This window comes from Mytilus californianus, unplaced genomic scaffold (genome assembly GCF_021869535.1).
Source record: "Mytilus californianus isolate M0D057914Y unplaced genomic scaffold, xbMytCali1.0.p SCAF_2, whole genome shotgun sequence".
NCBI lineage: Eukaryota > Metazoa > Mollusca > Bivalvia > Mytilida > Mytilidae > Mytilus > Mytilus californianus.
The window spans coordinates 10,452,973-10,525,061 of NW_026262668.1; the positions used below are offsets into that span (position 1 = coordinate 10,452,973).

Consider the following 72,089-nt stretch of genomic DNA (forward strand, 5'->3'; position numbering starts at 1 on the left):
TTTTCATTGACTGGAAACATTTTATTTTAACAAACCAAAGCACAAGAGTATGTGATGCGGACAATTATGAAGAAGTTATGTCTGGTTTAAATTTCCGTACATGCATAAGAATAAAACTTAATCCAATATGAAGCAAACGTTATGCAATAAATTTCATGGAAAAGGTGAATCACTGTTGTTTAAGACAAAGTTTTATTTTTGTTTTGCTATTAGAAAAGGATTATTTTAAATGATTGTTTTAATGTTTTTGATTGACATGCTTTTAATCTGTTAGCTAGCATATTGAAGTCACGGAATAATTACAAGCATAACAATTCGATGCTGTCTAGAAAAATTTTGAATATTGATTGAGAAAAGGGAAAACAGTAAATGAATGAGCAGGCAGACAAGAGTAGAATAAAAATAAAGATGGCTGCTCTGCAAATTGGAAAAGTGCACTGCTAGATAAAGAACAAATTCAAAGAAAAATCAGTGCAAAAGATTTTTTTCATTTAAGGGGTTGTAATGGTATGGTGCTTCCAATCCGAATCTTCTTTCCCAACAAACATAATCCACAACTAAAGAAATTACTTTTAAGGTGATTTGTATCACTTCCAAACAAAATAAAACCCCGATGTATTCACTTTATTGATGGAAATAGTCAATTAAGATAACATCTTTTTCGTAGTTATAAGTTGCTTGACGAGTCCCTGAACTCTGAAAGCAATATTATGGACATTGATATTTTTTTACTCTGAGAACACAGATACTAACGAAATGTGTGAATACAATCTTATTAAATGGATACAAAGAGAGAAAAGTATATGCTCTGATTTCAAATTCTTTAAGCTATCTTGTGTAGTGATGTTATAAAACAAGAATAAAAACTTGAATTAAATATTTGAAACATTGATAATTAAATGTGCCAATATGATGGAAGACATCAAAAGACATAAAAAATTATACATTGACTGTAAAATTACTAGTTTCACGAAAATATGGCTGAAATGGAGTTTACATGTCAAGTTGAATGTGCCTTAATGTACCTTATGTTGTTACACTGGTCGATATTAAGAGGAAGGTTGAAATCTCTTAAACCTATTTTTACACCACAACACGTTTATATGTCTGTTCAAAGCTAGGAACAGTGTTATTTGTAATCTTTCATTGTATACAAATGTAGTTTTTTGTTCATTTGAAAATATTTACCATATCTTTCTATATTTACGATGAAAGGTCGTACTTGCTACCAACAAAATAATTACTGAGTTGATAAAGAGTCATAAATCTACCCTACGTTTATGGACCATATGTGTAAGAATTATCGATTAAGAACAGTATACTTTGTAATAAGACAATCACTTATTTGAAAGGAGACATAAACATATCAATACCAATATTGCTACCAAGAGTATGATTAATAATTGATAACAACAGTACCAATCCAGAGAGAGAGAGAGAGAGAGAGAGAGAGAATTTCAATACAATTTTGAGGTGTGTAGTGCTTGTTGTTAACCAGTAGAACCTTTGAAATAATTACAGTCAAACCGGTATATAACGGTCATTGTTGGGACTACATAAGGTCGACATAATGCATAGGTATAACTACAGCGGGTAAATAAGAAGGTGATCTACCAAGAAAGGTTTTTTGCTAATAAGAGGTGATTTTTTAGCAGGTTTGACTGTACTTTAATGGTATTAACTCTGTTGTCTGATGTTTATTTAGATTTTAAAAGTTGACCAGAAGGGAGGTAAATATTATTATGCAATATTACGGTTATATAAAATGTTGACTTTCCATACCATTACACCATCGTTTCATTAAAATTGCATTTTCTATGCCATAAATCTGTTTCATAAATAATTGATTAAAGATGGAGGATACTATAATATAAGTGGTCTAAATGAAAATATCAAAACCGACAGATATTAATGCTTTCAGAAAAAAATATCAATATAATTATGTTGATTACTGAGTGAGAAAGATTAGGAGATCTTTAATAAGTTTGTATTATTTTGAAAGAGTGCTGAAACTGGTTGCATAATCACCTCATTCTTCAAATTATTATGAATTGTAAATTGCATGTTATAACATCCATCACAGCATTTTGATTTTACATTTTCTGACATGCTTTGATTGCACATCAATTTAGGAAATACTCTCACGCACAAAATGCAATTTTGTATTTGACTTAATATTATTTTCTCCTTAATACAAATTATGTTCCGATGAATGGTTTGCAATGCTTCTTAAACGAATGAACACATTATAATAGATTACAAACGAAGATCAATTTTGTACAGAAAGTTTTGTTTTCTTTGAATACTAATTTTCATATGCATCATGCAAGCTATTGGTTTATCTGACCTCATTTAATGAGTGCATAAAGACGAATACAATTTACATCTATCCTCTCATATATTTGTTTATAACATTAAAAGTACACCATAACTTCAAAGGACTGAGAAAGGTATGCTGTGTCTGTGCCTGTCCCAGGTCAGAAATATTGCGAGTGATTGTTTAACTTACTTATTTAATCCTCTTTATGTTCTTGAACATACAAGGCATCAACAAATGACCTCCAACTTGTTCTATCTTTCGCGATTTTCTCTATCTGATTCCAGGTATAATCATGTCTTTTTATCACTGCTGTTATATCTCTTCTCCATGAGCCTTTAGGTCTTCCTGGCTTTCTTGTCCCTTGGGGTGTCCATGTCAGCACTTTTTTCACATGCCATTGTTATCCATTCTCAATATATGTCCAATATATTTCCACCGCCTTCTCATGATCTCATTTACTATATTCATCACACCTGTTCTTTCTGATAGTTCACTGTTTGAAATTACATTTGGGCATATAATGTTAAATATTCGTCTCACACAGCGTCCTTCAAATCCTCTAATTCGACTTTCTAATTGTTTAGTTGTTTTCCATGTTTCTGAACCGTAAAGCAGAACTGATCTAACATTGCTCACATACAATCTAATCCTGGTCTTTCTAGAAATTCTGTTGTTTATCCATATGATGTTCAGGATCTTGAATGCAGCAGCTGCTTTACCAATACGGATGTTGACTTCTTCTTCAATATTTCCTCAGCAAAGTCCATGTCCTCCAAAACATGTAGTTAGTCCCCACTGTATGCCATGATTTTCAGTTGTTGCCTTCTTCATTACCCAGTCAACCACCAATATACAGAGCAAAGGATATATTATTCATCCCTGTCTTACTCCAGATGTTATTAAAAACCAGTTTGATAGTTTTCCATCATGTCTGACTGCACATCTAAAACCATCATACATATCCATAATGATGTTAATTATTTTCTGTGGAATTCCATACATACTCATGATGTACCAAAGTGACTCTTTATTGGCGCTATCAAATGCTTTCTTAAAGTCCACATACTTTATATATATAGATGATCTCCATTCTAGTGTCTGTTCTATAATATATAAGGATATTTTAAACGGCTTTAACTACAATGAACGAGCTTTTTATCTTAAATAAGTTTTGGTGTTAAAATAAAGTAAATAAAGTTGTTAATGATCTTTGTTAATCTTATTCACTGCTTTTCTAGACTTGATGTGATTTAGTACTTGATATATCATATATTGTATAGACAATGCTTATTGTTAAGACAGTGTGCTTTCTGCAATTAAGTTGTTTAATTGGATATGATTGTATTCCCTGCAGTATGAGATTTCTAAATATAGATTTTATAAGGTTCTTCGTTGTTTTGTTGTTTTGTTGTTTGTTGTTTTTAGTTTTAGTGATTAATTTCAAATACACACATAAAAGCAGAAGTTTTAGCACGCAATTGTCAGTTCAGAAAAAAATAGCAACAAACAAAGTTTAACCTGAATCCAATATAAGAAGATACAACATAAAGAAGCAATAAAAACACAAATTTTCGACGAGGACAGACAATATCATGGTCAAAAGACACACAAGTCAACATAACACAAATAAAACTTGATCTTGAGTAACACGTAACTGGCAAAGAACCCAGGTTCCCCGTGCGCACCTACCGATCTTGCAGATGCATTTGGAATGTAGCATATGATAGATAGTCGAAATTATTTGCTCACGACCAATGTTCAGAATTTTTTATCTATACACAGATGATTTTTCCAGATTTTGAATGTTCATATCTAGCGAAAATAAAACTTTATTATAAATGTCATTGTCCAAATGATTTTTCTGAATTAACCTTCTTTACAGGAACGCTTAACCCCCACCATTTGAAACCCAAGGATGTATAAATACAGAAAAATGTTTGGAGTTATACGACCAAAGTCATCTAAGGTCAATGTTGCCTAAGGGCGTCGGAACCTTTGTTTCTTAATAATTTCTTAATTTATCAACTTACAATTCACGAAAAGTATGTAATTCATCATATCAGTACCGAAGCACTGACTACTGAGATGATGGTACCCTCGAAGAGCAAGAGTACACATTTTCACAACACCAGCTTACTTTTATAATATCTTTCTACGTAGGATTAGTTAAAAACGTTGTCCATGTGCTGAATTTTGACCTTTTCCTATCATTTCATGGTTTTATTGATTTTCCCTTCGGTTTACTTCTCTGTCCACTATAAATCATATCCTTATTCAATAAAACTATGATTGAACCTTTTCCTTTTCGCGTTTTATTTCTAAGCGGATGATTATCGGAGATTCTTCCATCGTATAACGCATCGCCTCTGGAATGGAAAGGAAAAACTTCAACTGAAATATCATTACTTCTACAAGCAATTGGAAATATCTTATATAGAAAATACCTACATGACAACATTTTTTACTTTGAATGACATGTTCTGCATTTATTTTCTATATTGACCTGTTCTTTTCTGGAAAAAAACATGTTATGCGTAAAAGGAGAAACGAGATGGAAAAGAGATCGGAAACAAGGAATGTGTCAAAGAGATAATAAGCAGAAAACAACACAAGGCCATCAAATGGGTCTTCAATGCAGTGACAAAAACCCCGCACCCACAGACGTGCTTCTTCTGGCCCGCCCCTTAACAATAATGTATAATAGTTCATCGAAATGAATGGCCTACTTAACTCCTAAACATACAAAGTAACCAAGCTAAAAAACACATAAAAACTAATAAAGGCTTGAGGTTCCTGACTTGGGACAGGCGCAAACATGTGGCGGGGTTAAACAAGTTTTGTGAGATCTCAACCCTCCCCATATACCTCTAGTCAATGTGGAATAAAAAAAAAATGCACACAGCAAAAGACATAGTAAAACTCAGTTCAAAAGAAGTCCGAGTCCGATGTTATAATAGGAAACAAAAGAAACTAAGCAAAATGACAACAACATAAATTAACAAAGGACTACTAGAAGTTTCGGACAAGCAAGCTCTAGAATTCAATTAAACTGGTTGAGAGATTATGGCTTCATCATAGAGAATCAATCACAATCCCTCCCGTTATTAGTAAAGTGCCATGCCATCAAAAATTATACAAGAAGAATATTATCCATATCATGCCAACATTTATTTAGCTTTTTTTTAGGGTTTTTTGTCATAAAGCTCTTCAACTGTTCCGGTTCTTATACATCCTCGGCTTTCAAACATTCGGCTTTGAGCGTTCCTGTTGAAGAGAAATTCAGAAAAGCGCTTCGGACGCATGGAATTATTTAACGTGTTGTTTTCATTTTTAAGTATGTGCATGATCTAAGTCATTTAGTAATAAATTCAATGGTTGTCGTTGGTCGATGTCTGTCATATTTGTTTTTCGTTTAAATCAGACCGTTGGTTTTCTCGTTTCAATCTTTTTACCGTGTTTCGTGTCTAGCCTTGTATAGCTTACTATGCAGTATTTTTGCTTATTGTTGAAGGACGAACGGTGATCTATAGTTGTAAACATCTACGTCATTTGTGCTCTGGTGGTTAGTTGGCAATAATACTTCAAGAAAAACTAAACAAAAAAAGCCATGTGAAAATGTTATATGTATAAATCAGTGACGACCATTGATTGAACATGCAACTTGCAGTTTATTTAATGAAGAGCAAAAACACAGACGTTTGAAAGATTCAGCAAAAAGTAACTGAATACATGAAAAATTTTTTGTTATGTCTCATTGACCTTTAACCCCACATTTACTCTTATTTGTTGAAATTGATTCAAGATGTGAATGGCTGTAACGATTATCTTAAAGCTTTGTATTCAATTCAAACGCATCACAATGTTAGTCCCAATCGGGTCTTGACCTTTTTGTGATGTATATTGCAATTGATTGTAATTAATGATAATTAAGTAGTAATCAAGTTCACATTACGCGTAATGAAGGAAAAATAAATCGCTATTTTGCATTATTTTTCATTTTACACATGAAAAATTTGACAAACACTGGATAAATTTAAACATTTTACACAAATTACATCTCCTTTACTGACTAGAAAAATGTGTTTTCCTGATTATAGCTATGGAAAATACGACACTAGCAAGCATTCGAGATTAAATCCTAATTGCTAAACAGTCATTGAGTTTTAAGATACTTTGATCTCACAAACCAAAGCACAATAGTATGCGATGTGGACATTTAGAAGGAAGTTAGTTCGGCGTCAATTTATGTTTATACATACATAAGCTTTACAAACATAATCCAATATGAAGCAACATTATGAAATGGATTTCACGGAAAGGTGAATCACCGTTTTTAGAATAGATTTTTATTTTTGTTTGAAATCAGAAAAGGATATTTTAAATGATAGTGATAATGTTTTTGATTAACAAGCTTTCAAACTGTTAGCTAGCATGGTGAAGTCACGGAATAACTACAAGCACAACAAGTCGATACTGTCAAGAAAACTCAAAATGTTGTTTGGTAAAAGAACAGTAAAATGAGTGAGCATACACACATGCTTTGAATAAAAATATAAACTGTTGCAAAGGAACTGCTACATAAAGAACAATTCTTAAATAGTTATTTTAGAAGGGACGTATTTGTCCTGAAGTAATTTAAAGGATACTGACCCTGCCTAACGTAGTTTACGAAGACGGATTAGAACTTATGAATTGGTCTATTGAAATTAAATCCTAATTGCTAAACAGTCATTGAGTTTTAAGATACTTTGATCTCACAAACCAAAGCACAATAGTATGCGATGTGGACATTTAGAAGGAAGTTAGTTCGGCGTCAATTTATGTTTATACATACATAAGCTTTACAAACATAATCCAATATGAAGCAACATTATGAAATGGATTTCACGGAAAGGTGAATCACCGTTTTTAGAATAGATTTTTATTTTTGTTTGAAATCAGAAAAGGATATTTTAAATGATAGTGATAATGTTTTTGATTAACAAGCTTTCAAACTGTTAGCTAGCATGGTGAAGTCACGGAATAACTACAAGCACAACAAGTCGATACTGTCAAGAAAACTCAAAATGTTGTTTGGTAAAAGAACAGTAAAATGAGTGAGCATACACACATGCTTTGAATAAAAATATAAACTGTTGCAAAGGAACTGCTACATAAAGAACAAATTCTTAAATAATTATTTTAGAAGGGACGTATTTGTCCTGAAGTAATTTAAAGGATACTGACCCTGCCTAACGTAGTTTACGAAGACGGATTAGAACTTATGAATTGGTCTATTGAAATTATGTAAAAAGAAAAGTATAATGCATAATGTTTTCTTCTTCATGGAATTTGGTGTTGATAGCAGATATTTGGAAGTATTTTTTCAATATGTTCAAACAACATTCTTTGATTGGGGCGAATTAGAACTGTTATTTGCCCATTGTTTAACACAATCTATTGATCAAAAATGTAAGTTGATTTTTTGTTTCATTACGTTGCTGACCCTTGAAGTATATTTCCAAATATATGTTGGAATATAGTACTATAGATGAATTTGGGGGGAGGAGGGGTTAATAAAAATGGATAAGAGTACCTCGTGTTCCCTGCCTTGGTCTTCCAATCCGAACATTCTTTTCCAACAACATATTTCATAACTAAAGAATTCACATATAAAGAGATTTATATCACTTCCAGACAAAAAAGAAACCCCGACATATTTGATATATTGATAGAAATAGCCAATTTAGATTAAATCTTGTTTGTAGATATTAGTAGCTTGACGCGTCCCTGAACTCTGAACTCTATACGATGGACATTGATAGATTTTTTACCTTTGAGAACACAGACACTTACGAGCTGTGTGAACAAACGCTTTTCGAATGAATAAAATGATGAAGAATTGTAAATGCTAAAAAAGAGGAAAAAACAACAAAAATACCGAACTCCAAAGTCCGTTATCAAAAGGCAAAATCAAAAGCTCAAACACATCAAACGAATGGAAAATAACTGTCATATTCCTGACTTGGTACAGGCATTTTTTTCCTTTTGTAGAAAATGGTGGATTGAACATGGTTTTATAGCTAGCTCAACCTCTTACTTGTATGAAGTCATATAGCATTCTAAAATGATTTCAAATTCTTAAAGTGATTTTGTCTGGTCGTGCTATAAAATGAGAACTTGAAGTAAATTTTTTAAATGTTGAATATTCAATAATAATGGTAGGCCCCATTAATCATCACAAATAAAATGGACGGCTTAATTAGCTTTGGTGTATCTTTCAACGTTATCGTTGTGCACATTTATTGAAATTAAATTGATGATGGCGAACATACATTTTAATGAATCTGTCTTTAGAGTAAAAGCTGTAGCCGTTGCAAAATTAGTAAAATTCAAAGAAATATTGTGACATTATATCGATCTTTAATTGCAAAACAGTCTGATTTACTTTCAGACAAATAGTTTTATCGTGGACTTGTGATTGCTAAGTTGATGTAGTTCCCCATTCCCATAGATTACAGTATGTCAGTCATCTTTTTCGAAACCTGTATCGTAAAATCTGACATTGTCTGTAATATCAATGGTTTCATTCGCACAACATGTAAGGTTGAATGTTTATTTATGTACGTTGTTACACTTTTCGATATCAAATGAAGGAATTCTGAGACCTCACAAACCCAGTTTTACACAGTAGCGTGTCTGTCAAAATTTAGGAACCTTGTTATCTTTTGTTATATTACAATCTGGGTTTTTTTCATTCTAAAAAGTAGTGATTGCAGATGTTTAATAATATGATGCTCGTCGTTCTTAAATATTTTCATTTTCATTCTTATACCACTTAGCCAAATGAAGCCAAACAATGCGGCAAACATCTTTTCAAGTTCTTAACAAACTTTTCTAGATTTGACCTAACCTTTACCTATACAGCATAATCCACTATACAAAAACTCATTATAGCTGCTAACAAAGATGCTTACTAATTTGAACAGATGCATCTACCTTGATCTCTTTGTTCCATATGCTTCAAATATACTTAATAAACACATTTTAGTTACCGACAATAGGTTACAAATTTAAACAAGAGACAATAACCTTTTTCTACTTACAAGGGCCATCAGTTGCAAAAGACAAGACAAAAAGCACAGTATAGCTACAAACAATAGTATGACTAAATTGAAGAACCAAGACTACCTTTTCCTATATGTCCCTTATCTTACCATATGCACGATGAAAGGTTATAATTGCTACACACAAGATGATAAGTGGGTTGAAAAGGAGATATAAATCTACTCTTACCTTTACGGACCACATGTGGCAAAATTGTCGATCAAGCACAGTATACTTTATAAACTTACCATTACCAATATAGACCATGGTGGAAAGGGGGGATTACTGTATAGCATCCAACAAGATTATCTTAATTTGAACAAGACATATATAATCCTACCCTTATCTATTTGGACTCTATGTGGCATATTACACGATAAAAACACAATATAATAGCTACCAATACCACGAATACTAATTAATGAATGATACAAGAACTTTATAGATAACAATAGTACGATTATTAATTTCAACAAAGAGAGAGAGAGAGAGAGAGAGAGAGAGAGAGAGAGAGAGAGAGAGATTTTCTCAATATGATTTAGAGGTGTTTAGTGCGTGTGATTATACATTAGAGCACTAGAAATCATTACTTCAAAGGTGATAACTCATCTATTGTCTGATGTTTATTTAGATTTTGAAAATTATCTGGTAGAGATGTAAATATTATGCAATAAAACGGTTATATAAAATTTTCACTTTCCAAACCATTTCATTATCGTTTCATTAGAATTGCATTTCTTTGCTATAACACTTTGTTATAAATATATTGATAAAAGATGAAGGATTCTATAATCTAAGATGCCTAAATGAAAATATCAAAAGCTGCAGCTGTTAATGCCTCTAGAAAAAAAAATCTCAATATAATTTATTGATTACTGAGTAAGAAAGATTAGGAGATCTTTAATAAGTTTAATGATATTTTGAAAGAGCGCTGAAACTGGTTGCATAATCACCTCATTCTTCAAATTTTTATGAAATGTTAATTGCATCTTATTCCATCCATCACAGCATTTTGATGTTACATTTTCTGACATGCTTTGATTGCACAACAATTTAGGAAATACTCTCACGCACAAAATGCAATTTTGCATTCGATTTAATACTATTTTCTCCTTAATACAAATTATGTTCTGATGAATGGTATTTAATGCTTCTTTAACGAATGAAAACATTATAATAGATCACAAGCGCAGATCAATTTTGTACAGAAAGTGTTGCTCCCTTTTAATACTAATTCTCATATGCATTATGCAAACCATTAGTTTATCTGACCTCATTTAATGAGTGCATAAAAACGAATACAATTGACACCGTTCTTATATTATAATTGTATATAATTGTAAATCATAATTGCAAGAAATAAGAAAGGTATGCTTTGTTCTTGTTCCTAACATAGTTCAGAAAAACTCAGTAGTCAGTGCTTGTTTTGAATAGCTATAATTACAATGAACGTGCCTTTTACATAAACAAGTTTTGTTGTTATAAATAAGATTAAGAGAATAGTCTTAGTTAATCATATTAACTATTTTCCATATAGATATTGCTTATTGTTAAGACATTATGATGACCCTATTATTTATAGATATCTTTTGATGTTCTGTGTCTTTGTGTTGTTTTATTGAATATATGACTTTTTTTGCAGCATGACTTTCATACTCTTTAAGATACGCAATTTTTAACTCGGAATATCGATTTCATAATTTTCCTTGTTGCTTTTTAATTTTATTCCTTAATTTCAAACACTCTATCACAAAAACAGCCTTTTTAGCAAGCAGTGTTTGAAAGAAATGTCAATTGTCGGTTCAGAAAATTGCAACAGACAAAATTGTAAAGCTGAATGTAGAATTATAAGAAAACACAATATAAAGGAGCAATTATAAAACATACCTGACAAAAAACGTAGCTGCCCGGGGGCACATACTGATCTGAAAGATGCATTTGGAATGTAACATATGATAAATATTAATCAAATTTATTTGCTTACGACAAAGTTCAGATTTTTTAATCTTTGTATTTTCCTCAGCTTGCACAGATATTTTTTCAAGAAATTTAGATGTTCATATCTAGCGTTAATAACACTTTACAAATTTCGTGTGTCCGAAGCTTCTGATAAACCCAAACCTTGGAAATCAAAGGATTTATAAAATACAAAAAAAATCTCGAGGAGTTATATGACCAAAAGGAACCTAAATAATAAAGCCAAATTCCTCTAAGGTCAAATTTGGCTTAGGGAGTCGGAACCTTAGTGTCTTAATAGTCACTTATTTTATCAAGAAAAGTATGTTATCATGGTTATAAATCATGTCAGTACAGCAGCACTATCCACTGAGATGATGGTACCCTCGAAGAGTAAGAATACACTATTTTCCACCAGGTTCTTTTTATAATTTCTTTTTTATGAAGGGCTGGTTAACAACGTTTTCCATGTGCTGAATTTTGACCATTTCCTATCATTTCTTGGTTTTATTGATTTTCCCTTTGGTTTACTTCTCTGTGCACTATAAATCATACCCTTATTCAATAAACTATAATTGAACCATTTCCTTTTCGCGTTTTATTTCTTAGCGGATGTTTATTGGAGATTCTTCCATTTCATAACGCATCGCCTCTGGAATGGAAATGAAAAACTTCAACTGAAATATCATTATTTCTACACCAGCAATTGGAAATATCTTATTTAGAAAATACCTACAGGACAACAGTCTTCCCCTTGCATGATATGTTCTGGCTATATTTTCTTAATTGGCTTATTCTTTTTTCGGAAATATATCAGATGCAAAAAAGAAGAGACGATATGCTTGTACCAAGGGGACAATTAAAGAACTTTTAATATAGAAGAAAGGCAGAAATGTCATGACAAAATGCAAAACCCCGAACTGACATCAGCCCACAAAACATATTACATAAAACAAAAGATTAAGTTTTCAATCCAACAAAAAAAATTTATGTAGAGGGGTAAGTAGTGCATGCTCCAATAGCAGCGAACATCGTGTTACCTACTGCTGTACAGGCTTAAAATCTTTCACACAGTGATAAAAAATGAGAGGAATCCTTTATAAATTTTATGCGTTATTTATCTTTACATCAGGAACGTTTAAAGTTGAATATTTGAAAGCCAAGGATGTATAAGAACCGAAATAGTTAAAGAGCTATATGATCAAACAGGACCTAGAGATAATAGCCAAATCTATCTAATACCAACTTCTGCCTAATGGAGCAACAACTTTAGTTTCTTAAAATGTAAGAATTTATAAACTTACAATTTAAGAAAGGTTTGTTATAAATCATGTCAGTACTGAATTAATGACTATTGAGCTGATGCTACTCTCAGGGACTGATAGCCCAACTGCAGCGGTATCGACCTATTGCTATGAACAATGAAAACAATACTTTATAAATGTAATGTGTCTCAAGCGCTGATAGGTTTTCAGATAGGCAGAAAATAATATCTGTAGATATCAAAAATAAATAAATAAACCACAAGAACTGTTCATTCACATAAATGATTGATCAGCCAAAAATAGAAACTATAGATTTTGATCTAGCTTTTTTGTTGCTTATCTACTCCATTGTTTTATATCAATACATTGCCGCTGTCTCGGTCGTCTTTCTGTCTATCGTTGTCTCGTACACCATTTACACTTACTTTAGATTAGGTTTGCTTTAACTTTTGTTTTTACAGGTTTCGATTTGTTTACAAAACGAGTTTAAGGTTCAAGATACTATATCCATGCACGCAATACTTTTTTAGTAAACCTTCACCAGGCGCGCTTGTGGCCTTAAGGTTAAGAATCAAACATATGAAACGATTGAGAGCCGAATACCAAAACTGGTCTAAACAAAACTACATACCTGTCTGAAGTCAACCTTACTTATGTTAGTTACAATTGCATAATTTCATGAACTTGAAATTTGTTTTATACCAATACATTGCCGTCGTCTCTGTCGTCCATGTGTATTTCAATTTGTCTATCGTTATCCCGTCCATCATTTTCACTTACTCGAGATAAAATCATAAGGTTTTGTTTTACTTTTTTATAGTTTAAAATTAATTTAATATCCTTTTTTTATATAATAAGGTTCAAGAAATCATTTCCATGCGCACTATACGTTTTTAATTAAACCTTCATCAGGCGTGTTTGTGATTTAAAGGTTAGAAAGTCAATGAGATGAAACGTTTGAGAGCATAATAACAAAAAATGGGATACTAAGTAAACAAAACAACTAAACCTGCTGAAGGCAACCTTGTTTACGTTAGTTGCAACATTAGTTTTTAACACAATTATATATTTTTATGCAGTAGAAATTTACAGAAAAACATGTATCATTTGAATTTATGCCAACACCAATATTGAGTATGTTATAATAAACATATATATTTCATAAATTGCAATTCTATCAATTTGTTTTAATGTTTATTTTTAATATTTATTTCCAGCTTGGATACGGTTCTAGCTCGCCAGCATTATCACATAGGGAAAGATTTCCTACATTCTTCCGTACTCATCCATCCGCAACACTTCACAATCCCACACGTGTAAAACTGTGTCAAAAATTTGGATGGAAGCGAATTGCAACAATACAGGAAACCCAAGAATTGTTCACCTCGGTAAGTTCACATTTGATTAAAACTGTCGCCTATGTCTTTAATAACTACATACATTCAAGAAAATTAATTTATCGGTAAAGGCACCGCCAGGGTCTTACTATTAAATTTGCTTAATACGTTCATCATTGACAACCTACGGTTAACTCTATGAATTTTGAATTACCAATAAAGTGCTTTTCCATGCTCTGGTATCTTTCAATATTGTGTGATATATACCACCCAGTCCAGATATATTTTCTTATTTAATAAACAGAATATTTAGAAACTGGAAATTTATTTAATATGTGCATATTACAAATACTTTCCTTGTCTTTTCGATAACATCTTTTTGGATTTATTCGGGTAACAGCTATTTTTCGATGACACAAATTTGTTACTTGAAGAATAGTTTTTGTTATTTTAAACAAAGTTGATTTCAACAGAGTTATGATGAGGAAAGATTAAAAATGATACTCCGTAGATTTTATGGACACCATCACGAGTTGGTTGATCTATACGATGTGTCTGTGTCTAAACTAACTAATGACATTTTTACCACGTCTTAGATTGTGGTTTAACATCTATGTCGCCTGTCTGCTAAGTACCGAACGTGACCTATTCCCGAATATGACTGTTATACGGATAGTGAATTTACATTGCTATACAACGTGTCTCGGTATTTTGTACATCCAACATTCCTGTATTTATTTTTGATATTTCTGTAATGTCTTATCGTTTGTAGTCCAAATTATTATAAAATTGCCTTTTCATACCATCATTGTCATGAAAAGTTTTTTGACGAATATTGTGAAAATAATTGTATAAAGTTCGAGATTGCATGTTAGTTACGGAAGCGCGTCACTGTTTTTGATATTCTGTGGTGTTTTTCGTTGATAGAATATGTTCGTTGTTTTTCTGTGGTTTGCATGTTGTGTAGACTATTATATTATTTGTTTGTGCCTTTCTCTGTTAGAATGTTCTTGCGTGTGTTTGTGCTGTATTTCTGTCACGTAGTGTTTTAGCGATACTTTTTAACATTGTCATAAAGCGGGAGGTTTGGCATGCCATGAAACCAGGTTGAACCCACCATTTGTTTCTTAAAATGTCCTGTACCAAGTCAGGAATATGGCAGTTGTTATCAAATAGTTCGTTTCTATGTGTGTTGGCGTTTGTTTTTGTTGCACTTCGGTGTTCCTGTTGTTCCTTTGATTTCATCTTATAGTTGATGTGTTTCCCTCGGTTTTGGTTTGTAACCCGGATTTGTTTTCTCTCAATCGATTTATGACTTTTGAACACCGGTATACTACTGTTGCCTTTATTTATTCATATTGCTATACTGTTTTATACTGATCGGTGTTTCAACTCACTAGTGACATGTTTTCAAGGTCTTAGATCTTGAGATACCAGTATAGTCGTCGGATCTGTAATTTTACCGATTGTATCCTAGTCCAAATTGTGACATCGTCCTGAACATGCATGAAATATTTGCACTGAACGTTAAGCAACCAACAATCAATCAATCAGATTGTGACATTTTGACTGAGATTGAATTCGTATGGCGGGTGATGCATACAAAGTAGCAGACGCTTACCATATCGACGCACCCAGTCTCGCTCCTGTTGGAGATCATGTAATTCCATCTGTTGTTTTTATTTTTTCATTACTTTATTGTCTCTTCCTAATCGATCTACGAGATGTGAGCATCAGTAAACAACTGTCGTTTTATTATATAGTAACTGAACGCTTTTGATAGAATATCTGTCATCAATTTCATACTAACTTAGTCTGACATTTTGACTTGAGTGTAAATTTGCAAGGTGGGTGATGCATGCATACCAGGAGAAGCTTATTCTGTTGACGCACCCGGTCTGCTTCCTTTAAAGGTTTACACGTTTCCCTCAGTTATGTCGTTACCTTGATTTCTTTTTTCTTTGTGGGTTGATAATATTATTACATCGGTAAACTACTGTTGTCTCTAATTAAGTTCAACTTTACGATGCCTGACATTATGATGAGGCATGTTTTCCCCTGTATGTATCTTCATATGGAATACTAAAACCTTGTAAGTGAAACGTTAAAGAAAATGCAGTGTTATAACAAAAGGTCTACAACCGTGAAACTGTATGTGCGTACGTTTGAACTATGCTTTGTTAAAATCACAAAATGCATGCAGTAATATAACTAGAAACATATGTGGGTGATACCATCAGAGACATATACCGAAGCTTTGACCAATGAACAGATGACAGTCTCGAGATTTTATCATATACTCTAGCTGTGGTTTCGACTCAGTATGGGAATGATAACCTCAGAGAATTTTACCGAAGCCCTGATCACGGAAAAGATGGTACTCTCGATTTCATACAGATGTTGTATCGACTAAGTTTATGGGTGATACCCTCAGGGATGTGTACTATACCCATGACCACGGAGCTAATGGTATTCTTGATATCTTACAGTCTACCACCTTTAATAGTTGTCGTGACAAAATAGTCATCACCATTTATTTCACAGTATTTGATCAGCAGTCAGTTCAAAGGCCTTTTGCATGTACAGCCTGAAGATTAGTAGCTATCCATTTAAGGTTGATAACCGATACATTCGTCAATAGCTATTAGAATTTATAATAACTTTGTCAGAGGTCGATTTTGACGTGTAATCAATAAATAAGTACACTGTTACGCGTATAAAGAGAGGAATATAAAACGATATGTTTAATGAACAAATATAAAAGAGGGACGAAAGATACCAGAGGGACAGTCATATATAAATGTGCATGTATATTAGAACATACTTTTATATCTATTCGAAAATTTTTATTAATTAATAAAAAGATATCAAACAACGGAACATTTGGTTTCTTGATTACATTGAAGTTTATCAGAAAACCACTTAAAAGATGTTCGTTTTCTTATTGAGCCATAATAACACTCTTGTGTACCTTAGCAAAGCTTACGAAAGTAGTTATCTCCATTGTTGCACATGTGGAAAATCAGAGTCTAAAAAAATGATATAATAAATCAAGGTAAACTTTGTTATTTGACAAGGTTTATTTTTGCCATAATGTATATAAATGTTCATCACTCCGTCATATAAGGAATTCAAATTAACCATAAACTCAACTGTAGTTTTGTTTTCAGTCATCACTTGCATAAGAAGTATTTTAAATTTATATATATATAAGTTATTTCATTTGAAGAATTTTTCTTGCCAGCAATACAGCAAACAATTAAATGGCACTTATTTTAACAAGACATAACCTAATTTTATTCTAAATATTGCAGTAATTTTGAACCCTTTAGTACTTTAATATGTTACAACTTCATTGTTTCCATCGCAAAACTACGAATAACCTTATTCATGATATCTTCGGTTAACTTGTTGTGCAAACTTTCAATTAATGCTTATATTTTTATAACATCGATAACTATTCAAAATATAAAGGATTAATTGATACCATCATTTAAACTTCACTATAGCTCTGCACGTGTCCATGTTTTACTCTCGCATGTGCGCTTTAGTCCTTTCATGATTTCCATTCCCACTACGAAACATTTAACAGGCCTTTTCAGATATGGATTAACACTTTCCGTAAAACCTTATATCTTAATTATAAATCTATTTTTATTACATTTGTATTAACAGGCACCGAGCTTGTATAAACAGAGCCATGAAATGTTCTCTAAAATAGTCAAATATTATATGTAATATGTAATGATTATAAATTCAACATCCCTTTTAAAATCCTTTAACTTTTTCTTGATTGACATTTTTGAAAAAGCAAATATATACTGCATTCAGAATTCTCATGCTTGACTTATTATACAATGAATGTCCTATGAAAATTCAACACTTTTTGAAAAGGCCATTTTGATTGGGAAACGCCACGAATGTTAGACCATAAATTCCCCAGTAGATGGTCTAAATTTATGTTTGCAAACTCAACCGTTATGTGACCTACTTTGAAATATATGATTTAACATAGTTTTCTTTTAGTTGCATTAGAACTGAGAAACTAGTATTATTTTTGAAGATTTGCGGAAATCAATTTATTATTTTGACGTTCGCTATGACATTAATAGTTCCAGTTTTAGTGCAGTTTTATTTCATTGGAAAATTTATATTCACGTGATTCAACTGTTTAAACATCCAATGAATATGAACGAAAAGGGAAAAACTATGTTAAATATAAGTTCTAACATTTTATTTGCATGCAAAATATAATAGTTGAGCCAATTGAACTATAATACTGACATCAGGATGGTGCAAACCAAGCCAATCATGGTTTGACGTTAATATATTTCTACCATAACTCAAATTTGTTGTTTTTTTTTTTATTCAAAAGGGAAATATTTTGAATTGCGACTTCTGTAATTTTGTAGTCAGTTTATTGAAATCAATTAGATTGTATCTGAATTAGTCCTCCCCTCCCATCATCTCGTTTTCTGTTCTTATTGTTTTAAAGCGTTCTCTAGATTATATTCCAGTTACTCAGTGTTTTTTTAAAAAAATTATGCAGAGTAATTAGATTTCTTGTTTTGAACTCATCATTTCCATAGATACTGTGATGATAAAAAACAGATACAGTGAAGTAGCAATATAAAATTATCTTAATGTTATAAATTAGACCACTGTCATTCACTGCGTTCTTTAAAATTGACGTATGAGTGACGTGATCGGAAAATGGTATTTGTAATATTACTTTCCTTCACTATAACATTGATAGAAATAAATTCTTGAGAGAAAGTCCATTTATATATTATATTATCATTGCAAGGAAGGTTCATTTAAACTTCGTTGTATTGTAAGAGAGCAATAATGGCACGGGTGATGTCCGGGGTCTTAATATGCATTATATTGACAATTTTTTTTCAATAAAAAGTGTTTATTTACTTTTGGCAGACTACGTACTGATTCCACATTTCATTTATGGATAAGATCTCGTATCACCTTGTAAACATACGTATCGTATATAATAAAAATGTCCGCACCATAAAAGATCCTCTAGCAGTTTAGCTGTAATTTCTTTTTCGATTACATTCAATGCCACAAAGTGAACCTGAATAAAATATTCATTCAATTCAGAAACATTAGTAATATATTTTCAAAATCAGTCCGTTTAATTCATATAGGGTACATTAGTGGGACTGATTCAAAAAGAGAGGCGAAATGTACCAAAAGGATATTTAAGCTTACAAGTCGAGACAATCTGACAGCTCTATGACAAAAGAAAGAAGAGCGACCAAATTAAAGACAAATAACAGTCCACAAAACACAAACAAGTGGTCTGGTTCTTTTCATTAAAATGCTCAAGCCTTTTAGATTATATAGCTCTAAATGGAATACTGAATACACTGTTGTGCCATTGTTCTTCAAATCTGCAATATGTATATCAAAATTATATGGATTACAAAAACAAAACGACAACATACACATTTGAATCCTTATATGGTTAAACGCTTTGATATTTCAGACAGTAGAAGATTTAGAGGAGAGGGTTAAAAAAGCTGGTATAGAGGTCTCTGTTAGACAAAATTTCCTTACTGATCCAACAAATGCCGTAAGAAATTTAAAAGTAAGTAGTCTATGAACTTGTTCTCTACTTTTTTGTGCAAAAATGCGACTTTTATTATTCCACCATCTCCCATTCTTTGGAAACCAAACATTGTTTTAAGGAGTGCGCGACTATGATGAAAATTGTATCTTCTTCCTTCTGTCTGTCTTTATCAACGAATTTGTCCTTAAAAGTTTGTAGGAAAATAGATCATAATTTAGAATATGCCCACAATTAGGCAGTATTTCCTGAATAATGAATCTGTGACCGTAGCTTTTCTTAGAGCAGATATATCAATAGAAGTAGGAGACATTTTTTTAATATGAAAATGCTTATTCTTTTGCATCTTCTCTAGCCAAGAGTTACGATCCAGTCCCCTCTTCTCCATCCTTGGCAGATAAAGCCAACATTTGTAATTACAATGTTAAGCCATCTAACGGTAGATAAAAGTCACGCCCATTCCGACTGCATCGTTATTGACCAATGGCAGTACTTGAACTCTCTTTAGTGTGGAGGAGTAAAAATGGTTGTGTCTAATGTTTTAAAATTCGTAAAGCAGAAACCGAGAACATACATTGACATACCAACATTTCCACCAGAAACATACCCAGGCACTTCAATTAGTTGATAAGAACTTTAAATTTGTCAGTAAATATCGTCCTTGTTTTTGGGGTAAAGACTTGTTGCACAATCAGCACGTGGAAATTGTTTATTTACATCTTGAACATTAAATGTGATCATCTTAAAGACACTTTTTGATTGGATGCAGCCAGTTATAACTGCGACCAATGGAAATCATTACCTCATTGATCCGAAACTTTATCTTGATCCGCCAAGGTTGGAGAGGAGGGGACTGGATCGTAACCCTTGGCTAGCGAAGATGATTCTTTTTTTTTTCTTTGTGCACATTTTTTTGATATAGGTATATAATTTCTTTCCTTCTTGTTTTGAAGTTTTTTTAAGTCTTAAACACGTAACATTTTTTTCTTCTTTGATACACCATATTTTTATAAATGTTTTCATCTTAATATCTTTGCGTTTCCTAATATGTTCGATGAAAACAAGTGGACCGGTTGATTTCCAAAAGAATTTTAAAAAGTGTACTCAACCATAAGATAATTCGAATCGTCACAAAATTTTAAAAACTGTCCTCACAGGGGAAAACTTTTGTTATATTAATCAGATGGGAAACTTGAAAACACATTGGGATATCCAGCCTGACTTGGAACTCAACGGCATGGGTATCAATGGGGCAATCACAAACCACGAGTCGAAGACAGACCGACAACAACATGACCATAAAACAGTCAAACAGCTTTTTCTATTTGAAGTTTCATATTTTCTTATAGCCATTTCATTTGGTCTCTGTTTGATAATCAATTCATTGGCACTCATACCACATCTCCTTATTTTTAGAATAAACTCTGCATAGAAAATTGAAGATTGAGCAGAACGAACATTTAGATATCGAATAAACCTATTTATACGGTAACACAAATAAAATTAATTTTTTTATCAAATCTATTAATGCGTTTTGATATCCTCTTAACTAGTTCAGCATGCAATGCATTTATGAACGCATACAAATACTTAAGAAAAAAGTATTAACTTTGTTTTAGCGTCAAGATGCCAGAATTATTATTGGAGTGTTCTACGAAAATATGGCAAGGAAAGTGTTTTGTCAGGTATGGTACACTAGAACATTGTTTTCGTGACGAATTTGTATAAAGACTTTCTTTTTTTTTAATTACATACTAAGTAAATTAATTGGATTCTACGAATTTGTTCTTTCTTCTTCGTGATGAAATCTTGTCAACTTGACCTATCTTGAAAATCAATACTTTTGACTCTAGAATATCTTATATCATTTAAAAAAAAAATTCAATTTGCATTTCTGTAGAATACTGCATAAAGTAGTAATTTTACAATAAATCATTTTTAGCAAAATATAGAACAAAAAAGAATAAAGAGTGCCCGTTCTTTTAATTAATTAGGAAAAAAAATACAAGGAGTTACATCATCATTATTCCATATGGGCTTGTTTCAGGCATATAAAGAAAAATTATATGGTAAAAAATATGTTTGGATTATAATTGGTTGGTACCCAGACAACTGGTACAAGAAGAAGGATCCTAAATGGCCCGTTAATTGCACTGCTGACCAAATTAAAGAGGCACTCGAGGGGCATATAACAACCGAGGCTGTCGTTTTACATCAAGAGAACACTGTAACACAATCTGGAATGGTAAGTGTAATTACATTTCTCATATTAAACTTACAACTCTCCCGAAGGTGCGTTTGATACGGTCTGGTGCCCTGTCAAGTATTTTTGGTTTTTCCTTTTTTCCTTTTTATGTTTTATTACAAATAATTCTCTTGACTACTATAACGACATAACTATACAAGACAGCCACAATTACGCAATAGTACAAATTTAACATCTTAACTGACATGAATCAGTCTTGATGGATGTTTCAAAACAGGCCGACATAACCTAAGGAAGTTCTATTGGGACACATCACTATAAAAAAAAATGATGTCTGATTAGGAAAACGCGATTAATCATTGTGGAAAGTTAGTAGATTACAGATTACGTCAATACCACTCTAGATAGATATGAACTAAGAACTGAGTGCACATGGAAGAAAAGTGATGAAGGAAAGGCATATATAATGTGCTTTGCTTTTTGATTAAGTCCCTGTTTTTCATTACATGGAATTTTAATTTTGATATAAAGTCATGCAATCTGATTTAAATTGATGTATCCATAGGCATTTTTTTTTTATCAAACTACAAATTTGCACAAAACTAAAACTAAACACTGCTAGAAATGAAAAATAGACGTATTGCCGAGTTTAGATCGAGATACATCAAACAGTTTAATCCTCCTAGATTTCTTTCATTGTTCTGCTTTTATTCATAAGTCTAGAAGAAGGACTACCTGAGCAAAAAGAACTAAATATTTCACTAAAACAACTTTTAAAATTGTTAAGAGGGAATTCTTTGTTGAAGTTTTCAAATGTGATAAAATCACTTTTATTTCTGCTAAAACGCAAATGTAAGGATCCATAAAAAACTTTTATTTAATCCTGTCAACTGTCAACTTTATATTTCTAGCTTTGATATTTTTCTCTACATACATTTACAATATTTTCAAAGTTGTCGTTAGTAGTATGAATATCGTTACCAATTTTAAATGACGATACCTATAAAACATGCAAAATGGATGAACATAAGCGTATTGGTGCATGTGATTTTTTTTTGGCCAAAGCAAATTTTTATACTGAGAACTAATTCTAATGTCTTATGATAAATTTGATATATATTCTGATATGTTCAGACTTACTATTATTGATTTTGTGCCTTATTCATAGGTACCACGCTAACAACAAAAATCACAAACAACTAATTGTATTGTACGTGATTCAGGTTTTGATAAAGGTGAAAACCGATATTTTCAATGGTATATGTTAACATATTATTCCAATCGATTAAATAGTGATGATGACCGTAAAGCCTTAGAATAATGATATCCATCATTCAATAAATTTTGCCAAAAAAATACGAAATGAGTATACTGCAGAAATTCTATCGATTATTGGTGTATTTGCATAGCATTACCATAGAAAAGTCATTTCTTAGGAGGCAAGTACGTTACTACAGAAGAATTGAAATTGTAAAACTGAAACCATTATCTTTTTTTTATAAAGCTGTTAATTTATGTTGATTTTCGGTAATTTTAAAAATTTGAGGCAGACCTCTTTTTCTTTTTTTCTAATTATTTTCAATTAACTATTTTATCCTTTGGTTACCTCCTGTTGACACATAAGAAGTAAGTACCTACCGTAGTCTTGATATAATATCAGTTTTCTCCTTTTTAATCTTCTATTTCTATGTATCAGTATTCTAGCAGCACCTGCGTATTGAATAGATACCTCCAAGTTGATACGATTTCCATGATTTGCGTTTACTATCATGACTCCTTTGATTGATAGTTGATGCTTATATAGAATCTATACTAGTTAGGGTGCAATCCTACCCTGATTTTGTTAATCGTTTGAACAACTATCGTTGTCACAGATGACGATTGATATGTTTTTGTTGTCGTAGTCAAAATTACGTATTTTTTCTACCGATTGTTACATCTCCAAAAACGACTTGTCACTACATGTGTAGTTGCTTTTAGCTACAAGACGAATGTCACTAATGGGAACGGAACTGTTGGGGCATATTGGTTCAACCCCGGGTTTCTTTAGGTTTGTTTGTTCTTACTGTTTCTGGACTTGTTTTTTTTTTGTGCTGTTATGTTCTTTTCTCTTCTCCTAATATTGACTCTTTATTATTTCAAAGTTCGTAAGTACAGGACTCCTTTTTCATTTGACATCATTAACCTTCGAAATTATTCTTTGAAGGCATGGCCAGTTAGATTAAGCTACAGATATCACCTTTTTTACTCATTTCTATTCGGTCGAATTAGAAGAATTTTCCCTAAAGAAGCTTTTTCCATGTTTTCCATGTTTAAACAAATCAACAGATTATAATTAATCGATAGTTAATAAAAAAAAATGCTTTCCTGTGTGGGAGGTTATAATTGTCAAGACGGCTTTTTTTTAACCCTAGCTGTCGATCGTACGATAATCTTTCGATGTTCACCTTTTATTCAGTGTCTATTGTAGGTAAATATGTTATTAATACTATCGCAATACACCTCATTATATTTATAATGGGATCGGCTTATAAGTTCTTACAGCTTAAATATTTCAAATTGAAAAATAAATCTTCAATTACCAAATAACTCTTTGCCATCATATAATTGTAAGAATTAAAATATAATAAATTTCTTGCATCTTTTAGTAATCGTAATCATACTATATATCCACGTGATAAGTTCGTCTTCAAGATACAATTAGTTACTATTAACGGAATTGCAATTTGAAAGCCGAAGCTACCTTCTACTTCGAAATAGTGGTTTATTTTGTTGCTTCAAAATCAGTTGAAGTGATACCAATCGATTCAAGGTTGTGATGAAATCGTCAACAAGTTTGACATTCTTAATGGTTAAGAACCATTGATCATTGTAATACCACTTTTCGTTTTATAAAATATCAATTCAGATTTTATGAAGATTTATAATGGCCATACGTTTGGTAGTGCATTTTAAAACGAATCATTGATGTCTAACCACGATTCTGTAAAACTCTTTTAATACCATATTTTTCTGACAGATCAGATTAAGATCTGGATCAATATAAGTGTTTTCCTCAGATGTAATAAAACTTAGGCATGCCACAAGCTTCATTAGGTCTATGGACAATTTCCGATCAGCTGTAAGGTTATCCAATAAGGCCATCTTATCGTATGTAATAAGCCTATTTCTAATACTGTAACAGTAAAATCTTCAACTCCTTAAACTTTTAAACAAGTAAAGGGATGAAATTGGTTAATGGTGTATATTTAAGTACGCATTTTGTGACCTTTTCAGTAAATGGTCTTTTTAGGACTACCATTTCACTTAACTTAGGGTAAAATTTCTTTTCGAATGATTGTCGGTAACTAAAAATATATCTATGTGAACTATAGTATTCACAGATAAGGAAGACGACGACAGATTTTAAAACACATTTTGTATGTTGTAGTTATATTTAAAAAAAAAAACATTTTGAACTTTTCTTGTCGTTCTTTGTAAACATTTCTCTTTGTGACTAATTTATTAATTTTAAAACAGACTAAGATATTGAAAACGACAGAAACATATAGTTATCTGACAGGTAAAATGATGTATTGGTTTCCTGATTTTCTATATTTTCTCTTACAATGGATAAAACTCTTAACATGTCTAAGCAACGCAAACAATCAGTGACGGCATTTATTTTCAATGACAAGTAATTATAAACAAGTTTAATCTCAAAAACGATATGAAGTGCTTTGCAGAATCGAAATTTTACACCAGCTTTTGTTTTATACACAACACATTTTAAAGAAAACTTTTATTTATAACATACTAATTGTAAACGTCATTATCCAAATTAGATACCATTACATAACAATATACATTTCTATAACTTAAAATGTTACATCATTGGCTTTCTGGAGACTACTCTTTCATTGAAAAGTTTAACCTTTAAATTTTTAAACCTAATAAAATACATGTAAATTGAAAATGCCTAATGGTAAAATTATGTGTATATTTGTACAAAAAAGTTTAACTTAAATACATTTCAATGCTGGGGAGATTCCTGCAGCAAACTTAACTGTGTGAAATGTCACCTGGGGAGATCCCGGCAGGTGTGAGCTACTTGACTAGAGAAATTACCGACCTGGGGAGATCCGGGCAGGCTTATTCCTTGGGAGATCCCGGCAGGAATTAACTTAATACCTTAACATACATATATGTTCCTGGGGAGATCCCGGCAGGAATTAACTTAATAATTTAAAATACCTAATTGTTCCTGGGGAGATCTCGGCAGGAATTACCTTAAATATTAAAACACATGAATGTTCCTGGGGAGATCCCGGCAGGAATTAACCTATCTGATGTATTATTGAATTTGGGGAGTATAATTCCCCTCGAATTATAAAGGCCAAATTGAATGAATTCATAGTAATGAATGAGTGAAAGCCCCCAAGAAATAATGCCATATAAAAATATAAATTGGTTATATGAAAACTATAACAAAGACTCAAAGATGCATTTATCAATGATATTTACAAATAACCTTCTTATCAGTCCTGATGTATCTTATACACAACATTCTGAGGACCGTGTCTAAAGAATGACTACGAAACTGCTTATGTTATAATCAAGGCGTATCTAAAGTTGTCCAAATAATTAATAAAAGCCTTGCATCAGTCACTTCAAAGAATGGAAGGTTATACAGCTCCCATTCTAAAAGGTACTTTTAGTACTTATTCATTGTCACCACTGGTTCAAAGCTGTTCTCTTTAATTGTTATATTCACTACTTTTCTAAAAGGATCAGTCTTTGGTGTTCTTAGTTTCACACAAAAAGTAAAGGCACTACACTGGTATCAACATCACTGATTATTAAGCAATTTAAATTGCATCCCTAATTCAACAAGTGAATTTTTTCGCATCGAAGGAAACCAAAGAAAGCTGTTAAAATGCACAATATAACATTGTCTATGAAAAGTGAGGAAAACTCCTGTTGATAACATGTTGCACAAAGGCTGTAATATGTCTGATGTAAATGTCGGCCTGTTCATAGAAGCATACATGTAAGTTGCTATATCTTTATCCACGCAATATAAGGTAATCGCTCGGTCCATGTTGTGGGGTAGTTATGACAAGCAAAAAATGATATCAAATCCTCGCTATATACAATTATATTATCATGTTGCAATTCTTTTCGGTTCTTTCAGTGTGTTATAAAGTAATATATCAAATGGTTCTCTGTAATAGTAGGAAGACAGTTCATGGAACTCTGTATGACACTTATATTCAGAAATGATAAAAAAAAACTTTGTACATTTGATTAAAAGCTTTTTGCGTTTTTATGCTTAACGAAAAGTCCCATCAGTAGCGTGACTGTCGTTCTAACACATCATTACTGTGATGGCAGGAATCAAGGTACTGCTTTCCTATTAATTCCGGTGCTATAGTTCTGTTGTCTGCAATTGAATACAATAAGTTAATAATATCTGTATCTGCACCTATATCTGGTTTTTTTAACTATAAATAAAAAGAAGAAACAAAACGACATGGGAAGTCCCAGCAGGCCTACAATACTCAAGTGAGATCCCTGTGGATTTCAGCGGATTAAAAAATAATACACTTATACTGCATGAAATGTTCACCTGGGGAGATTCCGACAGGTGTAGTAGTGCAATATAGAATAAAGAGAATAAACGACACGAGGAGATCCCAGCAGGCCTAAGAGACTCCGGGGAGATCCCAGCGGAGTAAACAAAAACCTTTCACCTGGGGAGATCCCGGCAGGTGTTGTGCAATATAGAATAAAGAGAATAAACGACTTGGGGAGATCCCAGCAGGCCTAAGAGACTCAAGGGAGATCCCAGCGGAGTAAAAAATAATAATCACCTGGGGAGATCCCGGCAGGTGTTGTGCAATATAGAATAAAGAGAATAAACGACTTGGGGAGATCCCAGCAGGCCTAAGAGACTCAAGGGAGATCCCAGCGGAGTAAAAAATAATAATCACCTGGGGAGATCCCGGCAGGTGTTGTGCAATATAGAATAAAGAGAATAAACGACTTGGGGAGATCCCAGCAGGCCTAAGAGACTCAAGGGAGATCCCAGCGGAGTAAACAAAAACCTTTCACCTGGGGAGATCCCGGCAGGTGTAACGCAATATAGAATAAAGAGAATAAATGACCTGGGGACATCCCAACAGGCCTATGAGACTCCGAGGAGATCCCAGGGGAGTAGACAAAAACTTTCACCTGGGGAGATCCCTGCATGTGTAGTGCAATATAGAATAAAGAGAATAAACGATCTGGGGAGATCCCAACAGGCTTAAAAGACTCCGGGGAGATCCCAGCGGAGTAGACAAAAACTTTCACCTGGGGAGATCCCGGCAGGTGTAGTGCAATATATAATAAAGATAATAGACGATCTGGGGAGATCCCAGCAGGCCTAAGAGACTCCTGGGAGATCCCAGCGGAGTAAACAAAAGCTTTCACCTGGGGAGATCCCGGCAGGTGTAGTGCAATATAAAATAAAGAGAAAAGTCGACTTGGGGAGATCCCAGCAGGCCTAAAAGACTCCTATGAGTTCTCAGCAGGCCTAAGATACTCCGGGGAGATCCTGGCAGGTGTTAAGCAATATTGAATAAAGAGAATAAATGACCTGGAGAGATCCCAGCAGGCCTATGAGACTCCGGGGAGATCCAAGCGGAGTAAACAAAAACCTTAACCTGGGGAGATCCCGGCAGGTGTAGTGCAATATAGAATAGAAAGAATAAACGACATGGGGACATCCCGGCAGGCTTAAGAGACTCCGGGGGAGATTCCAGCGGAGTAGACAAAAACTTTCACTCGGGGAGATCCCGGCAGGTGTAGAACAATATATAATAAATAGAATAGACGACATGGGGAGATCCTATCAGGCCTAAGAGACTCCGGGGAGATCCCAGCGGAGTAGACAAAAACTTTCACTTGGGGAGATCCCGGTAGGTGTAGAGCAATATAATAAAGAGAATAAACGACCTGGGGAGATCCCGGCAGGCCTACGAGACTCCGGGGAAATCCCAGCGGAGTTAAATATAATACATATAAATACATAATTATTACTAACACTGTATGAAATGTTCACCTGGGGAGATCCCGGCAGGTGTAGAGCAATGTAGAATAAAGAGAATAAACGACCTGGGGAGACCCCAGCAGGCCTAAGAGACTCCGGGGAGATCCCAGCAGAGTAAAAATAATTAATTAGAATACATATTTATTACCTATACAATAAGAAAGTTTACCTGGGGCGATCCAAGCAGGTGTATAGCAATATAGAACACAGAGAATAGACTGGGAGAACCAAGCAGGCCTAAGAGACTCCGGAGAGATCCCATCGGAGTATAAATAAAACATTAAAATACATAATTATTACTTATACTTATGCAATGTTCACTTGGGGAGATCCCGGCAGGTGCAAAGATCGGGCAGTAATGAACCAATCTGAAGTATTATTGAATTGGAGGAGTATGATTTCTTGAATTAGAAAGGCAAAGTTTTCACCAATAAAAGATATTCAGTTGCATATCCTTAAGTAGTGCAGACGTATATATGTATATCCTATTTGTGTCCTCGAATATCCGTGCTGTTCTTCACTCCCTGCTGCAGTTGTATGGTAAACCCCAATTGTGTATGGTCTAAGAGTTGCCGAAGGTGCTGTTGAATTAGGAATCGTCGAGACACTGGACTAGTGTTGATCGTGTTTGGAATAACTTGCGGACTTAAACCAACGATGTCGTAGAAGATTATGACTACGATTAAAAGTTATTACTATTATAAGAAATATTAAGATTGTCAGTAACTTTATTGTTCAAAGAAATCACGTTCTGTTGAAAGTTGTAGATATTCGACGATAGCTTTAACACCAAGTTAACACGAACAACAAACCGATACTGATTAATGTTTACATTGATGCATCTTGGGATCGCGCACGCGTATTCAAATCAGTGGTCGTGTCTAGTGTATTGTTCATGCTGTCATGTCCGAACTTATTAATTCCAATAATACGAAATAGAGCCATCCTACGAGGATCTACGGGTGTTAATGGAAAACGAATGTTATGTCTTCTTGGCTCAGACTTAGAGCAGAGTCTTGTCAAAGCCAAATTCGCCAAGTTCCGGATCATACGGAGTTCATTTTAATAGGACGCACAATTAATTGTCATATCGACACATGAATAAAGAACTGACACAGTCTTCACAATCAAAGAATAAATGTCCAATAACGTTCAAAGATTAAATAAATCCATATGAAATGTTGTAGATTAACAATATGTGTAGATAGTTCGATTTCAGTGAAATAATAGCTGATTAAAAAACATATGATACACGTGTAGGTAAGTTCTTTAATCTGATCATCAAAACACATACCCCCTCTAGGAGTAAACAATAATAGAATCTAAAAATAGATTGACGGAGGCTTCTTAACTCTTAGATAGAAGATACATTGTGTCGTGTATAAACTATAATTTAATAAATCAGGGATAAGACATATTTGTTTTAATTCTATTACAATTTAGTGTTGTGCTTCTTCATTTTCGGATACTTTTATTCGAATATCATTATTATAAGTAATATGGCACTTTACCAAGCGTATGAGCCCTCTTGTTGCCTTTTTAAAGGGGTTGATCGGTTTTGTGTTTAAGTTCCTCAATTTTAAATCTGTTATACATACACACGTGACTTAGGAATTAAAAACTAATAAGTTGATCTAAGGATTTTCGTTTGCGTTTTAAAGTTGTCATATTCTTCTTACTTGATTATGAATCGACAGAAAAAAGTTATGTTCATTGTAAAGTATTAAATGTTAAATACGATGAACGTTTCGACTTTTTTTATTCTTTCTAAATTCGTATATTTGAATTAATTCAAATGTAATGCTTACTTAGTAAAGTTCCAATTTTTCCTGAGTTTTCTGAGATTAAGGTAGATTCATGGTATACCGCCATCTTGGATTGTACAATCACAGTACAAAATCGGTCTAGTTATTTGTCCAAATCTGCAAATTTGGAGACAGATTTGCAATTTAATGGTTAGACTGTTTATTTATATAAAGAAAACTTGGTGATTTATTGTATTATTCAAAATATTTAAACAAATATCATTTTTGTTTGTTTTTTAGAATCATTTTTTTTTCAAATGAGACATTTAAGGGGAGATAACTCTTTTAGTAAAAAAATTATACTGGACTAATAGGGAAATTTTTAATTTTTACTAGTAGCAAGAAAACAAGTTCGGTAACACCACTTTTTATTTTTATTTTCTTAAAACATATAATAAAACCTATCTTCTCACAATTTATTTCAAAATTCTATCTCATAGAATTTTTTTTATGCACACAAATGTGTTTTTTCATGAACAATGTAACCAAATTTAGGCAATTTTCAACGACTCATAGCTTGGTGACCCATACTTTTTATTATATTTTTGAAAAAAGCATAGTAGAATATTCATTTTGGCAAATTATAAGAAAATTCTGTCTCAAAAAGTATATACTTATGATCTACCTTAAGCATATCTTGAATATGATATCAAATTGTCAACCATTTAAAAGAGTGTGGTTTGATTGGTTGTCAAAACCAGTTTGACGATATTGAACTATTTCAAACTGGCCTACAAAACAAACATTTCATTTAACTTCTTCAAAATAAAAACAAAATGTTTTCACATTCAAACATTCAATTGTTTTTAATCAGGAGGTACCCTCAAGCTGTAATTCCTACAATTACACGTCAAAATGGAAAACCCAGTGGTTGCCTCCTAATTTTCATGCAATTTATGCCCAATCAAATTAACCATTGTCTTTTTGAAAGTTAGTTTTATAGTTTTTTCTTATAACAATTTCACTTTAAATAAAACTTTATGATATTTATTTATCTGTTTAATTCAATTGAGTGATTTACTATGATGGCTTTTTCAGACTTCACACAGATTCAAGGAAAGATTGGATGCAAAACTGAATTATACAGATACAAGTCAGATCGTTGGGTATCCAGAGGCCCCACTAGCTTATGATGCTGTCTGGGCTTTAGCTTTAGCACTGAATAAAACTTCAATGCAGTAAGTGTGTAATGCTAAGTGGTGTACTCGGATACTCAAATACGTAAATGGCATCATACGTCTTCTTCATATCAGGTTCAAACCTGTTTTGTTTAAATCAAAATCATGTTTTCTTCAGTTTATTACTTGTAAACTTTCTTGTCATTATTGAATTATATTTAGCAAAATGATTTCTTACAAATTTGTTATTCACGTTTAAAACTCATGTAAAGATAATAGGAATTCACAGAGTTTAAATTGTTTTGAGGCATCCCTGTTAAGCAAATTAATGTTTGTCATTCAAACTTTAAATTAATCACTTACAAATAAAGGTCATAGAGAGATAAAAAGGAATTCACCGAGTTTTAAATAGTTTGAGGCGTCCATGTTTTTGAAACATCTATGTGGCATTAAAAACCTGTTAATATTGAGAAAATACTGGATCAAATTAACATCTAGCGAATGAAATTATAGTTTTTCCCCTGAGGTATTCTTATTTAAGGACTTGTATTATATAACCAGTATTCTCAGACACAGCTCTTAACTTTTTTTGCAATTTGTAATATGTCATCGCCTTTATGTTAATAAATTTATATAATGAGTAGATTATATTTGTATTTTAGTATTTTCTTTTCATTAAGAAAATAAGCGTAGTTTATTTTCCTTTTTTGGCAGAAATAGAATGATTGTTCCCAATAAAAATGTTTTTGCGTCGGTTGATCTGTAATAAATTTCTTCTTAATCTTCCTTGTTTGTTTACCCAGCATGCAACATTTCACAGCTACCGAAATTATATTTGATTTGACAATGCACTTTCGTAGTTCTGCAGCACCAGTGGTTAATTAGATCTGTGTTATAATTTAGCAGCAATCTATTTATTGCTGGCTTTGTGTCCTGTGAAGAAGATACATCATTGTTGCTGTGAAGCCATCACTGTATAGTAAAAGAGATCGTAATTGTTAGCAAGAAACCATTGTGAGTGGCCATTAGTTCATTCGAGTAAAGAATATTGCATCAATTAGCAACTACATCAGTGCGTATTAATTCAGATCAAAATATTTGAAATCAGCATGAAGCAACAACAGAAGTAAACGATTTACAACTTGCGTAAAAGAATTGATATTTATATATAGATTAACATCTTATCAAAAGATATATATTATATGAGCATGAAAAAGAAAAATCATGTACTTTCTTATACATCTAAAGATTTTCAGTGGTTGTGGTTGGTTGTTGTTTGTTATATTTGTTCTGCGTTTATTTTTTTGTTATTAATCCAACCTTTGGTTTTCTAGGTTGAATTGCTTCACATTTTTTCATGTCGGGGTCTTTTGTAGCTGGCTATACGGTATAGATTTTGCGTACGGTACACATTATATGTATAATACATTATTTACGTCCACGTCATTTGGACTCAGTATGATAATTGTCTTATTAGTAAGCAAACCAAGTAGTCTTTTTATATACATTTTTATGCGCATCTGGTGCAGAAAAATTAATACCGTGTATGTTTTTTTTTTAATTTATCATATTTTATTGAAATCTGTACATTTGTTAGTGGAAAACATCAAATACCGTGTATGTTATTACTACCACTGGGCCGATGCCTCTGCTTGTGGACTGATAGTCCCCGAGGGCATCACCAGCCCATTAGCCAGTACTTCGGTACTGACATGAAAATACGGATTTTGTGGTATTTAAATTTGCTGTTACAAAATTTTGGAAATTATTTAAAATTAAGGAATGTATCTCCCTCATGCAAAGCTCTGATTCCTTGTCCGACTTTGGCTATACTTTTTTGTCCTTTTTGGTTTATAGCTCTTTATCTTTTTAATAAGCTTTGGATTTTCAAATATTTTTTTTCCTCGAGCATCACTGAAGAGACATTGATTGTCGAAATGCGCATCTGGTGCAGAAAAATTGGAACCGTTTATGTTATTGTAAGAGTAAATTAAAGACGTTTTCATTACTAAAGCCTTAAATTGAAAATTGGGAAAACGCAATAGTAACCAAAATCAAGAATCCGGAAATATATGCAACAGAAAGAGGAAACAATAAATGAATATTTTCTTTTCTTCTGTGTTTTATATTTGATAAATTCACAAAGAAGGATGCGTTTCAATGATACAGGTTCAGACACTACCCTTGAACAGTATTCAATATCGGAAGGATAAAATGTTCATAGTTAGGTATTAATATTTTGGTAGTGTGGGTACTTCTGTATAACAAGTTCTAAATCACTAAATGAGTCGTAACTCTGGACGCAACATGTGCATGCAAATTCTTCCTTCCCAATCACCTCTCGTTTTGATTTTGCAGGTAACCATTACAGTATGTTTTAATCTTTATAGAAAACTAGTTTATAAAATACTTACTTATATTCTATGCCTTTTGTTGCTTTTTGGGACTTTTTTCTTTTTGTTGTTGTTTCGTTTTGGGTTTTATCTTGTTGCCATGTGTGAATATATAAATATCAACAAATCGTACAATTAGTTGTTTTAGCTGGAAATAATGTTGATCCTTATAATCGAAGTTTATAAAGAATATGATTTAATGAAACATCAACCCAACGATACAAATTAACAAGAGAACTTTTCTAATAATATTTACAAGCAAGAGAAAGGTTTTTCGACTTTAAAAACATTGTACATTCTTATTAGTTATTGACAAAATTACTTTTTTCTGTGGTGGATTTCTATATTTGATAATGTCTAAATTTTAAACAAGATACTTTTACCAATCTGCTTATGATGGTACATTATAGGTGATGTATTTTCATCGGTTATGATTCATTGCACTACAAAAGTCAAAAAGTCTGAAAAGACCAGTTTTTGTCTGAATTTGCATGAATTTTTACTCGACATTCTTAATTTGTCTGAATAATTTTTAAAAATTCTTGATATAGTATGAATTTGTCTAATAAGGTTCTTGATTTTTCTTGACAAGTGTCTTGACAGTATGAACATTGTCTTAAAATTTCTCGACACTTCCTGTATCATCTGATAAGAGTCTGGATTAGTCTCGACCAATTCTTGACTGTCTTAAATTTGTCTCGATCTGTCATGACATATTCTTGACATTCTTAATAATGTCTGAATATGTCTCGACATATTCTTGACATTCTAAATAATGTCTGAATATGTCTCGACACATTCTTGACAGTCTTAAATATGTCTTGACACTATCTCAACAGTATAAATTTCGCCTGAAATGTGAACAGACTTATTCTGCACTGTTTATGACACTCTATTGCTGTTATATACTCCTTTTTATTATGGCTAAACTAAACTTTGAAGAATCAAGGATTAATTTGGTATAGTAAGATACCCTTTTGGTGCAACTAAGTTGGAATACCCTGAATAATCCCCCATGTAGTTTAATTTTGATTTATTTTTATTAAACATTTAAGTAATTGTTTTCACTTGGAATATATGTCGAAGGTATTGACAAACAGCATTTAGATTTTTGCTATTCGCAAAACTGCCAGTCAAATTTGCTTTACTAAAATAGGTGTCTTGTATCTCTTTTGGACCCCACAATTCATCTTTTCGGTTTGTGTGGCTAAAAAAAGAGGGGGGGGGGGGCTTTCGTTTAGGTCAAAGAATTTGTTCCCATCTTGATTCAAAAACCTTATTCATTTTTTAGAACAACCCAAAAACATTTTTTATTCAAATTTGAGTGTTGAATTTTATAATTTTTTATCAAAAATAAATATTTGTGATAACTCCTTCCTGAAAAGAAAAAAATGTTTAGATCTATATTATGCATGTCTGTTTGAGAACCATTTCATAAGACCGATGATTTCTATAGAAATCATTGATGGGACCCATTATAAATACATTTTTTTTATTATTCCTGGAGTAGATAATAATTTTCTTTTAATCTTTGGGAATTAGTCAATTTGTTTTTATGTTAAAATAATTAACTTCATAATTTTGATGAAGAAAATCCATTTCAATTCAATTTTTTTTCATCAAAATGATGATTTTCATTTTCATCTATCAACAAACTTTTTAAATTGTAGTGGCATGGTCGGTCAACTGATAAATTGTATGGTTGATTACAGGTAAAGCAATAACTTCTATTTGACAGTTGCGTGTACTCTTGGGTGTGGAATACCTTAATTTTATGGGGAACATCCTGACCATGTGTAATACTTAATATATTCCAACAGATGACATTACACAAATTTTTCTTCTGTTAAATGAATGATTTGTATATCATCATAATTTGCTATTTATATAAACCACATTTTGGTATAATAGTTATTTACCATATCAACATTGAATATTATGAATGTAGAATGAAATATGTCTACAGTATGATTGGTTTGAATCATTTAATTTATAAGATTTAGGAATCAAAATTTGTAATTATTTAAAATCCCACATTGAAATTGTTTTACATGTATATCAACACACCCACATTTGAATTATTTTATACTTTAGATTTCATAGCCATATTTGCATTTGTTAAAATATTTATATACCCAAATTTTCAATTATTTTACATGCCCAACTTTTATTTTTGTTGTAAAGAAGTGTAACTTGAAACAACAGTATATCATATAAAGAGAAATAAAGATTAAAGTTATATCATGAATATTGGTCATGATTTGTAAAACTCAGAACTGTCTAGTAAATTAAAGACACGATTCAAAATGTTCAGAATATGTCAAGCCATACTGAGAAAAAATAAGAATGTCGAGAATATGTCGAGAAATTTCAAGACAGTATTCAAATGTCAAGAATTTTTCAAGAAATTTTAAGACCATATTCAGAATGTCGAGAATATGTCGAGTAAATTTCATACAAATTTAATATAAATGAGAATTTGTCAAGAAAAATTAAGACATAAGTCATACTTTTGGAGAATGTCGAGTAAAAGTTCATGCAAATTAAGACAAAAACTGGTCTTTTCAGACTTTTAGACTTTTGTAGTGTTGTGTCTCATTGGTTTTGGCTAATAATTGGTAATCGGTTATTGATGATTATTGGTTATGACTCGTTTTGACTCTCTATTGTTTATGACTCGCCATTGGTTATGATTCGTCATTGGTAAGAAATCATCATTGATTATGACATGTTATGGCTATGATGCATCATTGGTTTTGACGCCTTATAGTTAATCCTTCGTTGTGACTCGTCATTGGTTAAGGCTTGTCAACTGTCATGGCTTAAAATTGATTATTACTCGTCACTGGTTATGACTCATCCTTGGTTTTGACTCGTTATTGCTTATCATTGATTATGAATTGTTGTATTAATGAATCATCAATTATTATGAATCGTCATTTAAGATTCGTCATTGGTTATGACCTGCCATTGAGTATGTCTCTGCATTGGTTAAGAATCATCATTGTTTATGACTCGTGGTAATGACTCATCATGTGTTATGACTCATCATTGGATCGAAATTGTTTATTACTCATCATTGGTTATGACTCAATACTGGTTATGGCTTCTAATTGGTTGTGAATCACCATCGGTTATACGGTTATAACTCATCATCAGGTTTTGCTCATCACCGGATACATTAGCATCTTTAGGGGGAAAAAATCGGTGTACTTTTTAAACCGGAAGATCTGACAATTCCGGATCTGCTTAATTCACGTAAGGATGTTGCTCAATATTTGGAATACTGTGTAGTGTTTTGTCGGCTATTATTTATCTGTTTGTCTATTATCTTCTTATCTTCTTATGGTCTTTGATTGACCCCTTGGTTCTTCTCCCCTTTTCGACGTTTTGTATGTATCAACCGTTTCAAAATGTTACATGCAGATAACCTAAGCACTTTTAGAATTTCTAAGTTTACACTGTCACTTATTTCTTCCAGCTAATCGAATTAAAGCCAACGTTCGTAGCATTAAAAATCAATCTCAAGTTAATTGTATAACATCCCTGTTAGATCATGAACTGTGAAGCTCAATTTTAAAGGTTATTAAAATCTAATTGATATTTTGAAAGTCATATGTCAACCTCACTGAATAGCATTGATAGGCTCTTGGTCGTGTTGCAGTAATGACATGCACACAGCGCAATGACAAGTAACAAAAAATGACGAAGATAATTCAGAAGCATTTGAATTTTGTTCAATAGATCAATAGCGTGCTGTCTATTCATATAAACAGTACCCATATATCTTTTTAACTGATCATACAGTGTTCCAAAAATAAAAATACCTAAAAGGTCCGCAACAAACCAGACTAATAACAACTTTGCTATATATATGAATTTGCCTTGGAGGACATTTTTATTTGTAAAAAGTATGTACAATGCCCTGAATCGAGTTCACTCATGGGATAAAATCCGACAGAAAATTAATATCACAGATTCTATATAATATACTTTGAAGATTCTTCTGCTATTTCAAATATACATGTATTTATAAAATCAAAACGCCATTCAATCAGCTCCCAAACATTGCTGTGCAATACACAATTTATCCGATACTGAACATTTACATGATTTTTGTGTTTTTTTGTTTTGTTTTTTTTTTGGAGGGGTTGGGGGAGGGGGGCATCATAATTGGTAGTTTTATGTTATCAAATTTTAGCAAATAAAGCTGTGATACTGGAAAATTTTATAAAGATTGAAATACTTTTTTTGTAAATGGCCATAGTGATAATAAGTCGGAAAAAAATTCATGGGAGGGAAATTTATGCCTGGCTCTTTAACTATTTAGTGATCTTCAGAAAACAATTAACAGTAAAAGCAATGAACTAAAGAAAAATACCATAAAGGTATTTTATCTTAATCATTTCATACATTAACGAGGATTGAAAAGAAGCTGGTGTTATCCTTTAACTTATAGTGACGCTGTAATGATGATGTCCTCTTACATTTTTTTGTGACTGTTAATTATATATCTCATTTACCTAAAAAAAAAAGAGGGTATCACAGATACAGTCAAAGGGGAATTAGCTGTCAACTTCTTGTTTACGAATTTGACTTAAGTTCTCATATTTGATTTATAACCTATTAAAACGTAAATCCAACTTACAAAAAGTCAAAAATGAACAATTAACCATCCATGGGCACGATAGTATGTATCAGAATTTCGTGTGTATTTTAGTCTAGACGCAATCTGATTAACCATCAAGGTGACCTCCGAAGACTGTCGACGGTCATATAACCCAATATCAACATTAATAAAGATATCAAAAGATAGCGAACACGTGCAATTGGTTTTTTCTAGCTCTGTTTGATTTCATATTATAGGTTAAACAAATATGTTAATCATCGTTTTCACCTGTATAAGAATACGTTTTTGCGGATCGAATCAGTACACAAATTGTTTACCCTTATTTTACTTTCAATGTTTACAATCTTTTCCTTGTAATAGCTGAACACGCCTAGTTCATGCGTAACACATCTTTAGCTAAGGGATTAAATAGAAGGTCACATGAATACGGATTCAATGAGGTCGAATTATTCACTCGCAAGTGAATAATTTATTAGCGATGTTTCTTAGCTTTAAAAAAAAAAAAAAAAAAAAAAAAAAACGCAACTGGCTGCTAAAAGCGTCATGGCTTTATACATGCTCCCAATGTTAAACAGTGCCGGTTGGTCTCTAAGGATACGGTACTGAAAATCTCATCATAGATACCCGGGTTAAAGTTGTGTACGCCAGACGCGCATTTCGTCTACAAAAGACTCATCAGTGACGCTCGAATAAAAAAAGGTAAAAAAGCCAACTAAAGTACGACGTTAAAGAGCATTGAGGATCCCAAATCCCAAACGATTTTGCAAACTACCGAAAGAGTGTTTCCTTTTCAACCAGTTTTGTTGAGCTAGTCGAAGTACGTTTTTTTCCCTTATAAATATAGCGATTTCACAGCACAGCTATGCCGGATAACTTTAATTCAAAATCAAATTATAATAGAGGTCTAATGGTCATCACCAAGATTCAGTAGTAGAATAGATGGTACCTCTGAAAAACCTTTCCTGGATTCTGATACTTTTTGTAAAACAAATAAAACGACGCTGATTATTCTTTTGAAGTAATTTTATTTTCTGTGGAATACAATCTCATCCTGACTGTTGGTAGATGTAATGATAAATATGATTATCGCTATTTTACGAAATTGTCCTTTGATCTTACCGACTGATAATTTCCTTTCTCAGCAAAGTAGAGTGATATGAAAAATTATCGCTAGAAACTAAGGGTGTACGTGGCGTTGTCAGTGAAATTAACAACGTCGTCATAGGTAAAATAGCGATAAATAGATTATTATTGGTCATCTCAACTCGATTGCTTTTCTCACTTTCGCAGTACCGGCTCAAGCGAGAAAATCAATCTCTTTGAGATGACCAACGAAGATAAGAAGATGTTTGCTACTTGTAACTAGTGAGATAATAACTCAATGACAAAATGATCATTAGACATTTGATAAATTATTCTAATAAAACAGAAACATTTAATAGGATTATGAAAGGGAAAGTTGACAAGTTCATATAACATGCCCTTGTCTTAATTTGAAATACAAAACAAATTTCTAGATATGTTTTCCGGTGTTTGTATCGTTGGGTTGCTTTATCTTTGACTTTATCCAACAACTCCTTTTATTCATCAGTAAAGAAATGATTAGAATCACTGTGTTGTCAGCGATTGTTGAAAGAACATTTTATCGAAGTTTAAAATGACAACGATAGCAGTAGTTTTAATTTTTAGGTTGGTGGAACAAAGGAAATCTTTGGAACATTTCGACTATTACAGTGATGATGTTACGAAAGAAATTTACTCAGCAATGAATAATACCAGATTTCTTGGAGTTTCGGTTTGTTTACTTTGTTTTGCTTCCTCTTTTCATCATCATCATCATCATCATCATCATCATCGTCGTCGTCGTCGTCGTCGTCGTCGTCTGTTCAATTGTATTTATTTTAAATAAGCCAAAAAAATGAGGCAATTGATTTTAATGCTAGACATTTTAGTGTATATTTTTTTAATTAAAAGGTTTATGAAATGAGTTTACAAAATTGTGACCACAACCTGATCAAACCTCTGTCTGGGGTAACAGAGACAGCATCAACCAGATACCTTAATCTTTGTTTACTCGTATACAAGCAAAAAAAAAAATGAGGCAATTGATTTTAATGCTAGACATTTTAGTGTATATTTTTTAATTAAAAGTTTTATGAAATGAGTTTGCAAAATTGTGACCACAACCTGATCAAACCTCTGTCTGGAGTAACAGAGACAGCATCAACCAGATACCTTAAACTTTGTTTACTCGTATACAAGCTCTTTGTCTTGTGATTTATGGTGCTGTATCGGAAACATACAAGCAAACATAATATAACTTCAATTAATCAACGTTAGCAGTCATCAGACAGAGTATTTAATTTTCTATTAAATCTTTAGAGTCTTCAGTAGCACGGTGTTTTATGTATTGTATGCCCTTGTCTTAATTTGGTTCACTGAAACAAATTGTTTTTATTGAGGTATTGGCTAACGTAATATTTCTTTGACTGTGTCTAGACGTTCGATATATATCAGTATTAAAATTATGATTATTAGATATATTGTTAATTTTATGTTTTAAGGGAAATGTTGCTTTCTCCTCGGAAGGTGACAGAATTGCTTGGACACAGATTGAACAGATGATAAGTAAGCTATTTCAAAACGTCTGAATTCCTATAACATATCAAGTATATAGAACATAAAATGTGATCGCAGAAATTACCAAAATAACTATAGACTAAAGTGTTTATAAAGCAGAACTTCGTCCGTTTATAGTAGTGAAAATTACATTAAAATTTTGCTTTATCTATTCAATAACTAGTTTTACTTTTAATGATGAGTATTGTGTAGACGAAACGCACGTACAGCGTAAAAAATTATAAATCTGGTATCTTTGATGAGTTTTATAGTCTTTGAATTTCCTTAAAGATCATCAGCATAGCTTTGTAATGCAAGAGTCAAGAAAGTGTCTTTAACGATCTTTTCTTTGTATAACATTAGGCTTTTTTCTCAATATACATGAAATAAGGAATGTCAGGGTTGTATTCAATTATCTTCTACAGTACCATAGAATTTTAAATGTTTAATATAAATTAGCTTTGAGCTATGCATTACCAAAACATATAAAGGTGAAGAAGTTTATTATCTGTTTCAGATGGAACATATCGCAAATTAGGTTACTATGATTATAACTCAGATAATTTTACATGGTTTGATGCTGAAAAATGGAAGGGTAAGTTAATACTCACACTGTATATTCAGTATGGAGTTAAAATGGAAAGGTATGTAAAAAAGAGACACACAGAGATGTGCGTTGGGATGAAATTCCAAGAAAAAAGAGGATAAATACTAAACACTTAGGTTTTGACTTATACCGAATTAAAATTTGTAAATTGAAAACAACACATCGACCAAATATATTTACAACCAATTGATCTTGATTTATAACAACTAGATAGTTCTCCTTCATCACGATTTCAATTAAATTATCTAGGTTTTATGATTTTATAATTATGTACATTTGAACGCTGTGATTAATATTTCTACTAATGGAGGTTGTGTTAAATTCTTACTTTTAGGTGAAAAGCCGCCACCAGATCGTACCGAAATAGAACCATTCCTAAGAGTTGTAACATACAGTTTATTTGTATCTGTTTGTGCCTTAGCTGCCTTGGGGATAATTTTTGGAATTGTATGTCTGTGTTTTAATATTGCCAACAAACATAGAAGGTACGATAGGATTTCAAACCCCTAATAAACTATTCGAACTTGTGCATCGTCTATTAGAGGGTTGAAGATTCTGGGACATACTTTTTAATCAGCTGTTTTACAATATTTACACATTGATGGTTTGGTTTTTAACGATGCGTTATACTATTGATATTGTGTGTATTAGTGTACAACCTTTATGACTTTTGACTGAAATATTGTGTACATTCTAGACTAAAGTAATTATTCAGGCCATAATTTTCAGAGACGACTAAATTTACCTGTCAATGGCTCTTTGTTGTGATAAAATAATTAATAATAAGAAATATAGGGTATAGGGTTTACGACAATCAGAGAAGACATTATTGGGAATAACACCACTAATTCGCTGCCCCCCATTGCTTTCTATACTAAATTCTGCATCTTCAAGCATTCATAGCTATTTTGTCTTAAGTTCAAATAAAATAGTAGTCATTTCATGTCAAAACTATACCTTATCCTGACTTGTGCTGAAAAAAATCAACATCCCGTTAATTGCATATTTTGGCGCACTGGTTTCAAAATTTCAGTTTGGTAGTACAAAAACTGCTGATCTGAGCAACACGGCGAATAAGCCCTTCTATCTTATTTTAATATATTTTTTTATTATTCAAAAGAAACTTTTAACAATGGTTTTCAGTTATCCCAAGTCCTTAAGGTTTCATTTGATAACTAAATTACCATATAATTTACTTATTGACAAAGTTACAGATATGCGTCGGAACTACTTTGATTTTAAAACGTACTACTTTCTTGTATGTTCTGTCTGGCCGGGTCTAATCAGTGGTTCTATAACATTAAATGAAACAAAAAAAAGTGTGAAAAATTGTATTAACAAAAAAAACAAACTCTAAAGTAAATTCAAAAAAGTGGAAGTCTTTAAAATAAACTCATCATAGATACCAGGATTAAAATTTTGTATTTGCGCCAGATGCGCATTTCGTCTACAAAAGACTCATCAGTGACGCTCGAATCAAAAAAAGTTTAAAATGCCAAATAAAGTACGAAGTTGAATAGCATTGAGGACCAAAAATTCCTAAAAGTTTTGCCAAATACAGCTAAGGTAATCTATTCCTGAGGTAGAAAAGCCTTAGTATTTCAAAAATATCTCTATTAAAGCTATAACAACCAACGGACTACTGGAAAACAACTGTCATATTCCTGACTTGGAACAGTCATTTTCCGAAGTAAATGGTGAGTTAAACCTGGTGTTATACCTATCTTAACCTCCCACTTGTATGACAGTTGTTTAATAGTTCCTTTATTATTGACACAGCTTTGGGTGTGAACAACTCAAACAGAAATAACTTGATAACGATAATTAGGATCAAGAAGCCAAAATAGAGTAAACATACATCGTACCGAATAATAAAATGCACTCTTATTGTTTTTGAAGACATTGCAATGCTTTAAAAGTAGTTGAGCGTTGTTCTTCGTGAAATCATTCATTCAACATCCTGTCTTTTTCACTATCAACTATCTGCTTAATTCATATGTTGCCAATAGTTACTAGTATCTGATTTTAATTGTATTTGCTCATGAATGAAGGCAAAAGTCTTCATTTTCAGTAATTGTTCAGCGCATGACGCCATATTCAGTAGCCTTTTTCTAAGAATGAATGTGACGGTTATAATTTTATATCGGACAAATGATGAAAACCTTGACCACTGCAAATATGCTGCATAATCGATATATATAAACTTCATTGGGAATGAAAATATTCCCATGTGAAGCTTTGGTCATCCATCCCTAGATGAAGGAGTAATTGCGAAATATAAGATGACATTTGATTAACCAAGCATAATTATTTTAATCTTGCTGTCAGAATTATTGGTAAGAATGTAAAAATTACGATGAATTTGATATCAAAACTAACAACTTTGATAAAAAATATGCGTTACTGCTAAAGTAGATATTGTTTATTCTCAATGGCAGGAAATCATTGCTTCATTCCATTAACAGAATGGAAAAAAAACACACACACTGAAAATAAGGAACACAATTCTATACGGGTGTTTTTGTTGACTTTTGTACACCAAAAAGCACTTTTGTGATTAACAATGCCTTTAATAACATTCAGCTCAAATTTATGGAAACCGAGAATAAAAAAATGGAAATCTTTATATGCATTTAATCTAAGTAAAATCTTTTGAGATAATAATGTGTAGATTACATTTAAATCTGAGAATATTTTATCAAATGTAACTGTCAAAGATTCACTTGGGTTACAAAATGGGTTTATTTAACATTTTTTTTTATTTCCCAGAGAAATTGTTCTTAGCGTTATTAATTTTAATAACAGGGAAACGTGTTCGCATTTCAAACTTTAATGAAAAACCTTGCTACTACAGCTTATGAGAACACGTTTCCCTGTAATTATAATTAATAACGTTAAGAACAATTAAGCTGTAGTAGCAAGTTTTTTTTTATTAAAGTTTGAAATGCAATAAAGTGATATTAGCTTCTTAGTAATAATACTAACGTTTGACTGTTACCAGAATACGCTAGGTCGGTGATCACTTGATAGAATTGATAAGGACTCAACAATGCATAACACATCACATTCATTACATTAGAGTTAACATCTAAATTGATTTCAATACACATATGATGCTGAAAATGCACTTATTTTGTAGATGCATAGCATATTCTCAACCAAATATGAATAATATAACCATATTTGGTTGTATGATGTGCTTGATTTCAATTTTCTTGTTGGGATTGGATGGACAGTTTGTTGAACCAGCCACTTTTCCTATTATCTGCCAGGTAACTACCTATCGGCTTTACATCTTGTTTTTATAGAATACAGCCACAGTTTTCCATTTTATATTAAATTTAATCTACTTTCTTGTTTAATATTGTTGATTGATGATATTCACTTTTTGAACTTCCGTTGCTAATTGATATCAGAGTAACGATGTTAAGGGTCCTGTCGTTAATGGGTAACTGGCAAACCTTATCTTCTTTAACAAAATATGAACACATATACTATATACCTCGACAACATGGTCAAAAACGTTTTCTATCTCTCTGTTTAGTATATGGCAGATACAATGTTAGCAGTACATTTTGTAATTCAGTTTCCTCATCTTATAAATGATTAATTGCATAACACACTTTTCTATACCTATTTATGCATTATTGAAAGATAAAAAAAAAAGATAAAATAGCAGCTATATGATTTGTTTGTATCTTTTCTGTTTTTCATATTGTCTCCATTTCAAGATCCGATGTTGGTTATTGTCACTTGGTTTCACATTAGGATATGGGGGGATGTTTTCAAAAATTTGGACAGTTCACAGGTTGACTACTGCTAGGAAAAAAGAAAAAAAGGTAAGTTTTATGATACTAAATAACTTTAAATGATAAATGAAATTCAATCATCAAGTAATATTCAGTATCATTGTATGTTACTGTTTGAGGCTCAAATCAAGATATCGCGGAATCATTATGCTAATACATGTCTAAATCTGACCTTCTGTGTTTTTAGCAGATGATTGTGCAATGGATTGTAAAATAAACTGGTGTTATAAGTACATTACATGTCCCACAATGTATGATTATATTATTTTCAACTTGAAATTTAAAACGGTTCCATCAGGCGACAACAAACGGGTTTCAAAACGAATGACCTATAATTTTCTACGTTTTTTATCGATTAACACCCCTTTTGCCGTTTACAAAGCTGAATACCGCTGTTCAAAGGAGACTAGCATTAACTCGTATATTATGTCATAATTATATTTAAAAAGGCAACAGTAACAGATATTCAAATCCTACAAACCGATTAAGACAAAAAATCAAGGTAACAAAAGAAACCGAGGGAATCGCATAACCTCCAAAAGGAGTAAGACCGTGTACATCGACAGGATAGTCTCAAAATGTTACAATCGGGAATAGAACATATTCTCATTTACCTGTTCATTTTTTTAGTACAAGTAGATATTCGGCGTTCGGCGTTCCATGTTAAAGGTAAATCCAGAAAAGCGCTTTGGACGCATGAAATTTATAAAATGTTTTTTTCATTTTTTAGAGTATTTTCTAGTAATCAATTTTTTACATTTTTACCTATTATGTCTGTTTGTTTTGCTCACACATTGTTGTCAATATGATATAATTATATGCGACTGTCATACATGTGAGAGGTTTAGCTAGCTATAAAACCAGGTTGAATCCACCATTTACTACATTAGGAAATACTTGTACCAAGTCGGGAATATGACAGTTGTTTTCCATTCTTCTGATGTGTTTGAGCTTTAGATTGTGCCATTTTAGAAAGGACTTGCCGTTTTGAATTTCCCTTGTAGAGCGGTATTTTTGTTATTTTACTTTTTTCTAGACGAACCGCGCGTCTGGCGTACATACTTATATGCCTGTTATCTTTAATGAGCTTTCTTATGTTCAGACTGTTTTGAACATTTAAAAAAACAAAACTGCAAACGACGTTCAAATGATATGGTATGAACCCGGGATTACATGTATTCAGCATATATTTATTAAACTAACTAATACTCGATATGAAATACGTATTTATATGTTCTGTTGCAGAAAGTAAACAGCTGTGAACTGTATACAGTGTTGATAGTAATTTTAGTATTAGATGTTGCCTGTCTGACAACGTGGCAAATCAAGGATCCGTTGTATAGAACGGTTGAGACATTTGACATGGAAACACAAACAAATACGGACGAAGATATAATGTACCAACCCCAGCTTGAGCACTGTACGTCAAAAAATATGTCAGTATGGTTAGGTAAGTTAACAGTCTATAAATACAAAATGTACAGGATCCACAATTTTGTGCTGTAAATTCGACGCATTTCGTGAATCCTTTCATTGTGGCTTTTTAACAATTTGTATTGAAACCTTGTATATTTCTTCAGTATGTTTCTTTTAACAATTGTAAGTAAAAGAGACACGAAACCAGCATACTATCCTATGATACAACCATATATATATATATATATATTGGCGGTGTTCTGATAAGGTGACGCATTTAAATTATTGACTGGCTATAGGATATGTTCATCTCTTGACTTCTCCCAGTGACACCCATGCTTTTTAAGTGGGGCATATGATTCGTCGTATGTAATGTATAAATTCGCAGCTTAGTTTGAGCGGAATGGGGACGTTCAATCCAATGCATGATAAGTGCCACGCCCTCTGAATGTTAAGGAACCCTTCAACAACTTTTTGATTGATCCGGAGGTGGCCTGTTGCAAGGCAATCCTATCTAATATACCTTTACTTTTTAGTAGCAGTCAAATTTTTTTTCGATATGTCGACCTTTAGAACCTCCCTTTTGTACAAATTGATAAATTGGTCTCGTTCGAATCTGCACGAGATATTCGGAATTGGACAATAAGGGGAGCCTTTTGACAACATAATTTATCTAACTTTTTCTCTAATCTGTAATTACTGAGAAACGTTCCCCTACTGATGGTATTATGACAAAAGATTCAATTTTCGAGTACATAAGTATTTCACTGAATTTAATAAAAAAAAATTATTATTTCACAAATTCGGCTCGGTAATGAAGAAGTAAAGTTTGTCGATTTAAGTTAGTTACGTCGTTATGGATTTATCATTATTGATATTACGAAATGTCTTATCTTCAAAACTTCCGTTCTGCTAACAATCCGAAATGTGACAATATGACAATACAACAAAATAGCAAGTTGATTCCTAATCTATTACACACTTAATTCTGTTACAGTTAAACCGTACTGACTTCAGTTTTGTTTCCTTTTTTCGTGTATGTGTGTTCGTGATTTCATGGTTTCTAGGTGTGTTCTTATATTTAATGTTCAACTGTTTTCCTTTGCAATTGCGTACATGCATTTCCATTTTTAATACATTTATTATATTCAATGTTATGTACAGTTTAGATTCTTTATATTCAGTCTATTCTTAATTAAAGTAATTTAAAGAAATGTACATTCTACGTGTAAATATTCACAAGCACAGTCATAATAATTACTATTGATGAATAATTTGTAAACAAAAAGCACTCAGTGGATTTCAAAGATTTTCTTAAATTAATGCATTCAGACTGTGACTGTAAAAAACGAGACGTAAAAAAGAATAAATCAGACTTGTAGTTAACCTCCAATCGTCGTTAGTCGAAAACTTGAAAAATTATGTAGTTGAACGCAATGTCGCTTCCTTGGCCTCATTTTAATCAGTCATAGTAAAGTTAGGATCTTGCAAGTCATGAAGACTACGGATAAAAGGGTAGTGTAGAAAATTGAAAGTTGGTTAAGTCAAACAGTACCTATAAAATCTAGATTAGCCAAAAACATTGCAGTGGGAATCAGAGGAATATCGAGTTCAAATTAATTTTGGAAAGCTTGCGACAAAACATTTCACGTTCGTTTCGACTTCAGCAAGACTGGTTAAATCACTTTCTCTTCTATTTATTTCATCTCTGACTTTTAGATGGAATTTATTGAAACACACTGGAGGGTCCAAATAGCATGCTTAAAAGATTTGTTAATATTATACAAGTATTAAAATTGAGAATGGAAATGGGGAATATGTCAAAGAGACAACAACCCGACCAAAGAGCAGAAAACAGACGAAGGCCAACAATGGGTCTTCAACGCAGCGAGAAAAATCCCGTACCCGGATGTGGTCCTCAGCTTGCCCCTAAATAAAATTGTGTACTAGTTCGGCGAAAATGGACTTCACACTAAACTCCAAAACATATAAATGAACTAAAATAAAAAAAAACATACAAGACTAACAAAGGCCAGAGGCTCCTGACTTGGGACAGGCGCAAAAATGCGGCGGGCTTAAACATGTTTTGCGAGATCTAAACCTTCCCCTATACCTCTACCCAATGTAGAATAAAGAAACTCATAGCAATACGCACAGTAAAACTCAGTTCAAAAGAAGTCCAAGTCCGATGTCAGAATAGGTAACAAAAGAAACTAAGCAAAATAACAATGATACATAAATGAACAAAGGACTACTAGCAGTTACTGACATGTCAGCTCCAGACCTCAATTAAACTGATTGAAAGATTATGTCTTCATCATATGAAAATCAAGTACAATCCCTCCCGTAAGGGGTTTAGTATAATACCATCATAAAATATATGAGAAGAACATAACCCGTATCATGCCAATAACTGGTTTTAGAAAAAATGTGTTTATTTCCGATGCAAAGACCCTATGAGTGATTAATATTAATACCAAAATATGCAATCTTTAATTATTTCACAACAGTATCGTAACTATATCCTTGCCGAATAAGTCTGTTTAAAGGTTTGGTTAGCTTTTGAGGTGAATCAATCGAAATATAATTTGTTCCTAAATATTTTTGTGAAAAAACTTTGGTGATATATTGAAAAATTACTTGGTTTTGTAAAAATTTGATCCAAGGACATCAGCAACCAATATTAATAAAAATGAAACATAAAATATAGATTTACTCAGAATGAAAATTTGGTTTTATTTTTTTCCTGCTCATTTTGATCAGAATTACTCAAAATATGCAAATATCTATCCAATTTGCAGCTGTTTTTCTCTTATAACCTTTGTTTGAAACTACTCAGAAATATAACCCTACGCATATTATTTATTACACTGCACATTTTACTGAATATGCAATAAATGTAAGTGTTTAATCATTCCCCTGTTTAAAGTTTTACTACTTTCACAACAACAAAATGAACATCATCAAGCATTGATGCCTTATCAAATCCAAGAATTGCTTACCTGATCATTCGGAGTAAATATTTAATCGTATTTATTAAAAAGCAAATAAATTCAATTGAAAAAACATTGTAAGTGAGTATTAAAAAATTGCAAATTGCTTGAAAATTTATTAGTCTCCAAAACAAACGGACAAATTTCCGTGTTTGTTTGTATTATGCAATTGAAAACCAAGAGAGAACGGGAAGGAACTGAATGACAGGTCACAAAAAAGACATGATATTATTTTCAAGGTTCAGCTCAAATTTAAGATATTTTCATTTCATATTTATTACCCAATAAAATTGACAAATGTTTTAATATTGAGTGGATCTGGTCAATTTAAGAGCGAGAATAAGTTGGAAATTGCGGAGACGAGAATCGTTTACGCAGAAGACTTACATTTTATCAATGTTTATGCAGTATATAGCCAAACCTCAATACACAGTTTGGGTAACATTGAACAAAACAATTTAATTCGAACGGACTGGTCAGGTCAAACAAGGTGTGTTTATACTACTCACTTGACGATTGGGTGCATCAAAACGTAAATTATCAGTTCCTAGCATTACGTGTCGTTTCTAACTCATATTGCGCATTGTATAATCTGGTAGTTAAAGATATATTTACTAGTGAGAATCTTGCAAGGCGAACGTGTGATTTCTTATATAACAAATAATGGATCTTGTATTTTTGTGAAGAAAAAAACTGTGCTGTGATGTAATGCAGATTATCCATCAAACTTAATACTTTACTTTGATTAATAAGACGAAGCTGCATCAAGTAGCATCAGATGCATGCATTTAATTCAATTTATGTGCATACTTTCTGCAATTGTAAATCATGTTGTTTTTAAACTGTCTGAATGTCCGCCGAAGAAGTGTTTACTCAACATCAATCTTTCAATTCTAAGTCATTTGAGTTCATTTGTTTAAACCTGAGACAGGATTTTCTGAGTGAAACATAAATCATTATTTGCAAAATGACCAAAAGACGTCGCTGAATATTTGTTATACGTGACAGTAATGTTTTCTTTGCAATTTAAATTAATGTACTCTTTAATTATTTGTTTCGTGTCATGAATAAATGTGCATAGTTCTTTGAAACGTACGGTTAAAGCGTTAATCTAAATGTAGAACATCGGCTAAAACACACATGTCATGATTGCAGGTACAAGCAAATTGGGGGTTAAAATAATCATGATCGTACAATCACGGAGTAATAACATATGTATTCGTCTCTTGTTATGCAAGTAACAGCAATAGTTATGGGATTTTAAATCTTCCCCACTTTAATACAACGTAAAAGAGAGGCGAAAGATACGAAAGGGATATGCAAACTCATAAGTCGTAACAAACTGACAATACCACTGCAATAAAAAGATAAACCACCAAAAACAAATAAAGGTAAACAAAACACAACATTAAAAAATAAAGAATCAGCAATACGAACCCCGTCAAAAACGGGGGTGCTCAGAAAGGGTTAGCAGATTCTGATCGACATGTGGAACCTGTCGTGTTGCTCATGTAAGTACAAACCAACTCGTGATGGCGTCCTCAAAATTTACAAAGTGATGATTTCAACTTCACTACATCGAACTCTTGGTTTAATAGCTTCCTTGTCAGCAGCAACCCTCTATCAAGGAAATCATGATAGGAAATACAAGCCCTGGAATATCGTATCAATTGGGAGATATATGCTCTGCATGCAGGCGCTTTCTGGAATGTTGCAACATAGAAATGAAAAGTTCCCATTGGGAAGCTGAAATCATCTCTTTTGTCGTAAAGTTTTGTTTTCAAACGACCCTCATTGTCAATTTAAAAGATGTAAGTCAAGATATGAGGACCAGTTAACTGTATCAGTTGTTGACATTTTTCTTTGAAATTGTGTTGTTTGTCCTTTCACATTTTGCGGTTTTTGATCTCATCCATGGTTTCTTATCATTGTGTTTATAATAAGACAGAATTAGGTTCCCAAAATGGTTTAAATGTTATATTTCCATTTCAGGAGTTATATTTGGTTATAAAGGAATCCTTTTATTATTCGGGATATTTCTAGCATATGAAACACGGAGCGTCAAATTGAAGCAAGTGAATGATTCTAGATTTGTTGGAATGAGTATTTATAATGTTGTGGTGAGTATGAATATATGTTGACCAATTGATATTTTCGCACTAAAACTTAGACTATTCGAAAATTTTACCTATTGACGTGATTAAACAATCATTTCTGCTATGTTTGCTATACATTTATGATTGTGATGTCAACATTTTACTTTTAGTTTGCAATATGCAGTAAATTTGTGCAATCAGGCTTTAAAATGTTGTGTTGTGTATAGATATTCGTTGCGTTACGATGTCATTTCTTTTAATTGAGATGAAAATGATTGGTATATTCTCAATGTGCTTATTCAGTATCTTGATCATTTACTCGTTTCGCTACACTTAAATTCAAAACGTGACCCCTAACCATGAATTAACAAGTTACATAATGATCCCGTGAGCGTCTTTTTGTAAAAATAAAGTATGTAAAATGATGTTGATATTTTAAAAAAAATAGTATCATTGATTTTTATAGAAGTCATTTAATTCATTATTTATATCATCCTTTTTTATAATGACGTGGTAACTATATATTTATTTGTATCAGTATTAATAATGTTGGGTATATTTAGAGAAAAACTATTCAACTAAACGTGCGAGTTATGGCAGGTTAGTTATAATGGTATATGTTCATGCGGGAATTGTTAGACTAGTGTAACACAATATAAAACACTTTCTTCTGAAAAAAAGTAAAATCACAAAAATACTGAACTCCGAGGAAAATTCAATCGGAAAGTCCCTAATCACATGGCAAAATCAAATGACAAAACACATCAAACGAATGGACAACAATTGTCATATTCCTGACTTGGTACAGGCATTTTCAAATGTAGAAAATGGTGGATTGAACCTGGTTTTATAGCGCTAAACCTCTCACTTGTACGACAGTCTTATCAAATTATGAAACGATACATTAAATAAAATAAATTAAATAAAATGCAACTTTTTATGCAAATATTGGAACCTACTCAACAACTTAAAAATGCACCATAAACAAACAATTAGTTGATATTTATATATTATTAGTATTATAGATTTCTACTTTATTGACCAAATAGGTAACTTTTATTCATTAATTAACCTAAAACGGTAGAAAAATATTGGGAGTTCGTGAAACAAAACTGTAAGAAAAAGATGGGATATGCTATCAGCTTCAACACATGAAATGTGTATTCTTATTGAATTATGTTTGGTTATTTATAAAACTCAAATGATTCGAATCCCCGATGAGTAATTCTTGAATCACGCAGACTTGCTTGTAGGATGTTTAATCCACCATTCTCTTAGGAAAATGCCTGTACCAAGTCAGTAATATGGCAGTTGTTCTTCACTTGTTCGGTTGATGGATAGCGTTTGATTTTGTCAGTTTGTTTGGACTTCCTCTTTTGGAATTTGCCTTGGAGTTCTTTATTTTGTTATACTTTTTTAAAAGAATTTATGAATACTTTTTGTTATCTTTCTGGTTGGGCTACTATATCATCGATGTGTATCCAACATCACCTTTTCTTTATATTTTTTTTTATGAAAATTGATTTGATATCTTCATATTTACTAGTCTCAGACTGTGTAAAAAAAACCAAATAATTTCTTTTATTTGTCAAAGAAATCATTACCATAAAACAGTTAATGAAAGTTAAAAGCAGGTGGGCTTTAAACCAATGAAAAGTTTATAATGTAGCATCTACGTCACTGCATAACTTAATAACATTAACAATACCAATGTGTCTGCACCTGAACCGCATTTCGACAATAAATGTCTCTTCAGTGATGCTCGAGGCCAAAATATTTGAAAATCAAAAACTGATTTAAAATAAATTGAGGACTAATAAGTAAAAAAGGACACGAAGTATAGACAAAGCCTGGCAGCTCAGTATTCTATAATTATGAATCTTTCACAGGGTGAATATTTCTGAAATAGAGTGAAAACAAATAAACTGTTTAGTACCAAATATATACTCAAGTCTTATGGCGGCTTAAATTGCATCTTTGTAAATATGGTTTATATCTGCTGTGAATACTCTAATTTGGGGTTGAAGCGGACAGTAATTATTTCAGATTTCTCAAGAGATTTCGACGATCTATTCTATATTCTCGAGGCATCATACAAAGAACTAGTAATCATTTATAGTGTGAATTAAGTTGTTATATCTTTTGTCTGTAATATAATTATTACGTGGTGAAAAGGATGCAGAAGTAATTTTTCAATATCTGTTCGGATACAATTATGTTTTGATAAAAGAAGCAAGTATAAAACTATCGGGTTTATTGCATCTTTGTATTGCATATGTCAAAAGTTTGAGATTTTATTCGGTTGTAAGTATCAGCCGAAAAGTCGGAGCATTGATCGATTAATCGAAATATTTTTAATTACTTTTTTACTTTTATACAAATATATCGGCATTTTGTAACGTGAAAACATTTATTACTATTGTTATCCCTAGGCATGCATGGCCATAGCCAGATTTGGCATTACTTTTTGGGGGATTTTTGGATTGCAATGCTCCACAACTTTGTAATTGGTTGGTTTTTAACTTTTTTTATTTGAGCGCCACTAATGAGTATACAGCAGAAGAAACTAACGTTTAACTAATTATAAGTATTGTATCTTGAATGTTTTTATAGAGTAAACCATTGAATTACGAATAAATTCTGTATTATATGCTAATAGAATATAAAGGTTAATTTTTTGCATTTTTTGTACTTTAACAGGTGCTATGTGTAATAACTGCTCCTATTACACTACTTATAAACAATCAACAAGATGCCAGCTTTGCCTTTGTGTCGTTAGCCATTCTTCTATGCAGCTTATTATCCACGGGTCTTATTTTTGTTCCAAAGGTAAGATTTCGAATATATTGTGCTGTATACGTCAATGGGACAAAAACCTAACAAAATTACGAAAAACACAAAAGGATAACCATTAGTCTTCAACAAGACATGTGTCTACAAATTATGTCAAGCTCTAAATTGTTCATTAAGCAACCAATATATTTACACTACACAGAAACTTTTTGTATAAAAGATCAACCAATAACACAAAATTCTCCAAATGATATGAAACATCAAAATATAACCTAAGACAGCAACTGCCAAAGTTCTTGACTTAAGACAGGTACATGAATATGTGGCGGGAGTAAATGTAGGGAACAGTAGTTTACCGATGTTCAAATCTCAACAATCAAATAAGAAGATACGAATCATGGTAAAAAACAAAAACTGAGGGAATCGTATGAACTGTGAAAGGAGCTTGAATGGGTGCGTCGTCATCGAAATCGTCTTCTGCTATGCATGCGGTCAAAATGTCACAATCGGGAATAGAAATATTAAGTTAAGTTATCTTGTTGATTCTGTGACCACTTTGGTCTTATCCTAGATGCTCTAACGTTGAGTGCCTTTGTAGATCACACATGCTGCCGTGACACGTCATATCACAGTTCATTAAGAAAATATAGACAATACCAACCCAGACTTGGAGCGGCGTAGTTTCAGTCTCGGAATTTTAATAGATCCAATTTTGAATATTCGATTTTTTGTCTCCATGAATATGCATCTTTTATTCACGTAACAACCCCTGTAGTATCAACGTAAGCTTTATTTACACCAACCCTTCAATTTCAGCTACGTACCTTTGCTTTATCTTATCTAATGCGATCTCGTGTTATTTCCTGACTGTACTTGTAATCATGGGAGCTAATGTATGCTTAAAGGTTTTGCATACGTTAGATCGAAAGAAGAAACATAACGTGTAAATACATGCATTTTAACTGGGTCATTCGCATGACTGTATTCCTACAATGGGAGGGGGCCTTTCTTTGTGAACTCAATAAAATAAGGGTAGTCACATGACGTGTAAATAAAAGGAACTTATACGTGGAGAAAAAATTAATAAGAAATAATGTGGGTTATTATTTATCTATCTACTTAACCCTTAATCTATAACGATTTAGAAGCAAACAATTGCTACCCTAGGTGTGAGCCAGCAATATCCATTATTTCTAAATGGACTGAGCTTGGAAGTTTCAAGGTCTCAGCATGGCTTCAAAAAAGACGTCAGACACCAAAGCAATCTAGGACTTCTTTAGTGGAGTCGTTTACAGATTATTATAACGTTTTAAAAAGGATTCAAATACCAAGGGGTCATCCGAAAGAAGCGATATATCGAAAGTGTTTTTTCTCTTCGATTATCACAAGGATGTCTCTCTTTCTATCTTAATATCAGCAGAAGAACTACAACTAGTAGTAACATTTGTAAAAATTTCCAGGTATTTATTTACGAACCATAAAAATTCAAAGAACTTAAAGATAGCAATTCCTTTAATTGGCGCTTATTTATTTTAGATGATAGAAATAAAAAAGCGGCCCAAGAAGTATAATTCAGAAATAAGAACCATAACCGAGTCCCATGCTAGTCGTGAAGAAGAGGAGAGACATCAAAAACTACTAAGAGAAAATGATGAATTTAAAAACCAACTTTCAGAGGTATATGCATTTATTTTGCATACTTTTATTATGTAGTTACTAAGTCAGAAATACGATATGTCTATATACTTTTTTTATAAAATAACGAGAAATATTTTATTTCGAGTATTCATGGGAAAATGTGGAAACAACTTTTACCAGGTATATGAATACAATTATAGACAAATGGAAAGTGCATGTGAGGATTAATCCATATCCAAGGATATTAAAATTTGACTTCAATAGTGCGTCAACAGAAAAGTTAAGTTTTCAGTATGTCAATTATTGGGATTGAGAAAAAGCAAGGTAACAAACAAAAATTGATTGAATTGCATGAACTCGAAAAGGACAGACAAAGGGTACATCTCCTCTATTACAATTACGATTGCAGATGAGGCTTATTGACAGGATGTAAACAACGACAGGTTACTGTACGGCCTTCAACAATGAGTCAAACTTATATTGTATAGTCAGATGTTTTGGAATGACAAAATGTTAAACAATTCAAAAGTGAAAACTAACAGCCTGATTAATGCTAAATACAAAAAAAAAGAAAATCAATTTAAATAGACAGTACCCAACGACATCCACTGGATTACAGAACTCAGACTTGAGACAGGCACATTCAGTGAAGAATTTATTAGGTGGGGTTAAAGATGATTGCAAAATAGATGTACCACAAAATTTTATATATTTACCATAGAAGTATATATGAACTGATTTCCATGATTTATTTTCATGATTTAACCGAATTTCAGTTGGAAGACCAAATTAAAGACCTGAATTGTCAGCTAGAGAAAAGATCTCAACAAAGATTAGCAATAAGTGCTGAATACAACAATAGTCCGATTTTTGTGAGGCATTCCGAAGGTGATGATGTGGCGTCGGTACATGAGTTCCGAACGCATCTGCCGGATAGATATACAATTACAGTAGATCCTTGCAGTGACTCTGGATTTGTTAAAAGTTCAAGATTTTCTGTTTCTGATCAAGATTTGGAGTTTTTATGATATTTGTTTATCGTTTTCAATAAAGGTTGTGAGCTTTTTATATAATTATAAATTTTTAATTTCATTTATTACACCGGTAGTTTTTGGCGCCATTTGATGATGAAAGATCAGGCTCGGCGCAGGTTAAATTGTCCCTTGGATTATATGCTTCATCTGCAGTTTAACCCAAAAATATATGCCGGGTAGAGACCTCTACGATAAATTGAACAAAAAAAACGGAAGAGAGAAAAGACATTAAATATTAAATTTTGTTTATTTCTTGTGAAACCTCAAACTTATTTTACTGTTTCTTAGATTTAGAACTTGGTGCATAACATTAAAGAAAATAGTTTCATTTAGCAAATAGAAAAGTTAAAGTGGAGAAACTGATTAGTATTCTACCACAAAACGCAAGAAATGCAATTTATCAGTGAAAAACCTGAAGTACACTTTTAGGTAATTAAATAGTCACTTTTCATACATGTAAAAGTTTATCAAGGTTACACCACCTCGTAACCCACGCCATATACTGCCAATATATTTAAGTATGAAGAAGGGTTTGTGTGTCCCTAACCGGTAAAGCTAACTTAAGGTTTGCAATCCTATAGTCCAGGTTTTCTGCAAATAAGTTTTAAAAAAAATATTAGTCGAGAGTATTGATATGCTGCAGATTTGTTTGTTGTTCATTTTTAGTGAATTTCCATGGTGAACGTAGCGTACTAGCAAAAAAAAAAGATCATACGGTGTTGAGCGGCTAATGTTTTTTAATATCAATACATTCTGCTGAAAATAAAATGTTTTTTTCTAATTCATATCAGCTTTAAACAGTAAACGACTGGTGAAATATAATTTTACAATCAAACTGTGGTAGACTTGTTCTTACTTCTGCCATGCGTCAAAAGTTAAATATTTGATGGAATTATATGCGAATGTCATACAAGTGAGAGGTTTCGCTAGCTATAAAACCAGGTTAAATCCACCATTTTTATATAAGGAAATTTCTGTACCAAGTCAGGAATATGACACTTGTTTTCCATTCGTTTGATGTGTTTCGGAATTTCCGTTATGAATTTTCCTTTGAGTTCGGTATTTTTGTTATTTTACTTTTCATATGAGATCAAAATTTATGAGTCTTCATTTTGTTTAAATAATGAGGTGTTGATAATGGCGAACATGCCTGATGGAATCTCACAGAAAAAACAAATTGTGTTGTCGCATACTGAAAAAGACGAGAGCAATGTAATAAAGGCTTTGTTAACTTATTTATTCCATTCTTTCTATTGTTTACCGAGTTACTGAACTGAATTATGAAAAGATTGCATAATGCTGACCATGGCTTTGGGGTGACAAGAGAGCAGACAGTTTTGCCAATACCTCACGACCAACCGGTAAACTGCCGGATACTAATCCTGTATTTTATAGAAGTGTACTTCAACTTTTGCCATTTCTCGAAGTTTTTGACTTTTGATTGGCATGTAAATACAAATTTCTGACAGGAATATTCCAGTAAGTGAGGTCATTTACATTTGAATGGTGTGATGCAATTAAGCAAGAAGATAATGTCAATAACTCGTTCATGTATAGAAATATGATATTTGTCAAGAAAAAACCTTTTAACACGTAGTTGTAATGCAATGTGGTTACAATGTTAATGTAAAGCAGAACAAAAATTGGACGGGATATTTGTAATATAAGGGTTTTGATTAATGAACATACGCGATGTATCTGGTAAAAGAACACGGTGTAACTAGGTAGGAGAACAATAATGATATACATACATAATAAACAGGATGAAGTAACCATCGTTTCTTTACTAGTCTCCAGTAAAATATCAGATCTTGCTGTTATCTTTTACTATTTATTTCACCCCATACCAAGTGACAGTTGAGATTTAATTTACTTACAGCCTATTCTAAAACTATAAATTTTCGGCTTATGAGTTTGAATGTCCCTTTGGTATCCCTCGCCTCTCTTCTACAGAACTGTTTCGAGTCTTCTCCGTACTTAAATATGATACGAAATTAAAATTCAGAAAAATGTACTTTAAACAGTCAGCAATGCCCTCGATCAACCCCCGAATTGTCTTCCTTTTTTGTCGATCTTGGATAGTAGTATCTATGTTAACCATACCGCATCTGCATCGTGTTATTTGTATACCTCGGGATTTAATTAAGAACTTGTAAATGTAATGCGGACTACATTTCAGAAAAGATTTAACAGAATGTGTTCATTGTCTAGGCCTAGGTTTCATCCACGACGTATTTGTACTTCTAATAGTATAATTCAAATATTAATACAGAAAGTGTTTGCGATTTCAATTTATCAATTTAATACAATGACTTCCAAATAGACAATGCAATGTGTTCAGTTTAATTCATGTCTCGTTTCCACATCAGGCTTACACGAAAAATATCTTAACAGACTGATAGGATATTATACTAAACTTAGAAAGGACTGCTTGAATATATATTTCAATGTTCATTTTGTGTATTGCTGCCATGGATAGGGTCTTTTGTGATGTTAGCAGCACAGATGTAAACTGTAACATTTAAAGCAAGTTTTAATCAGGTTTAATAAATCTTCAGTTTTGCATTAACACTTAGAATTATCTGATGGTTCTGTAATTTTGATAACATTGTGTACTGTTAGAGTGGACTTTATTAAATAGTTTGATAATGACTAGGAACGTATATCGTTGTATTTTCCATTTAATTTATCAATTAAATTAAACTAACTAATTTGTTCTCTGGTAGGTTTTGCATGACGTTTTTTTTTTTTTTTTTGCTGTCGACAATTTGAAACAAGATCTAAATTTGACGTTCGGTACATTTATCGAATACGGTCAATTAGACAGCACATTAACGATACAGGAAACACCAAAGGACATCTAGGAGTCATCTAAGTTGATAATGAAAGAAAATGTCACTTTAGATAAAATGTAGGTTGTCATGTTCTTATATGTGTTGTAATAAAAAGGCAATATTTCCTCGACATCGTAAATGCTTGTTCCATAGTTCTGACAACCTGCTGAATTCTACTTGTCATACAATTTGTTTTTCTCAGATATTTAAATTGGCCTATTGTAAACGCTGATCTTTTTCTTACAAAATCAATTTTCAATTATATAATCTGAAAATGGGTACACATATATATTTTGAAAAATATGGAAAATGAGAGAATTTAACGTAACAAATATATATAAATATCATAACATTAACAAGGCTTATAAAAATAAGGAGATGTGTTATGATTGCCAATGAGACAACTATCCACCAAACGTTCAAATGAAGTTGATGTAAGCAAGTATAGGCAACCAAACGACCTTCAACAATGAGAAAAACCCATACCGTATAGTTGGCTATAAAAGACCCCGACATGAAAAATACGAAACAATTCAATTCAACGGCCTAATTTATAACAAAACAATTTACGAAAAACAAATATGACAGACATGAACCAACGAAAACCACTGAACTACAGGCTCCTAACTTGGGTCAGTTACATAAAGAATGCGCGAGATTAGTCGTTTAAAACAAATCAACTTAGTTCATATAAAACCAGATAAACTGCGGTTAAGTAGCAAGTCCGGCTAAGAAGCCTATTCATAATTGTGTTATCTGTGATAATGATAAACTTTATTAAAAGATATCTTACTTCAACTTTCCTCCAATATTTATTTGAGTTAAGGGTTTTATTTACTATAACTTAGGGAAAGAAATTCAAAACGACCTTCTAATTAAAGCATTTTCCAGACAAATATAATAGACGGAAGCTCATTCCAGTCTCGAAAATATTTTTGAAGTCTTGAAGCGTGATAAATTATTTGTAGTTAATAGCATAAAAGTCATATTTAAAATTGGTACCTATAATAATTAGACTTTACCGGGTCTAGAACTGCGTCGCTGCATGCAATTGATTGAGGTAGCATATATACCGAAACATAACTGATCATTTCTAGACCAAATATTAAAATCATTCACTTCAAATGGAGCCAAGAAAAGTTTGACGAATTTTTTACTTGTACAATGAATGTTTTGAAATTTTAAACTATCGGCAAACAGGAAGTGGCTACACGGCAGATGTAAAATTGCTTACTCCCTACAACTCAACATTATCAAGCTGCAGACCAAATATCAAATCATTCTCTTTCACAGATGCCAAGAAAACTTTGACAAAATTTTCCTTGTAAAATGGGTGTTGAAAAATTTCAAACTAACTGCAAACAGGAAGTGGCTACACGGCAGATGTAAAATTGCTTACTCCCTACAACTCAACATTATCAAGCTACAGACCAAATACCAAATCAATTCCTTTCATGAAGCCAAGAGAACTTTGACAAAAGTTTTCTTTCTGATGGACGGGCGGAAAGACGGACAGACGGACGGCGTCGAACGGTTACTAGACACGTTTTCTTCTTCGGCGACGCAGGTAGCAATGGTACAAATGCAACTTGTAACCAAAACAAAGACATGTCAAGGTTGACATGCATATACATTACTCAACACATATATATAATATATATATAGATACATATAAAGGTATACAAATGTCGCAAAGAGTATGAACACACAGGCATGAAAGGAAACAGAGATTAAAAGAAAAAATAGCATTGGTTATATACAAAATACCAATTAAATTAGTGTTATTGGATTAAAGATAAGCACTTCCAAAATAATATGTTTAAAAACATTTGGCTGAGCTTAAATCCTCCTGCTAGAATGTTTCGTCTGTTGCAACATTGGGGTTTTTCGAAAGGCAATAAACTCTGAAACTGAGGTCCAATCACTTTTCAAATAAGATAACACAAAAGAGAATTTATTTTAATTTTCAAGTATCTGTAAAATGGTGACACAAAAAGAAACAGTAATTGAGTTCGCCAAAAAAAAAGAGCAACAACATATAAGCCCAGAGAGTAACTGCTATCTAGGATAAGCCCAGAGAGTAACTGCTATCTAGGATAAGCCCAGAGAGTAACTGCTATCTAGGATAAAATTCAATGAAACATTTTGGTGAAAAGAAAAGAAAACAGTGCCTTACTTAAAACTCGTAAACGTATAAACATTTTGAATTCTGAGATCATATACTTTTTTAAATATGTGTTAGGTCTCTAAATTCCAGAGAAGAAAGAAAAATCGTTAGCTCCATAAACTCACGAGACTAAGAAAAATCGTTAGCTCCTTTAACTTCCGAGAACCATGAAATATAGTAAAAAAATTAAACCATGGACAAGTTCAAACACCTTTTACGCTTCATATAAAATATAAAGTGTTTTTTTTTTCTTTTCTTGATATCATCTAGCATTTAAATGCAGTTTGTCATCGTATCAATCACACTGATGCGTCTTGAATTTAATCCTATTTTAATCATCTATAGTACAACATTTTATATTCCCTTGTGACATAGATCACTCATGATACAATGAAGTTACTCAACTAAACTGATATATAAACTGAAGATGTCCACAGAGGTATTTAAGGATCTTTACGTTCTGTCAAGAAAATAAAATGTTTGGCATTAATCAATTTCTCATATTATGTTTATTGATATTTGATTGTAATAGGTTGAAAAAATGTCTGTCTGTGTGCTATCTCCCTTTTATATTATATTGACCCTTATTTGTATGTACTTCCCGTTAGTATTCAATTTTTTACCAAAATTACAGGATTTCTAGTTCATTGAAAACGAACTTTTCTTAGTTACCTTTCGTGCATACGCTTAATGTCTGTTTTGAGTGACACCGTAAATCGATTGAAATTTTTTTACTTTTTTAACTCAAAGTGGTTAATATTTCATCCATTTTCAGGACGATAACAAATTAACAAATACTACCATAGGTCGGTTCCACAAGGTAGGTCGACCTAGATAATAGGAGGCAATCTAATTAAAATTTAGATCTGATTTCGTTATCCTGATGTGAGCTTCGACGAGTCAGCGAGATACAATAGATCGGAATCAGACTGGAAACGAGGGAAATGTGGACTGCCCAACGACCATACGGACTTAAGCAATGTATTTAAAATATTATATGTCTCTGGTGAAACAAATACAGGGGAAATTAGTCCTTCCTTTTAGCAAATTATTTATGACTAAAATTCTTGGCATGTCTGTCTTTGAGTGACAGAAAATACTTTCAATCAATTATTAAATAGTTTAAGCTGGGAAATGATGAAAGTTATCATTTATCTAAAATTAAAAAAATCTGTCCTTTTGAATTATGTAAAATTTAAATAAATAGGATGATTTTATATGGACACTTAATTAAAGGGATATTAGCTTTAAAACTATATGCTATGATTAAATGTAGAATTTGACACACTAATATTTGACCTAAAAGGGCATATATACACATAGTTTTGGCAACTTATTATATAACCCCTAGTCTTACCCAAAACGACTGTTTACCAACAGTGTTTGTTTTAGTTGAAGTTTTGTAGTAAAATAGTTATTTGACTTTCAGGTGTTCAACATAGGTTTAAAAGGTTTTCAAAAATCACTTAAGAGACATTATTATCGTAATTTACTGCTGGCACATCCCGTATGTACCTGCCCCAACTAGGGAGCCTGCAGCTCAAAGGTTGTCGTTTGTTGTTGTTAATCATATTTATTTTTGTTTATTGTTTTTACATAAATCAGGCCGTTAGTTTTTTCGTTTGAATTGTTTTACATTGGCATATCGGGGCCTTTTATAGCTTGTTATGCGTTATGGGTTTTTCTCATTGTTAAAGGCAGTACGGGAATCTATAGTTGTTACGTAATTTGGTCTCTGGTGGAAAGTTGTGTCATTTACAATCATACCACATCATCTTATTCTTATACCGATATAAAGCACATTTTGAACTTAAGTTTACAAGCCATAAAAAGAAGGGGGTAAAATGTGGAAAATTACACCGATAACAATTTCCATGCCTAATCCAATTGCATATAATATTTGTCCATAAAAAAATGTGGGTTCTTTTTTTAATGGTTACATTATCACAAAAAATGACAAGTATTGCATTTGTTAAGATTTCCTCTGGATATTGAACGTAAAATAAATCTGAAGAAAATCAGAATAGTTGTCATTATCATTCAAGTAAACCAAAAAAAAAAAAATTAGCCCAATATAGATTTTGTTTATATATTGTCTAATACCTTAATTATATACACTTAAAGAGGCATCAATTCAATTGGGTTAATATGAACATATCTATCGAATTATCAAAGGATTGCATGTGCATTTTCATCTACAAGTTTTATTTGAAATACGTCAACATTTTGAAATTGCGTTTGAATATAGAGACTGTTATATCTTGTTTCAGGTGTTTTACATATTGTATTTAATTTTATTATTTATTATTTAGTAGTATGCAGTTTTGCTTGCATTTTGTAAAGAACTGACTATCCCTGATCTTTGACCTTGCTTAGACGAAAATTGCCTAGAACGAATATTCAAGAGTTTAAAAGATTAGTATATATAAGATATGCTTCCGAGGGGTATGATATCGACGTGAATTATGTCAAAAAAATGAAATTGTAAATCCGATGTCACGCCACTTTATTGTCTATTCTTCTTCGACTTATGATTATTTTCCATTCTCTTGGTATTTGACGATTTTTTAATCTGAAGTTAGAAGTCCAGAACAACCATATTGAATAATTGATCTCGAAATGGCCTCAATTCAGTATACCGTAAATTACAAAAAAAGAGAGAAAATGCAATGTTTTCAAACGTATGATAAATAATTTTTAATTTCGATTTATTTATTTTTTCTGTGACTGTTGTTCAGACAGAGATTAAATTGGCAGAATTTGTGCATTTTATCAAATTTCTTTGTCTTTGTTCTGATGGGAAGCACTTTTGGGGAAACTGATAACTTCAAATACTGTAATATCCGAAAAAATAGAAGTTATTGTACGGTATTGACGTCACTGAGTGGAAGTTGTAGTACCCTTAAGGTAGATAGGGTGTCTTCCTCCATCTTGGATTTTGAAATACCAGAAAACAAGAGGTCTAGATCTTTAATAAAATGTGCAAATTATGAGAGTAGTAGGTAATTCATGTGTAAGAATTTTCCTTTCAATATAGAAAATGACATGTTTTATCATATGTATGGTTGTATTTTACAAAAAAACAGAATGCCTTTGTTTGATTCATTTTTTCCAACTTTGACACATAAGGGGAGGCAACTCAAATATAAGGGCAGATAATTCAGATTAAGTTACTTTTACAATAGAATGTGTTAGGAATTTACCTATTTTATTATGTAGCAAGAAAACTGGTCCCGTGACCCCATTTTTTCTTTTTCTTATCTGAAAGCATAATATTAGAGCTATCTTCTCATATTCTATCTCAAAATTCTATGGTGTTGTTTTAGTTTTATGGCAGAAAATTGGGTTTTCCATGCATAATCTATACAAAATCTGTCAATTTTGCACAACCTGTAGCGTGAAAATAAGCACCGTGACCCATTCTTTTTATTATTTTTTTTAAAAAAGCATGATACAAACTACATTTTGGCAAATTATTAAAAAATTCTATGGATTATAATTTAGACACCCCATCTACCTTAAACATATTTACGATAAATATAGAACAAATATTTTCTTTGCAAACACACCAACCCATGACACAATGTACAAGATTGGACTAGATATTACTCAACACTCATTTTGAACGGTCGAAAATTAAGATCGAGATAAAACACGTGTTGATAGCGATTGGATTAATTCGGATTAAATCAAACTAAGTGCAGTAAAGTTTTTTTTTATGCAAGGCTTATACTTTAAGCAATGTTTTATAAGGAATTTGTTTATCCATGATATACACGTAACCTATAAATAAATAATATGGGAGCTTTCAACATTCAGGTGGCTAAGAAAAATTATCATTTTGGGAAAATCAGTTACATTCCCAATACCGTCATCAAAGGTGTCTTTTCAAAAAGTAAGTGGATAATTTAGAGATCACTTTTTATCCTCTAAGAGTAAATGAAAAAAAAAGTACCAGAAAATGATAATTTTGACGAATCTTTTATGAAAATGTGGTAAGGATAATTGAACCTGTCCAGTATTATTCTTGAAACAGATAAAGTTGTGCGGGTACTAAAATTTCGAGAAGAGTTATTTCCCCTGAATTTATCCCACACCAGGGCCATTTTCAAAAGGATTTTCAATCTTTACTTAAATTCATAGTATCACAGCCCAATGTATGGACTTTTACTTATTATAGCTTATTTCTTAACTGATCAACAAATTATACAAGCCTGAAGATAGCTCATAAACCGAAATTCAGATAGATTTTGGCAAATCTTGAGTGTTTATCCCAAAAATGAATGGAAGGGCATCGTTAGTCAATAATGTAGTTCTGTATGAAGTAATGCCAGATTTGTCGCTCTGATACAAAGTAATTCATGTAGTTGTAGCGATATCCTTCGATCCAAAACGTGACAAAAACATGTGAAATTTAAAATTCTTTTCAACAGCAACAGGTAGCGCTGATTAACCTTTGAATTTATGAAGCAATATCTGAAATATGTGATATAGACTCTTTAATATTCTATTTCGAATAGGATTTGAAAACTTTTAGATTTGGACCATGTGAGTGAAACAAATATCTTTTATCGCCTTACTACTTTAAATCGTTTGATTACAAAATACGGATTAGCTATAAACAAAACCAAATATTTGAAACCTAAAATTGCTATCTTTTATCGTCATATTGCTATGGTTATCCATCAACAGCGTTTTAAACGTACACACCATATAGTATAAAACCAATGTTCTGTCAACAGTTTTCTCAAGCTGGGTGATATTAAAAAGAAAATTCAAATTCCACTTGCTTTAATCAGTATTTTCGAATCATCATGGTTGTAGTTTTAAGCGAGTAGTAGTATCCGTGCCAGGCTTTCCATACCACGCCGAGAGCGTATTGACTATTTTGACCCCTAAGATATAGACCATTCAGGTTGGATTGATGACATTTACTATACCACCATGCTCCTTTAGACCCCTGAGCACAGCTTCCAGAGCCCACGTCATTGTCTCTGTCATATGTGGAAAATTTTTGACCGTCATGTTCCATCAAGGAATCACCTAATGGATAAAAAAAAAAAACTATCGTGAACGTGCACCAATATTCTACAAGTATGATATACATGCACCAATATTCTACAAGTATGATATTTCTTAAATAAATCGAATTTTTAAGCATTGCTCGCATTACTCTTGCGTTGGCACGAAATAGCATTGAGACAGTCATTTAATGTAAACTAACTATTTATAAAATGTTGAAGTATTCAAAACACTAGGGTTTTCTACCCCAAAGCATAGATTGCCTTGCACATATTTGTCTTAACTTTTCGGAATATTTTGTCTCCAATGCTCTTCAACTTCGTATTTGATATGGGCTACCAACTGATTGGTTCGAACGCCAATAAGTGACTAGTTGACTTGATTTATTCATTTTTTTCCCTGGGAAACCTGTTTCTAAATTATATACATCTATTATATCAGCGATCAAAAAGCGTAAGAGTAATTATTAAACTAGTTATGGTGGAATTTAAGTCCCCCAGGATATCATAATTTTAATCAAATGCCACTTTACTTTGATATTGGCATGATTCAGTAATACTTTTTGTAAGTAAATTTCCAGTTCATAATATAATATATTGTGGTAAATCTAAGATTGCAACTCACTCAGGCAAAGTTGACCTTAGACGGTTTTGACTTTTCGTTTTAGAGAAATCGAGAAATTGGGAAATCGAGAAATCGAGAAAGCAAAAACGCGAAATCGAGAAATCAATTTTCCGTTTTCGCGTTTTCGCCTTCGCGTTTTCTCGTTTTCGCTTTCTTGATTTCTCGATTTCCCGATTTCCCGATTTCTCGATTTCTCGATTTCCCGATTTCCCGATTTCTCTATTTCCCGATTTCTCGATTTCTCGATTTCTCGATTTCCCGATTTCCCGATTTCTCGATTTCGCGTGAAAATGAAAGGCGAAAACGCGAAAACGCGAAATGGCCGCATGATCCTAGCAAAAAAATGTAATCATAAGTATTGAATGCTTCTTTTAGTAATTTTATAAGGGTTGTAAAAGCAATGACTGTGCGCACATTTTTAGAATGAAACGCTTCCGCTAGAAGAATCAAAAGCAACAGGTATTGTTAACATAAGTGCAAAGTTTTTAAAGATGTCTTCTCATGCTATTTCACTACCACTTTGTCATATTTTTAACTTAAGTATTTAAAAATGTATTTTTCCATCTTCATTTAAACTGGCAAAAGTCATACCAGTTTATAAGAACAAAGGTTCAAAACAGGATGTTTTTAATTACAGACCAATTGTAATTTTACCACTCATTTCTAAAATCCTCGAAAAACATGTGAAAACACACTTAGTAAAGTATCTTAATAAATTAGAATGCAGTCAGGCTTTCGCGCAAAACATTCTTGTCAAACTGCGTTAACAGCTTTATTGGATAAATGGCTTAAAGCCATTGATGATGGCGATCTTGTTGGGGCAGTGTTTCTAGATCTAGCAAAAGCCTTTGATCTTCTCAATCATAAACTGCTTATTCAAAAATTAAACAAATACAAATTTGCTTATACTTCGCTACGATGGTTTACATCATATTTGGCTGACAGATATCAGATGGTATCTATTTCAAATACATTTTCAGACTTACAAAAACAAAAAACGGGTGTACCTCCAGGATCCGTTTTAGGACCTGTGTTGTTTTTAATATTTATAAATGATCTTCCTTTGTCTAATCCTAATCATAACACCGATTTATTTGCTGATGATAGCACCATATCAATCATTGGACAAAACAAAAGTTGTATCAGTCATAAACTTAATACGGTTTTACAAGATATTTTTCGTTGGTGTGATGATAATAAAATGGCTGTAAATGTATCTAAAACGAAGGCTATATTTATTGGCTCTAAACAGAAGCTTTCAGTTACATCAAATGATAACATTAATATTGCTATGAATGGACAACAAATTAAAGAAAGTACATGTGAAAAGGTTCTAGGTATTTTTGTTGATGCATCTCTATCCTGGTCTTCTCATATTGATTATATCATAAAAAGGGTTAACTCTTTTTTAGCTTTACTAAAAAGGATAAAGAAATATTTAAATCACAAAGCTAGACAAATGTTCTATAACGCTTACGTTTTACCTCACTTAGATTAGTGTTGTTCAATATGGGGAAACTGTAATAACTTTCTATTAGATAGTTTACTAAAACTGCAAAAGAGGGCAGCAAGAATAATTTTAGACAAACATGATTACACCAAACCTTCAAGCGAATTATTTCACGAATGTAACATAGTGCCGATTACACAAAGAATACATTATCATAAATCATTACTAATGTATAAGGCAAAACATGGCTTAGCTCCAGAATATATGTCCAGTCTTATTTTATCAGCTGCTGCAAACCAAAAATACAATACGAGATTTTCGTCCTCAGATAATTTGATAATTCCAAAACCAAATACAGAGTTGTATAAGTCTAGTTTCTCGTACAATGGACCAAAAGTATGGAATGCTCTTCCTGATTCAATTAAAAAATCAAACACAGTATTAGAATTTAAACAGAACTACAAATCTATGTACTTTTAACATTACCATGATATTTGTACTGTAATGCCATATATAATAATTGTTTATTGTATTTAAATTGTATTACAACTTTATTTATCATTATTATTGAATATGTATTGTTTATTCTTAATGTAATTATTATTGTATTAAGAGAGCCTTATTGAAAATTGGTGTAATCCAAATAAGTTACTCTCTCTAAATAAAGATATTATTATTATTATTATTATTATTATTATACAAAATGTACTTCGGTCAACGCTTTTACACCCCAATAAATTTACAAAAAGAAGCATTCAATTCTTAAATGAAACGAGTTTCAAAAAAAATTAATGTTCAGGAAATTATTGGCGCACTAAAGGTTATATGTGATAAAGAGTTCAAACGAAATTTTATCCTTTATCGGAATTAAAAATGTACATACATGCCTTGAAATGATAGTTTAATTCAAGTCCTTTAAAGAGACAATCTTTTGAAAATAATCATAAAAGCACCTGTTCACATGACTTACCGGCATTCCCGGTGTATTTTCCTAACATTAAACGGTATGCATTTTCTTCGTTATCTACATGAAAGGATAAATATTCCGCATACTTTGTAACATTGTTGTAATCTGTCATCAGTATCATCAGAGCGTGATTAGAATCAGCTGTAATTGCATGTATGATGTCATTGCCTACAAAATTTTACAAAATATAATCGTTGCTTACATTTTTTCACCTTTGGTGGATAGTTGATTTATTGACAATCATACTACATCTACTTATATTTACGTTAAGTAATTGTGTACATTTTTTTACCAGATATAAATCAAATTCATTATAGTTACACAGCGACCATTTTTGACGAAGTACATGTAGTTGGTGGTACGAGCCCTTTATATCACTAAGTCCTGATTGTCTGTCGTAAAGTTGTCAAATTTTTAGACATATATATATATAATAAGATAATATTGATGTGGCTGCATGGTTACAGATCATATGTTTTTGTCTGTCGTATAGGATTAAAATACTTGCAATGCAGTCACATCAACGTGAACATTGGTGTATGGAAGGCTTGCGGACATCAAAGATGAATATCTTTTAAAACAATCAGTGTACCAATCTACCAACTATTGAATTCGTTGGCTATTCGCCTAAATCTCAATATAAGTTATTTGTGCAGAATGTTGTTCTTGACTCACTAAGGCAAATGAATTGACAATTATGAGATCGCGCTAGCCACCTTTTTGTTTCTGGAGCATTTCAGAACTTAAGCAAAGCAGAAGGCGAATGAACATTATTTTGTATTTTTCTGAAGTTATATGATAGATGAATGCTAATAATTAATTCTTATGACTAAAATAAACACAATAATAAAAATGTATAGTCAAATGAATACAAAATGTTACCCTTAAATACATGTTTTCTTTCAGGCTACAAATTGTACAAACTAAACAACATTTTCAAACTGATTCTTGTTCACTATGATGTTTAAGTATATACGCTATCCTTTGACATTAATTGCCGTTGAAAAATAATTATACAAGACACATGCAAAAAAAAAAACACTATGGAATGTAACAGTCTTATGCAGTTTAGAAAGATATGTAATTGATATAATAGTAGTTCATGTGACAAAAAAATACCTCCCTTCAAATTTGAATGAATCCTTTACTAGTCACATATAAGTACAATATGATCCTCTAATGTTATTATTTTCTTTAAGGAGTAACAATCAATAGACCCACGGGTTATATGGGGTCTATATGAAATAA

General features: G+C 32.2%; 2 protein-coding genes across 2 annotated transcripts in view; one reads left to right on the top strand and one right to left on the bottom strand.

Annotated features, from left to right (window-relative positions):
- Window positions 1–21,580: 21,580 nt before the first annotated feature.
- Window positions 21,581–57,796, top strand: LOC127728876 (gamma-aminobutyric acid type B receptor subunit 1-like). Its single transcript, XM_052236465.1, has 13 exons — window positions 21,581–21,793; window positions 31,670–31,809; window positions 40,462–40,567; window positions 41,337–41,400; window positions 41,909–41,986; window positions 42,333–42,483; window positions 45,138–45,270; window positions 45,730–45,837; window positions 47,053–47,257; window positions 52,209–52,336; window positions 55,013–55,141; window positions 56,642–56,782; window positions 57,520–57,796. The coding sequence occupies exons 1-13, from the start codon at window positions 21,581–21,583 to the stop codon at window positions 57,769–57,771; spliced, it is 1,848 nt and encodes a 615-aa protein (XP_052092425.1). The 3' UTR covers window positions 57,772–57,796.
- Window positions 57,797–67,439: 9,643 nt separating this feature from the next.
- Window positions 67,440–72,089, bottom strand: part of LOC127728877 (ficolin-2-like) — a 9,359-nt gene continuing 4,709 nt past the window's right edge. Inside the window, exons 4-5 of the mRNA XM_052236466.1 lie at window positions 70,845–71,009; window positions 67,440–67,821 (exon numbers count right to left, since the gene is read on the bottom strand). Of these exons, the coding sequence (XP_052092426.1) occupies window positions 67,574–67,821; window positions 70,845–71,009 (413 nt within the window). The 3' untranslated portion in view covers window positions 67,440–67,573. The remainder of the gene's footprint in view (window positions 67,822–70,844; window positions 71,010–72,089) is intronic.

Coding starts and splice junctions, on each gene's coding strand:
- LOC127728876 (XM_052236465.1), top strand. CDS start 21,581: ATGGGCTTGTTTCAGGCATATAAAGAAAAATTATATGGTAAAAAATAT. Junction 42,484..45,137: donor ATTGCCAACAAACATAGAAG/GTACGATAGGAT, acceptor CTTATTTTGTAG/ATGCATAGCATATTCTCAAC. Junction 55,142..56,641: donor GTCTTATTTTTGTTCCAAAG/GTAAGATTTCGA, acceptor TATTTATTTTAG/ATGATAGAAATAAAAAAGCG.